Source organism: Schistocerca americana, chromosome 2, assembly GCF_021461395.2.
Source record: "Schistocerca americana isolate TAMUIC-IGC-003095 chromosome 2, iqSchAmer2.1, whole genome shotgun sequence".
NCBI lineage: Eukaryota > Metazoa > Arthropoda > Insecta > Orthoptera > Acrididae > Schistocerca > Schistocerca americana.
This window is the reverse complement of record NC_060120.1, coordinates 750,622,106-750,694,194: the sequence shown is the minus strand read 5'-3', so window position 1 is coordinate 750,694,194 and position 72,089 is coordinate 750,622,106. Positions and strand designations below refer to the sequence as shown.

Genomic DNA, 72,089 nt, shown 5'->3' with positions numbered 1-72,089 from the left:
GTCTCAGTGAGGGCAGTGGAAGCAGCACACAGTCTTGGAATACGTGGACTCATATGCCTCCTGATACCATTGTCTCCACTGTTGCTGCTCATGTAATACCACAATGCCATGCAAGGTAGTTGACAGCAGGCACAGCTCATACAGTGGTGTCAACCATTTGATTGTGCACTGCTTGTTACTAAGGCACACTCGTGGACATCAAAGGGGTATGCCCAAGTAAACTCCAGGAGATCTGCAGGCGATGCAGATGGTAGTGCAGAGTTATTGCATGTATCTCCACTAAAGGTATGTCATGGATTCCAGTGTCTGCACACAGATTTAATTCAGGGGCAGCAGCCTTTAGTGCACTTCCTGAATACAGTGAAAGGTTGACAGTGAAGTGAACACCATCAGTTTGGCTTTCAGTAATCTGTAGGTAGGAGTCCTCAAGAATGCATGTACGTGGATGAGATGTTGGCAGCTCACAGTGACCAGGTTTGGCAGATCAGGGGGGCAGCAACCTTGAAGGTAGAAGATATCCAGCAGATGGCAGGCAGCACATCACAGGGTTGGCATCATAGCTGCTTCACTGTAACTGACCGGGATATGGGCTTGGAGGACTGAATATTTACTTCTGATTATCTGAAGCAATGATGTTACTGAGGATGACCCTGTGTGTCCTTGTTTTCTGGGCTGATCAGCATTCTTTGTTGCACCTTGGTGTCACAGCAGTGGCTTTCAAGGATTTCGCTTGTTGCTTTTCCACTATATCAGCAGGCTGACAAATGTTCATATGGAACATCTACTTGTTTTCGATGTTCTCACTGTGCCCTCTTATAATATTTTGTGTTTCCTGGCTGGATGAGAAGAGAGTGGCTGGTTTCCTCTTACTACAACATGAAATGCACAAGTGGTTAAAATAAACATTATTACAGGAACCAACTGAGTACTTAACTTCACTTAACTTCAACAATCTGAAGTTTGGTGGTTAAGAGCAATAAAATTAGTTATACTAATTCTTGAATTTTATCTGTATCCATATCACAACTATATACAATGACTAAGGTTCCCTCACAGCTAGGTAAAGTGTGAGATGATGACTATAACTGTTGAAGACTGGAGCACAGTGCGACATGTTGAGGTGCAATGAGAACAGAGTCTCGATGCGACGTACTGAGGTACTGAGACCCGTGTGCTAACTGGTGTGCTGGTGAAGGCATACGCCAATGCATTCCTCCACCCTGAAATGCCACAATGTTGTCATGTACTGGAGATGCGTATGACAGTGGGAGGCAGGCAGGAAGCTGGATACAGAGATGAGCTGGGAGTCATATCTGTGGAAGACGACGTACTTCCAGCTGTATCCCGCCATCTGGCTTATGCCAGCAGAGGAATGTCCTGCCAAAAACACTGCTCAGGATACATGTCCAGTCCTGAGATGAAGAGAGCAATAGCAATGGTGATGGTGGGTCCAGGTCCATTGGGTCAGAGAGCAGCAACAGCGGAGGCAAGGGTGCGACATCCATTGGCTCATCCTGGGGTGCCATGGTGACACCAGCGGGTGGTTGTGAAGGCTGCATGGTCCCGTGAGGCCGTGAATCTGGGGGAAGAAAAGCCGGGGCAAATGACAAATGTGAATTTGATTCTGGTGATGGCACTGCAAATAATCGGGACCTGCAATTACAAACATATTTGTGCCAATACGTTTCTGGATCTCGCATTGCTCCCAGTGCTGGCGTTACCCAAAACCTTGTAAAGAACAAGATCATGTGGCACAAAATGATGCTTTTGGACCATCGGTGGTGCCAGATGTTGTGGAGGGTGGAGCAAGTGAAGCAGCATTCGATGGTGGTGCCCATGCAGAATTTCCACCGGTGATGGTATGTCGCGTGGGTGGGAGTGACAGGGAACGAGAAAGAGTTGCAATACCTGTTCCAGTGTGTGGGAGGTGCGAAGCTTGGCCATCTGTTGTTTGGAGGTGTGAACAAAGCAAAGCGTTCTGCTTCTCCATTGGACTGCAGGTGAAACAAAGCACTTATTAGATGACAAATGCCATTTTGTTCACAAAATTGTTCAAAGTCATGTGACATGAACTGAGGTCCATTGGCCGTAACAATGTCTTTAAGCAATCCTTCAATGCAAAAAATTGAGGAAAACTTTTGAACAGTGCTATGTGACGTGGTAGAGTTCACAGGCACCACAAATGGGAACTTGCTAAAAGAGTCTACCACTACGAGCCAAAGAGTGTTCCAAAATGGTCCTGCAAAGTCTATGTCCACTTGTTGCCATGGGGATTGAATCTAGGTCAAGCTCAGAATGTCTGTGGTGGAGCTGATTAGTTGTTAATGCACAACACCATGATGCCATCTGTTCAATGTGGGCATCCATGCCCTGCCGAGTACAATGCCAGCACGCTAACAGTTTAGTGTGAACAATTCCTCAATGTCCTTGATGAAGCAGCTGTATCACATCCTTCTGCAACACTGTGGGAGTAAGCACATGTGATTGTCCATTGTCAGAAGGTACTAACATCACACCTTGTTGTACTAAAGCACTACTGAGTTCTGAATACTGTTCAATGAGCGAGGTCAAGACGTACAAATTTAATGCAACAAAATCTACAGTTCAGAGTCCACTTCTGTGGCCTGTGCAATTTTTCTGTAATTCAGTGGGAAAGATTGCAGCAATTCTCAGAGTCCTGCACATCAATCTGACAATAAGCTACATTGGAGGAATCAAAAGCAGAGTCGGGGCCAATCGAAAATGGTGTCAGCATTGCCATGCTTTGCCGTAGGTCTGTACACAATTTTGTACTGATACTGGGATAGAAGCTAAGGCCAATGTTGCAATTTTTGAGCAGTATGTGTAGGAACTGGCTTTGGTGGATGAAACAAGGACTGCAAGGGCTTGTGATCTGTCACTAAATAGAACTTGTGACCAAACAGATAGTGATGTTTTGTCACACCGTACACAATAGCAAAAGCTTCTTTTTCAGTTTTTGAGTAATTGCACTAAGTTTGAGTTAACAAATTTGAGGCAAAAGCAATAGTCTTGTGCATAAGTTCTGTGTGAAGGCACAACTTCAATTCCATAAGAGAAAGTGTCTACTTGCAAATCACTGGTTTGGCAGGATCAAAATGGACTAAACATCTGTCACTAAGCAAGGCATTTTTGAGTTTCTGAAATGCATCTGACACTATTTGGTCCACACAAAAGGCACATTTTTCCAAATGCAAGTAATGCAATGGAGCCACAATCTGTGAAGCGTTTGGAATGAACTGAACATAGTATGTCAACTTGCATAGCACTGACTGCAGTTCAAAGACATTGCTAGGAACAAGCAGATCACAGATTGCAAGCAAATGAAATTTGAGGGGGTGCACATCCTGACTGTTTATCGCATGACCTAAGTACTGTACTTCTGCCTGAAAAAAGTCGCATTTTTTGAGATGACACTTGAGTCCTGCATCTGACACACTCAAAAAATAGTACGCAAATTCACAATATGTTCCTCTAGCATATGACCTAAGACAATAACAGCGTCAAGATAGTTCAAACAGAACAGTACTTGAGCAGTCAGCTATTCCAAGTAACGCTGAAAAATGGTGGATGCAGAGGCACTGCTGAAGGGCAAACACAAATACCTGAACAGGCCTAAGTGTGTATTAACAACAAACACTTTCCGTGATTCTTCATCTAGTGATATTTGCAAATAAACATCACACAAATTTATCTTAAGAAAGTAATGGCCTGTCCCAATCCTGTCCATAAGTTCCTAAGGGTGAGGCAACAGATAAGTGCCAATTATTGTCTGTGGATTGACTGTAGTTTTGAAGTCAACACAAATGTAAATGTGGCCAGAAGGCTTGGGCATCAAAACCAATGGACTTCCACACTGAATAGCTTGTATTGGACCAATCGCACCATTGTCTTGCAATTCTTTTAATTCACTGGCTACTTTGTCTTGTAAAGCAATGTGAATGGGTCGAGACTGAGAAAACTTTGGTTGTGTGTTGTCTTTTAGGGTAACATGCACTGCAAAATTATTAACTTTTCCAATTTCATCAGAAAGGAGATCAGGAAATTCTGTAAGCAAACAAGCTAGTGTCTTTGGATTAAAAGCAGTCTCTGAAAGTACATTGTCTTGGATGCTAAAGCTAAACAAGTCAAATGAATCTAAATCAAAAGTATTTTCACTGTCTTTTGATTGCAACACAGTAAATTTCACTGTCCTAGTGTGTGAGATTTGTAAGTGGTAGGCAAACGACACTGTTCAAGTATTGGGATCCTGTCCATTGTATATAGTGAGGTGCATGCTAGATTTTGACAGGCATGGTGAGCCTATCTGTTCACACATGGCAAATTAAGCAAAGTTACAGAAGCACCTGTATCCAATTGAAAGTCAGCTTGATGGTCAACAATGTGAAGTGTTACAAATAGTTTGTTGGAATGGCATCACACTGCACTGGGGCAAGATGAAGGCCACAACCTTACTTGAATTACTGCTAAAACTTGTAGTTGGTTTTGAAAACACTGCGTTCACAGAATGTTCATGAGACCTGTTGTTGCAAAATCAGGCAGAATTGGTGTTCTTTTGCCATTGCAAGCAAACTGCCTGGACATAGCCTTTCTTTCCACGTGAGTAAAATGTCGCATTGCACGATTGGCAATCTTGCTGCTTATAGTGAGCAAAACAGCAAAGGCAAGACTTCACTAGATTTACAGGCCAGGTTACTTGTTTACTAGGATGTCTGTGTGCAGACTAATTGTGGTGGCTGAGTGGGGCAGTCATGGACAAGAGGCGACTCTACCTGACAAATCGAGACCTGATCAAATTTATCAGTGGCTATGGCGCCAAAATTTAATTGTTCTAATATTTGCAACACTTGATGGAGCAAAGGATCTGGATTCTTGAGAATCTTTTCTCTAATTCTGCTGCTATCAGGGACACTGTATGTGACTGCATCATGGATCATCATGTCACTATAAAAGTTGCCACAACTATACTTGAATTTATACTTCCTAGTGAGACCCTAAAGTCAGTAGACCACTGATGGTATGTCTGTTCCAGCTGCCACAACCTGATTCTGCTGTTCGTAATACTGACTTAAAGTACCTACTACTTCATCACAGGTGAGTGTGTAAGAAGACGACATAGGGAAGAGTTTTTCAAGTAAGTGAAGCACAGGGTTTCCCATGATGGACAGGAAATAATGAGATTTCACAATACCTTGAATTTGATGGACTTGACAGTGAGCCTGGAACTGGGTGAGATATTCGAACCATTCCTCTTCTTACGGTGGAATGTTGTTTGGTGGCACTTGTTGGATCAGTTTGTTGGTCGGTTGGGCAGTTGATGCATCTTGTATGGAAGCAATTGATGTACAGTAGACAGCAATGTGGCGATTTGCTAGTTCTGAAACTGAAAAATCTGATTTAGTTCCAGAGCATGAGCAGTCCGCAGTTAACATGCGTGGGCAGGGGGTGGAGTGGGCGGGTAGCCATTCCAACACTAGCAAATTACAGCAAAATATGAAAAGACAAATAGAAAAGCAATGTGCAAAACCTCTGAAAAGAGAAATACATTAGTTCTGCAGTTCCCTTTACAGTAATACATGCAACAACAAGAACAAATGAGCAAGTAGAATCACTGCACTGACAGCTCCCCTGCAGCAACCTAGAACATGTGAAAAGTAAACAAAACTTGTTGATCAGACTCATAGCCATTTGTTGTGTCTGCGACCCTCCTCCCCCCCCCCCCCCCCCCCCCGCCCAACCCCCATAATGTTTTGTGGTTCCTGGCTGGATGAGGAGAGGGTAGTATGATAGGTGGGTTGCAAGTTTCCTCTCACTGCAACACAAAGTGCGCATGTGTTTAAAATACACTTTATTACAGGAACCAGTTAAGTACTTAACTTCAATGAGGTCCAATCAGAAGTTCGGTAGTTAACAGCATTAAAATTACATGTCATAATCCTTGAATCACACCCATGTCCATATCACAGCTATATACAATGACTAACATTCCCTCACAGCTGGCTAAGGTGCAAAGCGATGACTATCACTGTGGAAGACTAGAGCACAGTGCGATGTATTGAGATGCAATGCGAACAGAGTCCCTATGCAATGTACTGAGGTACTGAGACAGATTGAGTAAGTGAGACAGCTTGGTCAGCAGTGGCAGCCTATGTGCCTGCTGCCCAGGGGATGTCATTGACGCGTAGCCTGCGGCCATGTCTTGGTCTTCTCTTGTCATAGGTGAGGTTAGTTCAGCACCTGCTATACAATGTTTCCTAGTGCCGACTGATGTGCTGGCAAAGGTGTATGCCAGCACACTTGAGGCATCATGCTGTGCTGTCAGAATGACGTTACAATCCGTCTTCAGGGAGATCATATTTCTGAAGAGACACTACAGAGCATTTGATTTATGTCTCTCACAGCCTCCAGGAGCATGTGATGAATGATGATATGTCATTGTTCCGATTATTGTGCTTATCAAACCCAAATGAATCTCCAACACGCAAATTTTTATTGTGGAAGAGGGCTAGTTAAATATCAGTCTCTTGCAGAACAACCGACTGGATGAGGAAATAGTGTGAGCCTGGTATCAGGTCTTGCAATGTAAAGGTCACTACAATAGCATCTTGCAATGGTGCACACACACAGCTAAGCCTAAAATAAAAAAAAATATATAGTCATACACTTCACATAACAAAAAGCATTCTGGCAGAAGCAAAAAACCTAGCTTTATTCTCAATACTTGCGGCACTTGTACTCATGCAGTACGATCCTGAATGATTTTATTGCTAGGGTCACCGAAAAGTACAGAGACAAAATAACAGCTCTTCAGTGGCGAGAAATGAAGGCCACTTTAGTGAGATCTCTGCCAAAGATGTTGGCGATATGCCACAATGAGATTTTTTGGGATGATGTCACTGGCAAAACAGGAAATAAACTACTGAACCAACATGAAATCATGACCCACCTGCAAGAAGTCTATAGCAAATGAGTTTAATGAATATCTTTGTGACAGTATGATTGAAAAGATTGTTGACTGAATGACACAGTGTAAAGAAGCAAACCTTGAGGCACCCTTCATGAAAAATGACAACAACATATCTGTTAACAAGCCAGAAAAGGAAATTCACCAGGACCAGATGGGCTCCAACAGGATTTTACAAACATTACTGCGACTTTTTGGCACCCAAATTGTGGGAAATGGCAAACAAGTTACGGGATTCTGAAAATATACCTCTTGCTGTCAAAGATAGCATCATAATTCTACTACCTTAAGAAGGGCAACAGCAAGATTATTAATAAAATGAGCCTATTACTCACTCAAATGCAGACACAAGATCTTGCTAGGGCAGTTAAACTGCAAATGCAACCTATTTTAATGAACGACTTAGGTGCATGTCAATAAACTGTCATATCCAGATGAAGTGTTCAATATCTGTCACCTACAACCTCCACAACAAAATCAGTGCCTTTGCACAGAGGAAGAACTGCACTGTCCTTTTATTTTTGGACTTTGAAAAGGCATGCATCCTCATCACTTAAGAATATCTACATAACACCACACAGAAAAATGAGTTGTAGTGCACATTTATGATACTTCATCACTGGTTCCGACCAATGGATACTTGAACTGGCCTCTAAAAATTCAGCACTTGATCTGCAAGGATGCCCACTCTCAGCAGTTTTGTACACTATCACTGCAAAGCTCCTCGTAACAAACATCATGGTTGGAACATTGGGTGTGATCATTGGGAACTTTGTGCAACATATGCCAATAATTTATTTATTACTGTATCATTGTCGAAAGATCTTGTTTTGGTTGGGCATATCATCAGCGATTTTAGTGTGGCAATGTGTACTTACCTAATTAAGAGGGAAACCTACCTATATCATCAGCGATTTTAGTGTGGCAATGTGTACTTACCTAATTAAGAGGTAAACCTACCTACTGCAAATCAACAGCAGCATTGGTAGTAAGGGACATTATAGCTGGTATCAACAAAGTAGCTGTCACAAAACTGTTGGTATGCACTTAGAAGCAATACCTAGCATAGGCCTGGAACCAATTATCAACAAAATTGGGCAGACATGCTAAACAAAATTAGAGTCAACATAAAACTGTACTGTGACAGGCAACTGAACTTGTTACAAAAGGGCAAACAGTAAAAATCTCAGTGCTAAGTAAACTGAGTTACTTGGCATGGATACTTCCAGTGCCTATTGCCACAGCAGACAACATACAATGAGCTCTATGCTGGTTTGTCAAATGGGAAATATTTTTAATGTGCATTGAGATACCTTGACACTGCCAACCATGAATAATGGTCTAAATATCATGGAAGTAAAGCAAAAATGCAAATTCCTCATGATCAACCACAAGCACAACAGCACTGGAATCATAGTATTATAAAGCCCATAGGCAATGGATGGGAGCCAGTAGGCACAGTGCTGCCAGTCGACATAACAAGAATACCAAGGACATTAACAGTTACTAAACCATATTTTTTCAAGTTCAGATAAAATTACATATACAAGAACCACAATCCACAGCATATTTTAACAAACAACAGACCTATGACTTTTTAACAAATAAAAGCAAGAAAAATCATCTAGAGGAAATCTGTCCTCAGATACATTGGAATATTATCAGGAGGAATTTGCACAGCAAGTTCTATTATCCACTGTTAAAGCAATGTGGTATTTGATCATCAATGAAAAAATAGCAACAAACAAAAAATTATTCACCTCAACACAACTTCCATATGTGAAACATGTCGTCTTGTTGATTTGTTAATTCACATGTTTACCTGTGGAACTGCAAATGAGATCTAGTCTTATATCTGAAGGATACTTGCAGTCACATATCACACAACTCCAAATTGTACAATCATAATGAAAATAATAAGGACACAATAACTATGATACCCATGACCCACAAACAATGTAACAATTTGTATGAGGAAACTCATGGCTACTTACATAATTCACAATTTGTCAGCTGTTTTCAGTGATTATTATTCATACATACAATTGGAACATCAACAACAAGATTACACAAGCACTATGCAGAATTATTTGGCAATTGGCTGAACACAATGATCAGATCTTCATAACTAAGAAGAAGAGGACAAAGGAGGAAAAAACAAAGAAGGAGAATAAAAAAAGGAGTCTGCAACAGTTGTCATTTAAGGCTGAAATGTTCCAATGTGTCAAGTTTTCAGTCATGTGATGGAAGGAACCCCAGGCACACCATAGGGAAAATGCTGTATTGTACTTTTAAATGTTTTCTGTTGAAATACCACTAAGCACAACAATTGTAAAGTTACTAATAAATCTCATTTGAAAATAAAAAATAGACTGCAATACTGACATATACTAGTATTATAACTACTATCATTACTTTTAATGTTTCTACATATTAAATATGTTAACTGAATCACAAACAAAATTTTTATGACTAGATCTTTGCATATGTTCTGAGAGTCTTATTGTCTTCTTACTGTTACTTGCCTGTGTCAGTGGGACAAATTCCTTAGCTCCACATGTCTTAATGTCATTGGGATAGTCATAGTGCTGCAGTAACAAATGTTTCCCCTGCTTGGAATTTGGCATCCTAAATAATACTGAATAAAATGAATCAAGAAAAATGTATGATTCACAGCAACAAAGAAATTAAACTACCAGATTTCCAGTTATCCACATGTCATAAAGTGACTGACAAAAATGACCTAAGTACTTGAAATCAACTCTTGAAAATAATGATAGTTCTGAACATGTTCTACATGGACAGGTAGATTAGCTACCTGATTACAAATGGTCTTTTGGGTCAGACTGTATGGTCACACAGGATATTCTTTTCCAGAATCTGAACATTTGCGGCCATTTTTCTAGGGCTAGCAGCTATATAGAAGCTTCTTCATTGCTTGTCTAGTGCTCAAGATCCAAAATAATGCACCCAACTGGACAATCACTATTAGTGTAGCATGATGATGGTGTTCGATGTGTGTGTGTTTGATGAGAAGTTGAGTGAAGTAATGTTGTCTGTCTAGAATAATGAGGCACATTTTTGGACAGAAGAGGATTTTACCATGTGATTAGAGAAGTTTTCCGCCAATTTTTCTCTCTTCTTCAGAGCAGTTAGCACAGCCATACATCTTGCTCTTTTTTTTTAAGATCTTCATAGTCCAATATGTGCATGCTGCATTTTATTCAAAAGATGGCAACATGTCTGTGTGTTTAATTTTGTTCTTTAAGGATTTGTTAAATTGGAAGACTATTACTGTGATATTTTGTGCTCTACAATGTTTTTATTAATACCTGTCCTGTTTTTAATTTCTGGCATTGCTTTCAGTGGGAATGTGATCTTCACTGGCCATGATTCCTTATCCTTTGTTAGACGGTATCGTCCATTCCACCAAAGACCAAAGATGGTGAGCTGATCCGCTCACAGTCCATGTGTGATGTAATGAGCAGGATTTTGATCCTGTGGAGTGTCTCCATTGGCTGTAGGTTGTATTTTTCCTGTCACTCAACTATTAAAAGAAAAAATTAAAAATAGGGTATTTTTTCAGAACTGAATGCAACAATATAACGGAAAATCAATTTTTTCATTTATTATATATGTCTTATATCTATTCAAGTGTAATAATGGTCAAGTCACTCCACTATGTAATGCTGTTGGCAAAAGTTAAAAACAAGATGCGAGTGTACTGACACTGTGACTTCAACTTGAGCAGTTCTAAAAGTATGGACTGTTATTGGTTATCAAATAACATAATTAAAAAGACAATACACTCAATCGCCAAACCATTAGCTTATATTTTTAATAAATGTGTAGAATTTGGAGTTTTTCCGGATGCACTCAAGGTATCAAAAGTTGTCCCAGTTTTTAAAAAAGGAGACAAACATCTCCCCCAAAGCTTCAGACCAGTCTCCATTGTTCCAATATTCTCAAAGGTATTTGAGGCGCTGTTACACACACAAATAAGCAACTTCTTTGAAAAACACAATATCCTATGTAACAATCAGTTTGGCTTTCGAAAGGGGAAGAACACAACAGGGGCCATCTTGGAAATCATTGACCAAACCTTAACAGCTTTTGAAAATAATAACATGGTATCACTGGTATTATGTGACCTAAGCAAAGCTTTCGATTGCATTCCTGTTGACATACTACTGGGGAAACTAGAGTTTTATGGGGTGAGAGGGAGCACTTTATCTGTGATAAATTCTAATTTAAGTAACCGAAAACAATTCGTTTCAGTCAGAAATTTAAATTCTTCCATCATGGAAATCAGCACAGGTGTACCACAAGGGTCTATCCTTGGACCCTTCTTCTTCATTGTCGCTATTAATGATTTACCTAAAAATATAGCTCATCCTGTTGTGTGTTATGCTGACGATACAACACTACTTACCACACATCAGAACATTTCAGATCTGAATAACCTAACAAAAGAAACACTAGATAAGGCCCTGGACTGGTTTGCAGCCAATAAGCTCCTATGCAACCCTGACAAAACACAACAACTTTTAATGGGAACATCAAATGAAGTAGGCAATAAGTCGGTAAAACTCTTAGGTATTCACATTGACTCAAAACTATATTGGGAGGAACATATCAATCATGTATGTGAAAAAATATCTCGGGTGCCATACCTTCTCTTGAAATTAAGGGAGGTAGTGAGCTTGGAGTACCTCAGGGTGACATACTTTGGGCTATTCCAGTCACATATTTCATATGGTCTTGTTATATGGGGGCACTCCCCTCACATCAAAAACGTATTGAAATTACAAAAAAAAGTCATACGTATAATATGTAAAAGAGGTCATAGGGAGCACTGTCGTCCTCTTTTCTCCAGACTTAGAATACTTACAATTATACATTTATACATCTATGTGTCTGTACACTATATTAAAAATAATATTTCAGAATTTATTGCCAGAAAGGAAATACACGAACACAACACCAGGGCGAACGGTAATTTAGGCATACCACGCCGCAGATTAGCGAGAACAGGAAATTCCCACAAAGTTAACCCATTCAAAATGTTCAATAAACTGCCAATTCATGTTCAGTCTATGGATACAAATTCTTTGAAAATTAAGTGGTACAGCTGGCTGTCAGATCATCCATTCTATGACATTAAACAATTCTTTGAGATGCCTGAGGAGAATATAAGCATTTAAAAGTTGTCTGTAGTTAAACATATTATTTTGTGCTGTGGTTAATCGTGTGTAATTACAAAGTTTATACTATAAACAATAAAATACCATATTATATTGGATTATAAGATAGCTTGTTGCGTTAGCTTTTAAAAGCTATCCTTTCTAATTTGGTACACTGCCATGCTTCAAATGTATTTATAATGTATTGACAGAAGTTTATTTTGTTATTCTGTATGTACTAGTACATCTTGTATGACGAAGCCAATATCATTGTAAAATGATCTATGGTGAATAAAATTCTTAAAATTCTTGAAATTCTTGAAAGTGTCACTTTCTTGATTACTACAGGCAGTGAACACCAAACATTAGGTGACAGTAGTAATGTTCAGATACAAGGTTGGTCCATATTGTCTTTGAAAGGCATATCAGAAAACCTACATTTCTGGGAATTTATTTTATCTGTATCAAGGACAAATGATAAAGTTTAGTAACCCAAGAATGCCATCTGTGAGTCAAGTCTGATGACAAAATTTCTTCCCATACTAAATCATGCAGTCAGTTGTCCTCAGAAGTCAATGTAACTATGATTCCAATATGTGTGGACAAACCTAACATGAAAATTTAGTTGTAGTCTACAATCTGCCCCTTCTTAATGATTTATTTGCCAATGATCCTCTCAAATGTCTTATTACATCAATGATGATCAAATCCTTTGTCATATTGCAATCTCCATCAATTGCTCACATCACAAATTTAGTTGCAGAACTTCTTGTGCGTGCCACTTTCCCTACTCGTCTATTAGCAAAATAAAAATTTTATTTGCTTGATGAATCTGATTACTTCAAATACAGATTACTAACTTTTCATCATCTGTTACACTATCACAAAAATCATCTATGAATATACTCTTATCTAAAAGTAATTATGCCTGAGTATATTTATTATAATACACTGTTGCAAACTCTCTTATGGAAGTTGATAAAAGGAGTGAAATTGATGCAAGCATTTAAAATGATATGCTGTGATATCACCAGAGGTAGAGCAGTTGTCTGTTGTACTGTGTTTACAACAATACCACAAAAATTTCGTAAGATCTTCGTGCTCGTTACTTAGTTTTAACTGTAAGAAGGTTTGGTCCACACCACAAATACCCTCTTCCCCAAATCTAAGAAAGCGCATCAAAGTGGCAAATAGGTCTGGTAGCAAATTAGAATCTACATTCGTGATATTTTTCAATGGAAAGGAATCGGGTCATGTAATTAAGTATCAAAATATACCTAGGCATATATGGGGGTTCTATCAACTTGCTTCTTACAGTATTTACTCTAATCTAAGCCGCACTCGAACCTAAGTCGCACCTGAAAAATGAGACTCGAAATCTAGGGAAAAAAAATTTCCCGAATCCAAGCCGCACCTGAAACATGAGACTCGAAATTCAAGGGGAGAGAAAAGTTTTAGCCCGCACCTCCAAATTGAAACAAAGTTGGTCCATTGTAACATAAGACACAATTTAGGTCGAATGGATCAAGGTAACAGCTACAGTAGTTTGGTTCGAGTCGTAACTTAGCAGTTAAGCTTTACCAGGTAGCCATTGCTATGCGTCAGGCGCTCCGTCCGTATTTATACGAGTACCCTTCCTTTTTCACGTGCTTCATCTGGTTTGAATCGATCGCTTATTTTGCTTTGATCTGATAAGTGCCGTTCTCTTTGTTATAGGTGTTTACGTCACTCTAAGCTGAAAATGCATTACTGTACTGTCATGCATTGTTTGTCGCATTCTGATAATGAGTGTTTACGACCTGTCGCCGCTCGCGGCATGGCTTGCTTTTGTGCGCGCTACCGCCACTTACAATTAAAAAAAATGAGAGCAATTGTCTGATTAGCAAAACAATGGCAAGAGACTGCTATTTGTTGTTACTTACACTGCTGCTTCCTTTGATAATAATTAACAAGAACCAAATAATAGACTGTGTATAATAGATATTCTGAGCGAGAGTTTAGCGAAAATTTTTCTCCGTTTGAAAATCTTTGCAGACGCCTTTTAAGTACATTACAATCTGCACAGAAATTAGAGTCGTCTTAGATTTAAAAATCTAGTCAGTTGCTGTGCTTCATTTAAGACGGTATCACTAATCAGCATAAGAATAATACGAATATAAACATGACATGATATGTATATTCTTCCGCGTTTGCTGTTGTCTCACTCTAATTTCGTAGTTTATTACGCAGACAGGATTTAAATGAGATAGCAACAAACACGAAAGAATCATGGCATAATGTTTACATTCGTATTATTCTTATGGTGAAGAGAATACTGCATGTGATTCACGATTCATAAAAGTTTCTACTAGCAACCGTCTCTTGCCACAGGCAGGAAAAAATTCAGAACGTAGAGTTGGCCATATTGACATACATCCCAAACAGTCTTGCCAGTCGGATTTCCGTAGTAGATTTTTAGTGATGACTTCAAATGCGGAGTGTGTTGTTGTTGTTGTCTTCAGTCCGTAGACTGCTTTGATGCAGCTCTCCACGCTTTTGTATATTGTGCAATGCAGAGTAGCAACACTTGTAAAATAAGAATGAAAATAACTTAGAAGTTAAACGCTGAAATTTAAAACAAAATTTTATTAGGTTTGTAATACATCTTACAAGTAATGTTTAAAATATCAGTCATGATTCTGAATCAGTATGACTCGATTCTTAGTTGCTCATTTCTTCATGCAGAGCATCGTCCTCCGTACCATCTAGTGCATTGGATATCGAGGCTTTTTTCAATGCTTGTTGCACAATCTGATTTGGAACACACTTCCATGCATCATAAATCCATTGGCACACTTGCGACAGACATGCGCGTTTTACACGTCCTGTTGGTGTCAGTTGTCTCGCTTTTCGAAAGCCAGTCTGTGTACATGCATTTAAGCTTGTTCTTAAATGGTTTATTCAAACAGATGTCAAGGGGTTGTAGAATTGACGTCATCCCACCTGGAATTACTGCCACGTCCGTTTTGCTTTCCTCTAATTCTCGTTTTACTGCAGGCGTTGTATGGCCTGTGTACGCATCTATTGCCAACAGACTGCGCAAACCAGAGATTACTTGCGTAAACCAAGCAGTGCGCCAGGACGACGATTACACACACGCCTAATCCATTCCAGCACCATGTCCACCCAAAACCACCCAGTTTCGTTTGCTCGTACAATTACAGTTTTTGGAAACACTTCCGATTTCGGTAAAGTCTTTCGCTTAAAAGCTGTGAATGGGGTAATTTATGTCCATCTGCTGTGCAAGCAAGCATGACGGACATCCGCTGTTTTTCACCCCCTCATGCAAGAGCACTTACGTCTTTCTTTCCTTTGGCGTCAACCGTATAATTTGACGGCATGTCAAAATATAAGGGAGTTTGGTCAGCATTTCCTATCTGACCATGAAGGTATTGCTTTTTCTGTGCGCCGCCTATTTATGAAATGCTGAAATTCCACAAGTTTTTCTTAATAATTTTTCGGCAGCTTCTGTGCACTGAAGTTCGCCTCCGAAGTGAAAAGCCCCAGGGCTTCATAAACAGATCAATCCAGCTGCGACTAGACTTAAGAATTTCGATTTTTTACTCTCTAGCAATTCCATGTGCCTTAAAAATTTCGGAGTTCACAGGCAGGAGTTTCGGACGCTGTTCCTTAACAAATTCATTTAAAATCACTTCTAGTGCATGATATCGGCCACACTTTGGCCCACTAAATGCTTTCCTGCTACTTGAACATTCAAATAATTTCTCTCTCTGCAGTCGCCCTCGCCTTATGTTGCTCTCATCACTACTGTACACAGACCTGCAGCACGAACTTTGTTTCACAAAAGGAATAACTCCCCTCTTGAATTTGGCACTATAATGAAAGCGCTTCATTATGGTTCACTAACACCAACAAGCACTTTACAAAATTCCACGAAGCAATAGGTGCCTGTCACCTGTGTCCTGAGGCGATTCTCAGTTCGTACAGGTGGCTGGCGGATTTGGTGAAGACCACTGGCCTCGCACGTGGGGTGCAAGCAGAGCTCTTTATTTGCAGCATCGTTCCCAGAGTGGATCGGGGTCCTTTGGTTTGGAGCCGAGTGGAGGGTATCAACCAGAGGCTTCGTTGACTCTGTGACGGTCTTGGCTGCAGATTTCTAGACTTGCGCTATTGGGTGGAGAGTTGTAGGACTCCCCTAGATAGGTCAGGCACGCACTACACAAAGGAAGCGGCTACTCGGGTGGCAGAGTATTTGTGACGTGCACATGGGGGTTTTTTAGGCTAGGCAGTAGTGTGAGGTGTCCTGATGAACACTCACCAGTCAACGTGCAGGCAGGGAAATCAGGGCACGCTCAGTGTAAAGACACTTCAGCTATCAAGATATAGCAGTAAATTTTCAGAGTGTTCGGAATAAAGTTCCTGAATTTACTGCCCTCCAGGAAGCATGTGGGCCGGCCGCTGTGGTCATGTGGTTCTAGGCGCTTCAGTCTGGAACTGTGACCGCTACGGTCTCAGGTTCGAATCCTGCCTCGGGCATGGATGTGTGTGATGTCCTTAGGTTAGTTAGGTTTAATTAGTTCTAAGTTCTAGGCGACTGATGACCTCAGAAGTTAAGTAGCATAGCGCTCAGAGCCACTTGAACCATTTGAAGCGTGTGGTGCGCAAATTATTCTTGGGACTGAGACCTGGCTGAACCCTGAGATAGGAATTTCTGACTTATTTAGTGAGGGTTGGAACGTGTATCGGAAAGACAGATTAGACACCATAGGAGGTGGTGTCTTCACTGCAGTTGACAAAAATATGGTGTCTACTGAGGTCGAAGTAGAGTGTGATTGTGAAGTTATCTGGACACGTTTAACAGGGCTAGGGGAAATAAAGTTAATTGTGGGGTGTTATTACCGGCCATCAGGCTCCACCATGACAGTTCTAGAATCATTCAAAGGGAGTCTACATTCTGTATTGCAGAAGTACCAGGATCATGCTATATTAGTCGGAGGCGACTTCAACCTACCTAGTATAGACTGGGATGTCTATGGATTCACTACAGGTGGTACAGACAAGCTGTCATGTGAATTATCTGAAAACTGTCTTGAGCAGCTAAATCGACAGCTGATGCGTAATGGAAATATTTTAGATCTGGTAGCCACGAACAGACCAGACCTCATCGACAGTGTCAGTGTTTAGATAGGGATTAGTGATCATGATGTTGTCATTACGACTATGGTTACAAAAGTTAAAAAGTCGGTCAAGAAAGCTAGGAGAGTATTCTTACTAGAAAGAGTAGATAAGCAGTTGTTAGCATCCCAGTTAGTAAATGAATAGACTTCATTTACTTCCGGTACGACGGACGTGGAAGAATTATGCGCAAATCTTAAACACATTGTAAATCACACATTGGACAAGTATGTGCCAAAAAAGTGGGTTACGGACGGAAAAGACCCACCGTGGTTTAACAGTGCAATTCGGAGAATGCTCAGGAAACAAAGGCAGTTGCACTCGCAGTGCAAGAAAGATCAGGAGAATGAGGACAGGCAAAAGTTAGTAGAGATTTGTGCTGCTGTAAAAAGAGTGATGCGCGAAGCATTCAACCACTACCACCATCATACCTTAGCAAAAGATCTTGCTGAAAACCCAAGGAAATTCTGGTCTTATGTAAAATCAGTAAGCGGGTCAAAGGCTTCCATCCAGTCACTCACTGATCAATCTGGCCTGGCAACGGAAGACAGCAAAATGAAAGCTGAAATTTTAAATTTAGCATTAGAGAAATCTTTCACGCAGGAGGATCGTACAAATATACTGCCGTTTGAGTCTCGTACAGATTCCCATAAGGAGGACATAGTAATAGACATCCCTGGCATTGTGAGGCAGCTGAATGGGTTGAAAATAAATAAATCACCAGGTCCTGATGGGATTCCAATTCGGTTTTACAGAGAGTACTCTACTGCATTGGCTCCTTACTTAGCTTGCATTTATCACTAATCTCTTGCCCAACGTAAAGTCCCGAGCGACTGGAAAAAAGTCCAGGTGGCACCTGTATATAAGAAGGGTAGAAGGACGGATCCTCAAAATTACAGACCAATATCCTCAACATCGGTTTGTTGCAGGAATATCGAACATATTCTCAGTTCGAATATAATGAATTTCCTTGAGACAGAGAAGTTGTTGTTCATGTATCAGCACGGCTTTAGAAAGCATTGCTCCTGCGAAATGCAACTCGCCCTTTTTTCACAAGATATCTTGTAAACCATGGATGAAGGGTATCAGACGGATTCCATATTCCTTGACTTCCGGAAAGCGTTTGACTTGGTGCCTCACTGCAGACTCCTAACTAAGGTACAAGCATATGGGATTGGTTCCCAAGTATGTGAGTGGCTCAAAGACTTCTTAAGTAATAGAATCGAGTAAGTTGTCCTCGATGGTGAGTGTTCATTGGAGGTGAGGGTATCATCTGGAGTGTCCCAGGGAAATGTGGTAGGTCCACTGGTGTTTTCTATCTACATAAATGATCTTTTGGATAGGGTGGATAGCAATGTGTAGCTGTTTACTGATGATGCTGTGGTGTACACAAAGGTGTCATCATTGAGTGGCTGTAGGAGGATACAAGATGACTTGGACAGGATTTGTGATTGGTGTAAAGAATGGCAGCTAACTCTAAATATAGATAAATGTAAATTAATGCAGATGAATAGGAAAAAGAATCCTGTAATGTTTGAATACTCCATTAGTAGTGTAGCACTTGACACAGGCATGTCGATTAAATATTTGGGCGTAACATTGTGGAGCGATATGAAGTGGGACAAGCATGTAATGGCAATTGTGGGGAAGGCGGATAGTCGTCTTCGGTTCATTGGTAGAATTTTGGGAAGATGTGGTTCATCTTTAAAGGAGACTTCTTATAAAACACTAATACGGCCTATTCTTGAGTACTGCTCGAGCGTTTGGGATCCCTATCAGGTCGTATTGAGGGAGGACATAGAAGCAATTTAGAGGTAGGCTGCTAGATTTGTTACTGGTAGGTTTGATCATCATGTGAGTGTTACGGAAATGCTTCAGGAACTCGGGTGGGAGTCTCTAGAGGAAAGGAGGCGTTCTTTTCGTGAATCGCTTCTGAGGAAATTTACAGAACCAGCATTTGAGGCTGACTGCAGTACAATTTTACTGCCGCCAACTTACATTTCGCGGAAAGACCACAAAGATAAGATAAGAGAGATTAGGGCTCGTACAGAGGCGTATAGGCAGTCATTTTTCCCTCGTTCTGTTTGGGAGTGGAACAGGGACAGAAGATACTAGTTGTAGTACGAGGTACCCTCTGCCACGCACCGTATGGTGGATTGCAGAGTATGTATGTAGATTAATGTGAAATCATAACGAGCCCCAGCGTATCAACTCGTGCAACAATCTTAAAGCCTTGTGCATTGTGATATTTTAGTGTAAAGAAATTTATTTTTGTTGCTACGAATATTTGAAAGGCTGCTACATTCGCGAAGAACAATACGAAATTTCTATTTACTTTGTTGGATAATGTGTGAAAATGTGGTGGTCGAAACTCGGGGCGGAGAAAAAAGCTCGTCTTCTACCTTTTTTTAAATTTATTTACTGACGCAGAGGTTTTGGCGCCAGTATTTATCTTTGTGCCTGCAAAGCATGCCTGTATAGCGCTACATATATTTGACGGCGGAAGTTAGTTGTGGCGGCACTTGCCAACATTTTTCTGAGCTTCCGCTTACTTTAAACTCGATTCTAAGCCACAGGCAGTTTTCTGGATTACAAAAACGGAAAAAAAGTGCGGCTTAGATTTGAGTAAATATGGTATATGATACACAGGCAGACAAAACTAGACTGGTTCTGAAAAGGAAAGGGAAGAGAATGAAGAAAACCTAAGTCCTAAGATATTAAAATGGGAATTGGAGAAACCAATTCAGGAGCTATAGGAAAAGAAAGCACTGGACTGTGACAGAATACCATCTGAAGCAATGAAATTCTTACGTCCAAATTCAATAGCCAGACTTATGAGGTAGCAAACAGAATTTATGACACAGGAAGTTGGCTCCCAAGATCTATTTAAGACCCTTCTAGTACAACTACTTAAAAACTGCAACACAAAAGAATGAAAAGTATATAGGACAACTAGTTTTAACAGTCATGTTACAAAGGCTGTAATGAGGGTCATACTAACGAGAAACGAAAGAAAATTGAGGAAAATACTGTGGACAACCAGTTCAGTTTCAGAATGGGTCAAAGAACATGAGATACTATGATATGTCTGAGGAACACTGGTGAAAGCATTATAAAAATGAACAATAAGATGTATAGTTGCTTTATTGAGTGGAAGAAATCATTTGATAGAGTCAACTGGAGTGCACTGTAGTGAATTTTAAAAGATGTTAGAGACTGGTTTGATGCAGAGCTCTCCATGCTACTCTATCCTGTGCAAGCTTCTTCATCTCCCAGTACCTACTGCAACCTACATCCTTCTAAATCTGTTTAGTGTATTCGTCTCTTGGTCTCACTCTACAATTTTCGACCTCCAATACTAAATTGGTGATCCCTTGATGCCTCAGAATATGCCCTACCAACCAGTCCCTTCTTCTAGTCAAGTTGTGCCACAAATTTCTCTTCTCTCCAATTCTATTCAATACCTCCTCATTAGTTATGTGATCTACCCATCTAATCTTCAGCATTCTTCTGTAGCACCACATTTCAAAAGCTTCTATTCTCTTCTTGTCTAAACTATTTATGTCCACGTTTCACATCGATACATGGCTACACTCCATACAAATACTTTCAGAAACAACTTCCTGACACTTAAATCTATACTCGATGTTAACAAATTTCTCTTCTTCAGAAATGCTTTCCTTGCCATTGCCAGTCTATACATTATATATCCTCTCTACTTTGACCATCATCAGTTATTTTGCTCCCCAAATAGCAAATCTCCTTTACTATTTTAAGCATCTCATTTCCTAATCTAATTCTGCAGCATCACCCGATTTAATTAGACTACATTCCATTATTCTCATTTTACTTTTGTTGATGTTCATATTATATCCTCCTTTCAAGGCCCTGTCCATTCCATTCAACTGCTCTTCCAAGCTCTTTGCTGTCTCTGAAAGAATTACAATGTCATCGGTGAACCTCAAAGTTTTTATTTCTTCTCCATGGATTTTAATTCCTACTCCGAATTTTTCTTTTGTTTCCTTTACTGCTTGCTCAACAGACAGATTAAATAACATCGGGGAGAGGCTACAACACTGTCTCACTCCCTTCCCAACCACTGCTTCTCTTTCATGCCCCTCGACACTTATAATTGCCATCTGGTTTCTGAACAAATTGTAAATAGCCTTTCACTCCCTGTATTTTACCCCTGCCTCCTTCAGAATTTGAAAGAAAGTATTCCAGTCAACATTGTCAAATGCTTTCTCTAAGTCTACAAATGCTAGAAACTTAGGTTTGCCTTTCCTTAATCTATTTTCTAAGACAAGTTGTAGGGTCAGTATTGCCTCACGTGTTCCAACATTTCTACGAATCCAAACTGATCTTCCCCGAGGTCGGCTTCGATCAGTTCTACTATTCATCTGTAAAGAATGCATGTTAGTATTTTGCAGCAGTGGCTTATTAAACTGATAGTTCGGTAAATTTCACATCAGTCAACACATGCTTTCTTTGGGATTGGAATTATTATATTCTTCTTGAAGTCTGAGGGTATTTCGCCTGTCTCATACATCTTACTCACCAGATGGTAGAGTTTTGTAAAGACTGGCTCTCCCAAGGCTGTCAGTAGTTCTAATGGAATGTTGTCTACTCCCGGGACCTTGTTTCAACTTCGGTCTTTCAGTGCTCTGTCAAACTCTTCACGCAGTATCATATCTCCTATTTCATCTTCATCTACATTCTCTTCCATTTCTATAATATTGTCCTCAATAACATCGCTCTTTTATAGACCCTCTATATACTCCTTCCACCTTTCTGCTTTCCCTTCTTTGCTTAGAACTGGGTTTCCATCTGAGCTCTTGGTATTCATGCAAGTGGTTCTCTTTTCTCCAAAGGTCTCTTTAATTTTCCTGTAGGCAGTATCTATCTTACCCCTAGTGATATGTGCCTCTACATCCTTACATTTGTCCTCCAGCCGTATCTGCTTAGCCATTTTGCACTTCCTGTTGATCTCATTTTTCAGACGTTTGTATTCCTTTTTGCCTGCTTCATTTACTGCATTTTTATATTCTCTCCTTTTATCAATTAAATTCAATATCTTTTCTGTTACCCAAAGATTTCTATTAACCCTCATCTTTTACCTACTTGATCCTCTGCTACCTTCACTATTTCACCCCTCAAAGCTACCCATTCTTCTTCTACTATATTTCTTTCCCCCATTCTGGTCAATCGTTCCCTAATACTCTCCCTGAAGCTCTCTACAATCTCTGGTTCTTTCAGTTTATCCAGGTCCCATCTCCTCAATTTCCCACTTTTTTGCGATTTCTTCAGTTTTAATCTACAGTTCATAACCAATACATTGTGGTCAGAGTCTTCATTTGCCCCTGGAAATGTCTTACAATTTAAAACCTGGTTCCTAAATCTCTGTCTTACCATTATACAATCTATCTGACACCTTCCAGTATCTCCAGGCTTCTTTCATGTATACAACCTTCTTTTATGATATAAATATAATAGAAGGAAACATTCCACGTGGGAAAAATATATCTAAAAACAAAGATGCTGTAACTTACCAAACGAAAGCGTTGGTATGTTGATAGAGACAATAACACACACACACACACACACACACACACACACACACACACACAAATTTCAAGCTTTTGTAACCCATGGTTGATTCATCAGGAAAGAGGGAAGGAGAGGGAAAGACGAAAGGATGTAGGTTTTAAGGGAGAGGGTAAGGAGTCATTCCAATCCCGGGAGCAGAAAGACTTACCTTAGGGGCAAAAAAAGGAACAGATAAACACTCGCACACACACACATATCCATCCGCACATATACAGAAACATTGTGGGTTTTAAGGGAGAGGGTAAGGAGCCATTCCAATCTCGGGAGCGGAAAGACTTACCTTAGGGGGAAAAAAGGAACAGGTATACATTCGCACGCACACATTGTGTCCGTATATGTGCGAATGGATATGTGTGTGTGTACGAGTGTATACCTGTTCCTTTTTCCCCCTAAGGTAAGTCTTTCCGCTCCCGGAATTGGAATGGCTCTTTACCCTCTCCCTTAAAACCCACATCCTTTCGTCTTTCCCTCTCCTTCCCTCTTTCCTGATGAAGCAACTGTGGGTTGCGAAAGCTTGAAATTTGTGAGTGTGTTTGTGTTTGTTATTGTCTCTATCAACATACCAACGCTTTCATTTGGTAAGTTACAGCATCTTTGTTTTTAGATATACAACCTTCTTTCATGATTCTTGAACCAAGTGTTAGCTATGATTAAGTTATGCTCTGTGCAAAATTCTACCAGGCAGCTTCCTCTTTCATTTCTTCCCCCCAATCCATATTCACCTACTACATTTCCTTCTCTCCCTTTTCCTACTATCAAATTCCAGTCACCCATGAGTATTAAATGCAAAGTAGAAAGTGGCAGTTAGGGAGGGAATGTGGAGATAGAAGAGATGGGCACTGGAAGGGCATAAGGCAGAGATGCCCACTGTCACTGACACTGAAACTGTTGAACATAAAACAGAGAACAACACACAAGTAAAGCCACAGAGTGCACAAGAAGCATTATAATTGGAGGAGAAAGGATCAGTACTATAATAAATAAAACCTGGAAAGTCTAACAACATGGAATGGAAACTGTACACAAGAAATAAGGAGGAGGGTATAAATGGGAAAGAGAGTATTTGAAAAGTTTAAACAGTTACTAATGGCTAGAAGAATGCCAATGGAGCTGAGGAAAGGATTTGCTAAATGTTATGTCTCGAGTGCAGTGTTACACTGCAGTGAATTGTGAACACTTAAGAGTTACATAGAATGTTTCAAAATGTAGCTAAGGGGAAGTCTTACAGACTTAAGAATGACTCAGTAATGGGGAAAAAAGGGGAAGAAAGTAATTTATTGGAAATGGTCTGAAAGAGGAAAACATTTTCACTGGAACCTGTACCATACAGTAAATACCTGCAGCAAAGAACTGAATAAGGAAAAGTGGAGGAATGAGAGGAAGAGGTAAAAAGAGAACTGGAATAGTGAACAACAAAAACCCACATTCTTTCGTCTTTCCCTCTCCTTCCCTCTTTCCTGACGAAGCAACCGCTGGTTGCGAAAGTTAGAATTTTGTGTGTATGTTTGTGTGTCTATCGACGTGCCAGCGCTTTCGTTTGGTAAGTCACATCATCTTTGTTTTTAGATATATTTTTCCCACGTGGAATGTTTCCCTCTATTATATTCATATCAATAAATGAAGTAAGACGCTCAGAACAGGACATGATGAAGAGCTTGCAGTTGAAACCTGATGTAAAATGGATACACTAATAAAGAAGAAATACTGAGACCAATTTATAGTGCATTATTTCTTGCCATATTGCTTTATGTACTTTCTTCCAGTGATTAGTCACTGCTATAGAATGGTTCAGAGAGGGGCCAACTCACTTGCAAACTCCACAAAGAATTCAATGGAATCCATTTGGCCACAGAACTTTGTTCAATCTTAGCAACTTTTCAGTGTCACTGGCAATAATATCTGACACTTATCTTTGCAGTTGTATGGGAATTAAACTGGGGCAGTTTTCTTGTATCATCCTTTGTAGAGGAACATCTGAAAAGCGAGTTCAGCAGTTCTTCTTCTTCTTCTTCACTACCCATAGTTTTAATTCCTGTGTCATCCTGAGCATCTGGACACTTACTTTGGTGCCACTGATAGTCTTTACAATGAACCAGAATTCCCTTTGGCTTCGTGAGAGATCCTTCAATAAGCCTCTGCTACAGTAGCCATTGAAATCTTCACACTCCTCCTCTTTAACAGCTAAATGCATATCTTTTACCATCTATCTGTTGTCCTATGCCTTGTTTCCCACCAATCATGCTGAATCTGCTGCTTCTTTTTAAGTTTCTTTACAGAGACTGTATATCATGGAAGATTCCTCCCATTGTGAATTTTTCTACTAAATACACTTGTACCCAATGCTTGGTCAACTGTGTTTGTAGATTTGAGCCAGTTTCTCACAGGCTCATGCCCAGTGATAAATGTTTCAAGTTCTTCGAAATATGACATTCCCTACTGTCTTTCCATCTACTTTACTGAACATGTCAATTTTTCCTACTTGTTTTACTTGCAACTATGTACTTCATTAAGTCTTGTCATAGCCCCCCCCCCACCCCAGTTACAAAACTGTAATTATCCCAATCAACTGTTGCATGATTAGTCTCCTTCAATGATGAGCGTACAATTGGGGAACATATACATATTAGCAGACTGAAGTTTCTACAAAGTTTTCAGTTATATTTGTGAGTGAGTCTGGATGACACTACATGAACCAGTTATAAGTTTAAGCCCACCCATGAAGCAGTGTCTTGTCCAAATGACTTTGCACGTAGGTTTAGTTTTTTTTTTATTAGATTTGAATTTCTTGTGTACTGAGATTATCACACTATTGTCAATTTCCCTTCAGCCTATCTTTTGATATACACTTTGATTTACCCCAAACACTTCACTGCTGTCACTTCTGGGTTTTAGCTACCTTTCTGTAATTAGTATTATGTGAGCACCATTGTTTTTTTAAGTGTGCTATAACCTCTCTGACAGTGTGACAAATGTTTTGACAGATGATCCTCTGTGTTGAGCATTTCTTGGGTGTTACACTATTACTTCATGGTCTCATACATCTATCATTCTCTGGACTGGATGGAGAGTCACTTTATTCAGAAACAACATTGTGTGCACCCAACACAGTCAGCTATTCAGGTAGCAGCCTCTAATGTATATTGCACATCATAACCATTTAGGTGGACCCTACAATTCTGAACTCTATGATACAAGTCAAGAAAGGTATAGCCCTGCTAGTCACAGTGCCTTCAAAGTCTCTAGTTTCAGCCCTCTGTTCAAAGTAATACCTCATACCTGTTATGAAAGGTATGAAAATTATGGAACAATCAGTTTAATAAGTCATGGCTGCAAAATACTAACACAAATTCTTTACACAAGAATCGAAAAACTGGTAGAAGCAGACCTTGGCAAAGATTAGTTTGGATTCCAGAGAAACAAAGGTACATGCGTGGCAATACTGACCATATGATTTATCTTAGAAGACAGATTAAGGAACGACAAACCTACATTTATAGCATTTGGGAATTTAGTGAAAGCTTTTGACAATGTTGACTGGAATACTCTCTCTGAAATTCTGAACGTACACGGGTAAAATACAGGGAACAAAACACTATTTACAATCTGTACGGAAACCAGACGGCAGCTATAAGAGTCAAGGGGAATGAAAGGGAAGTAGTGGTTGAGAATGGAGTGAGACAGTGTTGTTGCCTGTCCCCAATGTTATTCAATATGGGGGCTGAAGTGGAGAGGGTATAAAATGTAGATTGGCAATGGCAAGAAAAGCATTTCTGAAGAAGAGAAATTTGTTGTTGTTGTTGTTGTGGTCTTCAGTCCTGAGACTGGTTTGATGCAGCTCTCCATGCTAATCTATCCTGTGCAAGCTCCTTCATCTCCCAGTACCTACTGCAACCTACATCCTTCTGAATCTGCTTAGTGTATTCATCTCTTGGTCTCCCTCTGCGATTTTTACCCTCCACGCTGCCCTCCAATGCTAAATTTGTGATCCCTTGACGCCTCAGGACATGTCCTACCAACCGATTCCTTCTTCTAGTTAAGTTGTGCCACAAACTTCTCTTCTCCCCAATCCTATTCAATACCTCCTCAATAGTTACGTGATCTACCCACCTAATCTTCAACATTCTTCTGTAGCACCACATTTCGAAAGCTTCTATTCTCTTCTTGTCCAAACTATTTATTGTCCATGACTCACTCCCATACATGGCTACACTCCTTACAAATACTCTCAGAAACAACTTCCTGACATTTAAATCTATACTCGATGTTAACAAATTTCTCTTCCTCAGAAACACTTTCCTTGCCATTGCCAGTCTACATTTTATATCCTCTCTACTTCGACCATCATCAGTTATTTTGCTCCCCAAACAGCAAAATTCCTTTACTACTTTAAGTGTTTCATTTCCTAAACTAATTCCCTCAGCATCACCCGACTTAATTTGACTACATTCCATTATCCTTTTGTTAATTTGTTAACATCAAATACAGACATAAGTGTCAGGAAGTCCTTTCTGAAAGCATCTGCCTGGCTCGAAGCCATGTACGGAAGTGAAACATGGACGATAAATAGCTTAGAGAAAAAGAGAAAAGAAGCTTTCGAAATGTGATGCTACTGAAGAATGCTGAAGATTAGATGGGTCAATCATATAACTAACGAGGAGGTACTGAATAGAATTGGCAAGGCAAGGAATTTGTGGCACAGCTTTCCCAAAAGAAGGGATCGGTTGATAGTACACATTCTGAGACATCAAGGCATCACCAATTTAGTACTGGAGGGAAGTGTGGGTGGTAAAAATTGTAAAGGGAGACCAAGAGGTGAATACAGTACGCAGATTCAGAGAGACGTAGGTTGCATTACTTATTCGGAGATGAAGAGTCTCACATAAGGTAGAGAACTGCATCGAACCAGACTTTGGACTAAAGACGACGACGATGACGACAACGACCACCACCACCACCACAACAACAACAACAACAACAACCACCTGTTATGATGGGGAATGAGTATAATACTTTGACTTCTACCTGGTCTGTGCCTCCCATGTACAGGACCTCTAAACCTTCTACTGACTTGCCACTTGCAGTCTAGTTGTCAAGCAGTTGTAGGTCCCATACATCCTGAAGGAGAGACAGGATCCATATCAGAGGACTGTACTTGAGGTACCTCTGGTACATGACTTGGTAGTTCATCCAACACACCCTTTCCCATTGCTTCCAATTGCTTAACAGCACTCTGGGCAATTTCCAGTAGGTTATGAACAGCAGCTAATTCATTCAGTGTTCAAGAACAGCATTCACTGCTGTAGAACTGCAAGCTGACTGGTGCATTGTATTTCTGAGCGGTAAACGAATAACATTAGGACCTAACTTGAACAAAAACTTAATTGATTCTCTTTTAATTTCAGTATCTGTTGCTATAAGGATTATCAGCTCTTATAACAATAGCAAAACTTGTGATAAAATTTATTGTATCCCTCAAACTATTTGAAACTTAGTGTCTGCACTAACTCAGGTAACAAAATTATAAACAGCAGACATTACTGACAAATACAGACAGTATATGGTGGTGTTAAAATTAACTTTAACACAAGATGACAGTTATAACATGCACAGCCAGTATTATACCACAGCAGTTGACTTCATATGCGTTATGTTTATATTACAATTGCGAACCATCAAATACTTTCTTAGAACACACAGATCAATACTAGCATATGACAGAAATATTGCAATAATCAGGTAAAACAATTTTCTGAACGAGATATTCCTGCCAAAGTTTACAGAATACACAACTGCAATTTATAGCTATCGACTTACTACAAAATATGTTATGCACTACAGGAACACCCTTGATTAGTGCTTCCTTTTAGCATAAAACAGTCAAAACTACTGTGAGGGGAATGCAATGTATGACTAGAAAATAACTTTGACATTATTTATGAGCACTTATTGGCTTTGTGTCATACTATTAATGTACTGACGATGTAGGGTATCAATCTCCCACATGACCAGTGCCTTTGAGAACAGCCACATTCTTTGCTCAGCCATGCAGTACTGTACAGATATGAAATATACCACAAAGTAGGAAATGGGAAAGACAAGTATCTACATGGCCTGTGCGATGATGTCTGGAGCACTATGGACTGTCTGCACAACGATCATTGTCATTCTTCCCTTGACGCAACAGCTGAGAGGTATGCCGACAATGGTGTGACCAACAGCAGCACTACAGACAGGAGTGGCTTCACACTGTCTATCCAGATGAGTCTTGGTTCTCTGTACAGCATCACAATGGACATAACCACATTTGGGGGCCTGAAGGAGAATGAATGTTGCCATACTGCATTTGTCATCATCATAAAAGCCCTAAACAGTACTAGGTGCCACTAAGCACAAAATATGATCACCTCTGGTTTGCATGGCCTGTAGCTTGGACAGCAGCTGTTGTGTGTTAAGACTGGTGGCTGTGCTCTATCTTTGAGATCTCCATAACATTATCTTTCAACAAGATCATGCATGACCACACTGCCTGTTGTCTGGACTTATTGCGATAAAGAGGTTGTTCGACTGCTGCCCTGGTCAATAAACTCTCCAGATTTTTCGCTTAATGGAAACATCTGGTCATGGGTTACCAACAGGATAGCAAGCTGCCACTTGCCAGCGACGACTGATTATCTCTAGCACATAGCTGAAGCAACATGGAATGACAAACCCACATCTGTCATCCAAGCTCAGTTCAACACGATGCCCATTTGGCTTCTAGCTGCTGTTGCTGCCAAAGGTGGCAGCTCTATGTACGAAATTTAACACCCTGTACATCCTCAGGCCACCTACAAATCTCATCACATATTCTTCCTACTGTATTGAATACACACAATAAGAAAAATTCCATTATTCACTATCCTTTCTGGTGTTGCAGTTTTAATGTGTATCTGCCTCTGCTGATGACAAAAGCAGTGGAATATTTGTTACCATGTTTCTTATGGTAACATACTGGGAAATACACATTGAATGCATGCCCTATTTTCTTGCTTTCCCTTGGAGTGACTCTTTCGGTCAAGTCCAGCCTTTCAAGAGCATTCTAGAAGCTGACATGTCATTGTTCTATGTCACCCCAAACCACATTGCTTTGTGCTATGAATGTTGTGTCACCTTTCTTCAGTACCGATATTAAACTAGCTATGAAATCAAACAATATAATGACACACCATCTTGTGGCATAACAACTAAATTTTAAGTAGTTAAATTTATGAATAATGTAAGAAGATTCTGACTTGCTTAACATTCACTGGCTGTCATTCAGAATCGCATAAAAACATAGTGGGATTGTTAATGACAGTTCACAGCTTATGGAGAAAAGCATTGGGAATGTTGGTGTTGCTCCTACACAGTCATGTTACACTTCCCTCTCTCCTTTCCCATCTATTTGAAACTTAATAGAGTAATGACAACATTTTACAAGGTGATAAACATTTTAAACATGACTCTCAGAATTTTAAATATTATGATACCAAATATTAATACCTACTATTTTAATAGCGTGCTTTTGGGTGTTTGCCAAGCACTTGAAGAAGACAGCTTGGCTGATCATCAGAATATTGTGCATAAATGGAAACAACAAATCGGGGGAACACCGGATGTACGCTACTGATTAATCATGCCAAGAAAAGCTGAGAGATCAACACTTTTTTGTTTCTTGCCCTATACTAAATAAATGATAGTTATATTAGTTTCAGTCCCATCATACAACAAAGAAAACTTGGTAACTCTTTTGAAATGTGTATACAATGAAAATATCATCACAACACTGTTAAAATCTTCAGGATTGGGCACAAACATCAGTAACTCCCCAATGACAGCGAAAGGAGTTTCGACACCATGTGATCTGCAGGGGGATCTGAGGTGATCTTTTGCTGGCAGAATGCAGAGGCAAGGGGTGGGATGGGTCCCTGGCAGTATAGATTCTCTGACAAGTGTATGCAGATAGGCGTATATGCTTCTCACTGCTAGCATCATGTTTCCTCCAGAAGCTGCTGGCAGGAAATACAGGTAACAGAAGCACAACTTTCTCCTCTTATTTTACTTCACAAGAGCTTATTTCTGTATGAATTTTTTGGATTGACATTTTTCCTTAATAGTTCTAATTTTAACACGAACTTCTACAGTCAAAAGTAGCCAGTAAGTGTCTGAAGATGGCTTCATAAGTCGAAAACCATGTAACACAATAAAAGAAATACTGCAGAAAAAAAGCAAACTAGTGCTTTTTTATTTATTAATTCGCAAAAACTTTGGAGACTTTATAAGCTATCATGTAAAAATAGGTGACTAGTTTTCTTAAGGTGCAAACCTTCTAGAAAATATTTTACTTTTTGTTTGTTTGTGGTTTAGTTGCACTTAACATAAATCAACATAACCTTAATGGTTTAACAAATTTTTCTGACATTCACGTATACTGAAATGTAACCACTTTCGACAATTTATAATGCATGCGATTCAAAGCAGTAGTGTGTAATGTGATAGATGCGTATCTCTCAATCTAACTTGTCTTTCCTGGTTACTAATTTGAGGGTCTTGTTTTATTCTGTTATTAAATAAGGTAACTGGTGAAACTAAATATGTCAAAAATAAACAAAAGGTGAGTACATCATTGTACTGCAAAACTATAAAAATAATGCTAATGATAAAAAACCATACTCATATATTCAGTGAATATGTGTGGACATTTGACAACTCACAACATAAGAATTTTGTTAAAGAAATATAGTATGTATCTCATAGGAAGACAATCGTGTATTGTATCGGAAAGGTCAGATCTGTAAAGGACTGCAATGTTAATAATTTTGAGCGCAAATGTGAACTAATTTAGTGCAATAAGTCTCTTGTAAAATTATATGCATATGATACTATTAATTGTAATAGCATTTTCAATAAAGTAAGAAATGTATCTACAGTTAAAATGTAATGTGATCAGGGCTATGACAGCATTGCTCAGTAGTGTTACACTCTTTGGCTTAGTATCTGTTTAATGGTTGGCTGGAATTATGAAATAAACCACAAATGTGAAGAAAAGTGGCTGATTTGATACAGTAAAAATCTGAAGAGCATTCAAAATTATTTTACGAAAGATAAGTACTAATACTAAATTTACAACATTGTATGTAATAATGAGATGTTCACTCCCAACTATGGGTATGTTGCAACTAACTGCCCCCAACTGCAGCAATATAAGATGGAAAATGTTTTTGTTTGCATACCACATTATTTAATATTGGTAGGTAATATGTAGGAGCTTTTCAATACCTCATACTCAACCTACATATGCTTTAAATTTTCCTACCATATTATTTAAGATTATATTGTATTTAATTAATATGATCTTCTGAGACTTGCATTACAAAAGAAATCGCTTACATTATTCTTGTGCCTAAACAATCAATGACTGATCAATCTAGGCTGAATGATTTTATCACAAGCTATGACAGATGATTTGTATGACTGTCCAATGAAAATAACTGCTAGGTAGTCTTCAAGCCTGGGACACTGTCTTATGCACAACAAAACTATCAACTAATGGCTCTTTCCACATTAATGTCAAACAATTAATTATTATGACATATTTACAATTTTTATGAGTTGCAGAGCACAAAATGTACAAGACATTCTTAATAGAGATGTATTTTTTATTTATTAAACTGAGCTGTAGAGAAAAGTGGTGTATGGTATAAGCTGATTCAAAGTAGGCATTTTTTCACAAGGAGTAATTAATTCAGTAATGGAGGAATGTACGGGGGAGAGTTAGAAATTGTAGAGAGGTCAAGAGAGCGAATACAATAAGCAGATTCAAGTGCATGAATGTTGCAGTAGATATGAAGTCTAGCAAAGGACAGCTTAGCACGGAGTGCTACCTTAAACACTGTCTTGGACTGAAGACAACACTAATAACACAGTTAAATTGTAAATTTACACCTGATAATGAAACAATTGCCACTACTAACAAAATTAAATGTTAATTTGGTATGTTTTCAGATGCACTGCTTAAAGTTTGCAGATACTGGCCAGTGGTGTTCACAAATCCAAGAAGTGGCATACAGTGTTGACAAGATGACACCTCAAATTGCAGAAGAAACTGACTGCAAGCCAATTCTCACACTGGAACACTTACATACAAAGATATGAGGTGTGTGAGAAAAGTAATGAGACTGATTTTTTATCTACCAAAGATCTCATTTTTTTCTTTCAAACAACAATATTATCCCCTTCAAAATAGTTCCCTTCAGCAACTATAAACTGGTTGAGTTGTCATTCACAATCTTGTTAGCAGTGCTGAGAGGCTTCAACTGATCGGGTCTTTAACATGCCAGTCACATTCTTTTGAATGTTCTCCAGAGTCTCAAAATGATGTCCTTTTAAGAAATTTTTCAATTTCAGGAAAAGAAAAATGCTTCAAGGACTCAGATCACATAAATATGGAGGCTGTGGAACAACAGGAACACCTTTTTGGGTCAAAAATTCCGTGAAGGAAGCAACCGCATGACATGGAACATTGTCACGATACAGTATCCAATTGTCTGCAATGTCCAGTCTCACTCGATCCATTCTTTTCCTGAGCCTTTCAGGTACGTCTGTAAAAAACTTGGTCAACAGTTTATTCTGGAGGTAAAATCTCACAAGAGCACACACACGTTCAATGTTTTAGTCAGTTTTTGAAGTTGAAGGTCTCCCTGAGAGAGGTTAATTTTCAATGTGTTCTGTGCCTTTCAAAACCGATTTGTGCCGGTGTAAAATTTGTACTCTTGATAGGAATGTTCTTCACAGGCCTGTTTCAACTTTTCAAAGGTCACCCTTGCGGAGTCCCCAAGTTTAACACAAAACTTGATGTTATAATGTTGCTCTAAATTCTGCTGTCCCATTTTGTAACACACAACAAAAACATAACTTCAATGCTAGGTCTCTCAAAAATCATGCAATGGCTGTACAGAGCTGAAACGCAAATTTAGCATCTGGAAGGGACGAACACACCGGTCTAACTAGGAACAACACAGCACTGCCAGATCGTTCACAGTGTTGTCAGTCTCATTACTTTTATCACACACTTCATTCATTGTAATTTATCATCAAAGGGTCAAAAATTCAGCTATTAAGATTTCTTTTATATGAAGAATGCAGTTGATCATTCCACATACAGCACACAATACAGGACAACTGCTCCAAAACACTTCGGAGTATTGAATCTTCCTGGCAGATTAACACTGTGTGCGAGACCGAGACTCGAACTCGGGACCTTTGCCTTTCACGGGCAAGTGCTCTACCATCAGAGTTACCCGAGCACGACTCATGACCCATCATCACAGCTTTACTTCCGCCAGTACCTCGTCTCCTACCTTCCAAACTTCACAGAAGCTCTCCTGCAAAACTTGCAGAACTATCACTCCTGGAAGAAAGGATATTGTGGAGATGTGGCTTAGCCACAGCCTGGGGGATGTTTCCAGAATGAAATCTGCCAAGAAGTTTCACATGAGTGCACACTTCAGTGCAGAGTGAAAATTTCATTCTGGAAACATCCCCCAGGCTGTGGCTAAGCCACATCTCCACAATATCCTTTCTTCCAGGAGTGATAGTTCTGCAAGTTTCGCAGGAGAGTTTCTGTGAAATTTGGAAGGTAGGAGACGAGGTACTGGCAGAAGTAAAGCTGTGATGATGGGTCATGAGTCATGCTTGGGTAACTCTGATGGTAGAGCACTTGCCGATGAAAGGCAAAGGTCCCATGTTCGAGTCTCGGTCTGGCACACAGTTTTAATCTGCCAGGAAGTTTCATATCAGCATACACTCCGCTGCAGAGTGAAAATTTCGTATTTGGTGTATTATTTGCATGAATGATTTGGCTAATTAACATAAGGTGTTATGACCGCAGCCAACAATCACACAGTGGCTACGTAAATTCTTTCAATCATCATTTTTGCTACCAGTGCTCACCATGTTACTGCAAAGAACTTTGCATTTTGTTCAGAGGTTCAGTTTAATCAACAGTATAAGGAAGGAGTCGATCTGAATATTTTGACACAACATTTTAATGAAAGTAACATTCAAGTAAGACTGACATATTATCACTGCTGATGAGTAATTAAACAGTGACTGTAGTATACAGAAAAATACTCTGGACATTGTTGGCAGCCAAAGACTTTTATCATACCTCTAAATGTCAATGGCCAAGAATTATATCTGTTTCAGCTAATCAATAATGCAGCAAGGCAAACATGGTCCTACCCATGAACTTCATAAAAAGGCAAACCTATGTAACAATAACAGCAAAGTAAATGTAGTATGTGTATGAGAATAATTCAGCAACTAACAGCAGCTGGTTTCAGTGATAAATGTCTAAGAAAATAGACAGTACTGGCAACAATTACTACATACTTGGGGGGGAGGGGCAGAAAAGGAGAGAAGTAAAAAGACTGTGGCTGCATGGGTATAATAGGCGTAGTGCTGGTGTGGGAGCAGGAGAAGGCTGTGTAGTGCTGCGCTGGGAGCAGGGAAGAGGATAGGTGAGAGAAGTAGAGTGACTAACAAAGGTTGAAACCAGGGGGGTCAGTATGTCAGGTCTAGAATTTTTCATCTTGTCACTGACTTCACACAGAAACTTCATCGACGTTATCCTCTATTACCATGGAAGCAAGAATTTACCATCTGTTTTATAGTCACAAATTGCACACTCCTACATCATCAGCAATAACTCAAGCAAATGCAAAATCTATGAGTCTCAAAAAAAGTTTAATTGTGGCAGCAACTTTTCATAAATTTGAGTGGTTTTTCTGCATCCATAAAAAATTACTTAGAACTATTAACAGTCTGGTATGTACAACAGAGACCTCACAACTGAACAGGAAATGCAGTAGTTTAGTTCACCCGATCACTGGGTAGCCCAATTGAGAGAACAGTCAAAGTAGTGGAGTGTCTGGACTCTCATCTATGAGAACTGTGTTCAAACCCCATCTGGTCAATTCAGATTTAACAGGGTGTATATGCAGACAAGGAAAAAAAACTCCCGGATTTCTCTGTCAAAAATACACTTTCTCCTGGGTGAAAATACTCTTTCTCCGTGTTAAGTGACAGTATAGTTTTCCTCGGAACTGTAAAACTTATCAATCCTTTGAATGGTTATGGTTTCATACACCGACAGAGAATTTACCAGCCCTTTAGATAACGAAACTCAGTAAAAAAACACATTTTGGAAAAATCTTTGATGTGTAGCAACAGGTACGCTGCATATTTTCGTATTACGAAGGTATAATTCGAATTCCACGAAACGCTGCATGTTAGTTTCTGAAGCATTGAAATTGAGACTGTGATGCATTTTTGTGAGCCAGTCATAGCTCATGTCACATGATATCACCAGCGGATGACAGCTGATATACAGACCATAGGATGCGTGATGTAGTCAGCTAGTTGCAATATCACTGTTAAGTAGATAATATTGGTCTCTAAGATTGATAAGCTGCAAGAGAAGCTAAGATTTCACATATAAAGTTGATTATATGCGGACCAACATCGAAACCCGCTGGCTATCCAATCTGTCTGCGGACGCCGCTGCCTTCAGATTGCAGCGTTCCTGTCATATTTTGTCAATTGTGGGATTCCACACTGCACTGAGCTGAAAATTCTATGAACAAACAGATGGTGTTGCCATGGGTTCCCCCCTAGCCCCAGGTATAGCCAACTTGTACGTGGAGCACTTTGAAGATGTGGCACTGAACACCGCCTGCCATAAACCAAAGGTTTTCAACAGATACATAGACAACACTTTTGTAGTGTGGCCCCATGGCAAGGAAAAACAATAGGAGTTCCTACTCTGTCTCAATTGCATACATGACAGCATCAAATTCACCATGGAGGTAGAAGAGAATGGCTGCCTTCCCTTCTTGGATATTTTGATCAAGAAAAATCTGGACGGTATGTTGGGACACTCGGTATACAGGAAGAAGATGCACACAGACTTATATCTCAATGCTCGGAGCTGCCACCATCCAGTACAACATAACTCAGTACTGAACACCTTAGTACAAAGAGCCAGGTCGATCTGTGACAGCGAGAGTTTACGGCATGAGTTAGCACATCTGCGGGAAACCTTGGTACGAATGGCTACACTGAGACACAAATAAGACACACCTTGCATGCAAACCAGAGGCGGGATGAGAAACCAGAAGAAGATGAAGCAAAACGTGTGGCGTTTCTGCAGTTTACTGGACTGCCAACAGCCAAGATCGCAAGAATATTAAAGCAGCATGAAATAACGACCATCTTTCGCACATTGAAAAAAGTCAAAGATATACTTGGTTCAACCAAAGACCAACTGGGGCTGCAGACACCGGGCATTTACAGTATTGAGTGTGAATGTGGGATGGAATATATCGGGCAGACACAACGATGTATCTCCCAGCGCTGTACTGAACACGAGGAATGTACAACTAGGACAGACAAATAAGTCCGCGGTAGCAGAACATAGCATTATCGAAGGACATACCTTCAAATTTGAAAAAACGAAAAAGCTGTGCAGCGCCAACGGTTTCTGGGACTCGATCTTCAAAGAGGCTGTGGAGATACGTCTGCACAACAATTTAGTAAACAGGGATAGCGGTTTTCAGCTCAGTGCATCGTGGAATCCCACAATTGACAAAATACCTCAGGAATGCTCCGATCTGAAGGCAGCGGCGTCCGCAGACAGATTGAAAAGCCGCCAGGTCTCGAAGCCAGTCCACGCTCCCCCCCTCCCCACACACACACACTACCAATGCGATACCCCTCCCAGTATGTGATTGGCCAGCCTACAGTAGCGGATGATGGCCAAGCAGTTTTATAGATAGGCAGAACACAGCATCTCAACACTTCACCAGAAGTTGATGGGTACGAAACTCATTGAAACATTGCAACAAGACGACAACACCACTCGGCTGATAACCCAAGAAGAATGCTGCAGTATTATTCTGCCGTAGTGGGATACTGTAATATCCTTTGTTAGAAAATTATTTCTTACCAGTCAAAATTACAAAAATTCAACTGAAAACTAAAACACAAAAAAATTCCCTGAATTCTAAAAAATCCTGCGTTTTTCCTGGTTTCCTTCCAGATGAAAAAATTCCTGGGTTCTTCCCAGATCTCCCGCTTGTCCCATGTTGCATACACTCTGTTTAATCTTTCATTTCTTTCTCTCTCTCTCTCTCTCTCTCTCTCTCTGACACACACACACACACACACACACACACACACACACGTGGTGGGCAAAATAAAACCACCTCAGAAAATATTTACAAGACCAAAACATAGTTGACACTCGTTAATGAACAGGAGAAATTCCCATTACACAAAATGCTGGAGACCCCGATTTCAATGTACCAATCAACTAGTCACACATCTGCAGTGCACATGTGCTTCTCCCACTTGCTTGCTCCTTAGTATTTCACTGTTGTGTCTGAGTGAGTGAGAGGAGCAGATGTATTTAGTGGCCAACTGAATGCAACAAAAAATTGGTGCTCACGATAAAACAGCATGAGTTCATTGCCAATTGTTATGCAAAGCACAATTCATGGAAAATGCATGCAGAACTGTTAGCACTGAAATTTAAGATGGGAGTGTTTTGGCAAAACCTCCCAAAAAGTTTGCAACACAAAGCTTAGTGGCACAAAACAGGCCCCATCGAGAATAAAAACTGAAATTATCTGAAAAAGTGTTTGAACACCAGAAAACACTGCACGGGTGGAAGAAAGTCCGACAAAATGTCAATGCCATTTATCTGTGCAAGTGGGAGTTAAGATGATCATCATCGCAAAAATGACCTGCTTCTGTATCCTTACAATTTATTGTTGTGCATTAGTCAAAGCACCCACATGAACTTTTGCAAGTTAAGTTCTGTTGGTGGTTCCTGAGTGAAGTGGAATCCGGACTTTTGGGACCTGTTTTATAATTCTCCAAATGAGGCTTGGTTCATCATCAAGTTATGTGAACTCCCACAAAACACATCATTATGCATCAGAAAATCCCTTCAGTACTTCGAAGACCAACTGCCTAGTATCAAGATTTCTGCCTGGTGTGCAACAACTGGTGTCTGCATTATGATACGATTCTTTCACCACACTGTTGTTAATGCTGATCAGTATCTACATCTACATCTACATTGATACTCTGCAAGCCACCCAACGGTGTGTCGCGGAGGGCACTTTACGTGCCACTGTCATTACCTCCCTTTCCTGTTCCAGTCGCGTATGGTTCGCGGGAAGAACGACTGTCTGAAAGCCTCCGTGCGCGCTCTAATCTCTCTAATTTTACATTCGTGATCTCCTCGGGAGGTATAAGTAGGGGGAAGCAATATATTCGATACCTCATCCAGAAACGCACCCTCTCGAAACCTGGCGAGCAAGCTACACCGCGATGCAGAGCGCCTCTCTTGCAGAGTCTGCCACTTGAGTTTATTAAACATCTCCATAACGCTATCACGGTTACCAAATAACCCTGTGACGAAACGCGCCGCTCTTCTTTGGATCTTCTCTATCTCCTCCGTCAGACCGATCTGGTACGGATCCCACACTGATGAGCAATACTCAAGTATAGGTCGAACGAGTGTTTTGTAAGCCACCTCCTTTGTTGATGGACTACATTTTCTAAGCACTCTCCCAATGAATCTCAACCTGGTACCCGCCTTACCAACAATTAATTTTATATTATCATTCCACTTCAAATCGTTCCGTACGCATACTCCCAGATATTTTACAGAAGTAACTGCTACCAGTGTTTGTTCCGCTATCATATAATCATACAATAAAGGATCCTTCTTTCTATGTATTCGCAATACATTACATTTGTCTATGTTAAGGGTCAGTTGCCACTCCCTGCACCAAGTGCCTATCCGCTGCAGATCTTCCTGCATTTCGCTACAATTTTCTAATGCTGCAACTTCTCTGTATACTACAGCATCATCCGCGAAAAGCCGCATGGAACTTCCGACACTATCTACTAAATCATTTATATATATTGTGAAAAGCAATGGTCCCATAACACTCCCCTGTGGCACGCCAGAGGTTACTTTAACGTCTGTAGACGTCTCTCCATTGATAACAACATGCTGTGTTCTGTTTGCTAAAAACTCTTCAATCCAGCCACACAGCTGGTCTGATATTCCGTAGGCTCTTACTTTGTTTATCAGGCGACAGTGCGGAACTGTATCGAACACCTTCCAGAAAGTGTTTAATCCACATTTGAATCAACTCACAGACGTCTATAAAGACTGTATGGGTATTTTCAGCAAGATGGAGCAACAGTATACACTGTCTTGACAACCTTGTCACGAGTGCATGAGGTGTCCAGTGAGGAAAGGACAATCAGCGGAGACAGTGCAATCTTCTGGTCATCTCAATCGCTTGACATCTGTTCCTGCAATTTTTACCTGTGGGGCTAATTTAATGGTCAACAGTACTCAGATAATCCACGCACACTCAAAGAGCTACAGCAGAACACTGAAATGCTATCCTGCTATCACTCAAGCAGAGCTGTTATGCCTGTCTCTCACGTGGGAAATCAAGCACTGCTGTCAATGGTGGCGATTTCCAGCATCTTCTAGACATTCATTAACACAGATCAGTCTCACATCAGTCTTACTTAAAATATTTCCCAGACCAGATTTTGCTTAGTGCAGTGTCTTGCAATTACAGCTGATGTAATACACTGAAATTACAGTTTGACATTTTATACTTATAATTAAGATAGTATTTCTTGGAGCAAGCAAAAAGGCAGCAAAACATTGTCTTTTCTTATTAGGTCAAAGCAAAATACAAAGTAAAGAATTTATTTTATGTTACAGTTCTACTGAGTTACTGTACAAAAACAAATTCAAATAAGTATTTGAAGCACAGACCTTGAAGTTTATATTTAACTAACACATTAGCACTGATGTCACAGAACTTGGCATTAAATTGTATAGAAATTGATACTGTGATACGGAGTTCAATGAGCTGATAGCAAACAAAAGTGCACAAGGTACTGAAAACTCAGTTAACCCACTCCATGTAATATTATTTGTAATAGCTAACACAACTACATGTCATTCTCAATATTATACAGTGTGTCTGATACATTGCTCACAAGTTCATCTTGGGATTAAAACAATGTATGTAAAAATTTTTATTAAAACATAATTGTCATCAATGAGTACACAAAAAAGCAACATTTGTATTTACATCAAAACCATGATTTCTGATCAAAATGTATCCAAGACCACAAACTGGTGCACGCCTACTGTAGCACCAAGACCTCCAAGGATCTCAAATTTCAACAGATTTATCTTAATTTATTGTTACTACAATAAATGTAATGACTTTATAACATTAATATTCACTCAAAACACACACAAAAGATTATAGACAAAGCTCTACCTGGTATAGAAATACCAGCTACAGAAATGAGAACAACTGTTTGAAAGGAAAAGTAGAAGCATAAATTCCCAGAATTTTACTTTTACTTTTCAAGAAGAATAATGCTGAATGGGGAGGGAGGGAGGGAGGGAGCGAGCGAGTGAGGAAGGGTGGGAGAGAGGGAGGAGGGTGGAGGAATGAAATGGAAGATTATTAAGTTGCCACCAAACGTCAAAAACAAAACAAAAAATCGGAAAAGCAAATAATAAATGTGAAAGTGTACAGTAAACCTGTCTTACTGCATGTCATCAGTATTCATTAACCCTACAGTGTCTTGGTCTACAAGAATCACATTCTTCATTACATTTAAACGAGTGCAGAATTGTTTATGAAGCTACCCAATCTCATCACTGCATTACTTATACGGCGACTTATGAAAACAAAAAGCAACCTGATGCTGCAAACATGTATCATATTTGGAATTCTTTTTTATACAATTACAAGTTTATAGAATTCTTCCGATAGCTTACACACCACTGTGAAACATTTATGCAACTGATGTACGACCTGATGACAAGTGAATATCAATCACTGGTGGAATATTTGTTTATAATTTATATTGATTCTGGACAGTTTTGATCAGTATCATGAATGTGTCATGTGAATCTAGCACCACACAACCCCAAATGAAGTTAAATTTGTACAATCATCTTACACTGTTTAAGTCTTATCATGTAAGCAATAAAATGGAGACATTAACATACTGAAGGATAATGAACACACATTTTAGCTTCAAGTTATAGGTCTCTAACATTCGTGGGCAATTAACATGCGAACATTTCAAGTAGTTTTACTGTGAGAGATCTTTTAACAAAATTTCCACCTGTTTCCACATTCATTACACATCACAAATGTTGTCATAGGTTCATCAGCACTCCTTGTCTGAACCTGAAAAATACAGAATAAGAAACCTGTTAGATCTATGTATTATATGGTCTAAACAATTTTATCTTTATTAAGCTGGCAACTGGGCAACACACGTCTGCAAACATCCACAAACCAGTGCCTAAAAAAAAAAAATCTCAGCTGCTGTAACCTTATACAGTGAGTGCGCATAATTAAACAGTGCACACCTCCATGGGTGGCCTACAGAGGCTGCCTCACATTGGCACAGATGGCGCAGGCAGCACTACGCTGGGCTGTGTGCGAAACAACCATATATAAGCTAGTGCAGTGGGTCCTGATAAGCAAAAGTTTAGCTTTTCCACCACATTTCTATATCATATGGACTGCTAAGATTACAATTGTAATATGGTTATGTATTATCATCAACCTGATATACACTATGTGACCAAAGGTATCCGGACACCCCAAAAACATTTGTTTTTCATATTAGGTGCATTGCCCTGCCACCTACTGCCAGATAATCCATATCAGCAACCTCAATAATCATTTGACATCATGAAAGAGCAGAATGGGATGCTCCGCGGAACTCACAGACTTCGAACTTGGTTAGGTGATTGGGTGCCACTTGTGTCATACGTTTGTATGCGAGATTTCCACACTCCTAAACAACCCTAGGTCCACTGTTTCCGATGCAATAGTGAAGTGAATGCCCAGTGAACATCATCTGCCAATGTGTGTAGTGCCAACAGTAAAATTCGGAGGCGGTGGTGTTATGGTGTGGTCGTGTTTTTCATGGAGGGGGTTTGCATCCCTTGTCGTTTTGCATGGCACTATCACAGCACAAGCCCACACCGATGTTTTAAGTACCTTCTTGCTTCCTGCTGTTGAAGAGCAATTAGGGGATGGCGATTGCATCTTTGAACACGATCGAGCGCTTGTTCATAATGCACGGCCTGTGGCAGAGTGGTTACACGACAATAACACCCCTGTAATGGACTGGCCTGCACAGAGTCCTGACCTGAATCCTATAGAACACATACGGGATGATTTGGAACGCTGACTTCATGGCAGGTCTCACTAACCGACATCGATACCTCTCCTCAGTGCAGCACTCCGTGTAGAATGGGCAGCCATTCCCCAAGAAATCTTCCAGCACATGACTGTATGTATGCCTGCGAGAGAGGAAGCTGTCATCAAGGTTAAAGGTGGGCCAACATCATATTGAATTCCAACATTACCAATGGAGGGTGCCACGAACTTTTAACTCATTTTCAGCCAGGTGTCCAGATACTTTTGATTACATAGTGTAGGTGCAGCTTAGCAAAGGAGAAAAATGGTTCAGATTCAAATTCTTACTACTTGTTCACTCTTATTAAACGTAAATTTTTAATAAAATAAATTGCACTAGAGTTGATTACCTGGTTATATGTACAATTCCTCTTCTTGCACTTGCCACATTTCAACAAGTCTGTCTTTGTTCCCTGGACAGTAGCCAGCTGGGCATCATTGATAGACTCCTTCAAGAACTTGTTCCTTAAGCTCTTCATCTCATCACTTGCCATTTCCTTCAAAAATTTAAGAACAGCTGTGCTTGAGGTGCACTAATTGGTTCAAGTTTTAAAGCTGGTACAAATGACTTTTGAAGTTGAAGCTGTAATTAACAGTTGCACCTCTGGTCCTGTTTTCATTAATACGATAGGCATTGTGCGTAACTACAAAAGGCAGTTGCCCGCAATGTGTTTCAAATTTAATTAGTTTCTCTCTCAAATGAATACAAATATAATTCACAATCTCATGTTAAAAAAAAAAAAAAAATAAATAAATAAAAAAAAAATTTGAGAGATCACACACATAAGTGCTTATTTAAATACAAATGGTTGGTATGTCAAACTTCTAGTGCCCATCACAAAAATATAACAATTTGGTCACTTACATGAAAATTCAGTGTCTCACAAAACACAAAAGAATACTAGAGGAAAATCATCATCATTCATTGTTACATAAAGGCCTCCTCTATACTTACCTAATTCATTACAATCTTCAGCTATATGCATTACTGTTGCCTCTGCATATTTTCTGATGTTATCTATTTCCCTACCATTACATATGTACCATTACTTGCGCTAAGTTATTTGATTCATTATATAAGTTTATCTAGAGGCAAGGAGTACAGTGCCATCTGCAAAATGTAGCTGCTTCATTCCCCTCATTACAGGTTCCGTTCAAGTTTGTTCCCTGATCCATTTGTTTACTTTGCTATCTCTCCTGGTAAATCTCAGTATTTATCTCTCCATTGCTTGCTGAACAACACCCAGTTTTTGAATGGTTTTCATATTAAAAGTCTTTGTTCAGTGGCATAACTGAAAACTGGTAAGATAAATTAACTGCCAACTTTCTATTCCAGATGGCTCAGAATCTTCATTGTAAAGAACCTGTTTAGTTTATTAAAAGCACTCCAGATTATTTTTACACATGTGTTCATTTCTTTTTACATTTGTCTAGTCACTATTGTCCACTGCCCTTAATACAAAACATCTTTAACAGTCTCTAAAGCTTTTATTTGTACAATGCCCTTCTCAATGTATTGGTTTTCAGGACACTCACTCACACTTGCGCTAAGTTATTAGATTCATTATATAAGTTTATCTAGAGGCAAGGAGTACAGTGCCATCTGCAAAATGTAGCTGCTTCAAATACATTCCCTGAACACATATTCCATCTTCTTCTTCCTAATTTATGGAACTGAAAATTTCTTCCAGGGATGCTGAGAGCTGTTTCGGTGATGCATAATTTCCTTGTGTGACTCCTCTTTTAACTCTTTAATTACTCACTATTCTGATGAGAGTCTTATGGAAGGTGTCTCATTGTTGTATACATTGTGTAATATACAGTTACTAACAAATACTGAATCAGGGTCTTGTTTCTTGAGGAATGTTAGTGTAGATTTACTTGAAACAGAGGCAAAAACGTTTCAAACTCTATGAATACGAGGCAAGTGATAATTCGTACTCACTGTTGTCTCTGTAATTTCATTCATGATATGCAAATGGCAGCTGTGCTATACCCACTTCTTCGGTCTGCTTTTTCCATAACCTGATTAAAGTTTTTTCTGTATGCTTGATGATAATTTTATCGAATATCTTTGATATTACAGAAAAGAGATTAATAAATGTATCTTTTATGCCTTTCCTGTCTACTTTTTTGTGAAGCAGAACAATGACATCAGTGTTAAATTGTGGGCAACTGTCTTGTTTTACAGTCGTTTTATAAATAATTTGGCAAGATTTTTTTCTCTTGTGTTACTTCTATTCTTAATAATTACTACTAAATACCAAAATCTTCAGGTTTCTTTTCTTTCTTCATACCCACTAATGGCTTTATATAGTTCATCTAAGATTACTTCTGGGGTGTAATTATTTACTTCAAGCTGTTTCAAATCTGCCCCATGGGGCAAGGGCACATGCAGCTCTTTCAAGAAGCAGGCGCAAGTGGTAGGCTGCTCAATTTCACGGTATTTGTGTCTTGTTTTGTTGCACACAGACATCTCAAATTGTTCAGCACATTTGACAGATGACAACACTTAATTCCAAAATACTCCTTGGTCATTCCAGCACATACCGTTACTTTGAGTGATCAGTTTATAAACAACTATACTTTGTAGAAAAGATAGCAGTAATGACAATCTCCAGAAGCAGCACTTTGCCATTCTCACTTTCCTGGGAAGGAAAATTCTTTTTTTGTTAAAAACTTGATTGTCTCAGTGCCTTGTGTGCCACAAAATATTTAAAACAAAAAAGAATTACAATATTGAGCATTGCTATGTCCTTTGCATGACACAGCATGATGAGCATCACTACATGTCTCTTTGCATGACACAGCGTGATAAGCTGGACAGCAATGTAAGCCAGCAACTCATTGCTGCACTGGAGGGCAAAGTACAGCAACAGAGAATACTGGGGTAGAGAAAATTTACACACAAAATTTCTGCATATTCTTCAAAAGCATACACTTGGATTATCAGATGAGTTCCATAAATTAATTTTAGATCACCAAAATGGAGGAACATTCAATTGGGATACCTATGTGTACATTACACGTGGTAAAAATTAACATTCTTGGCAAATAATTTTTTACATGTTCGAACGTTATGGGTTATGTCAAAGAAAACAATTTATTGAGAAACAGCCAACACAAATGCAAAAAAAATATTGTTCTTCTGAAACACAACTAGATCTTTATTCTCACAAAGTAACGAGTGCTATTGACGGCGGATGTTAAATTAATTCCAAACTTTTAGATTTACAGAAGACTTTAAACACTGTTCATCACAAGTGACTTCTAATCAAATTGCGTGCCTATGGAGCATCGTCTCAGTTGTGTGACTGGACTTGTGATTTCCTTTCAGAAGGTAACAGTTCATAGAAATCAATGGAAAGTCATCGAATAAAACAGAAGTAATATCTGGTATTCCCCAAGGAAGTGTTATAGGCCCTCTGCTGATCCTGATAAATTTAGGAGACAATCTGAGCAGCAGATTAGAGATGTTGCTGTCTTTTACCATGTTACCACAATCAAAACATATGGCAAAACAATTTAGACAACATATCTGTATTGTGCAAAAAGCAGCAATTGACTCCAGATAATGAAAAGTGTGAAGTCACCCACATGAATACTAAAAGGAATCCACAACATTTCAGTTGCAGGATAAAACACACTAATTAAAGGCTGTAAATTGGACTAAATACTTAGGGATTACAATTACAAATAACTTAAATTGGAACGATCACATAGATAATGTTGTGGGGAAGATACACCAAAGATTGCGATTAACTGACAGAAAATTTAGAAAATGCAAAAGGTCTACTAAAAAGACTGCTTACACTACATTTGTCCACATGACTGACATCAAAAAAGTTCAAAGAACGGCAGCTTTCTTTTTTTGTATTATCGTCAAACAGGCAGGAGTGTGTCATGAATATGGTATGCAAATTAGGGTGGCAATCATTAAAACAAAAGCATTTTTCATTGCACCATGACCTTCTCATGGATTTTCAATCAGCAACTTTGTCCTCAGTGTGTGAAAATATTTTGTTGGCATCTATTTACATAGGAAGGTATGATCATCATAATAAAACAAGAGAAATCAGAGCTCGCATGGAAAGATTTAGGATTTCACTTTCCCATGCATTGTTCGAGAGTGGAATGGTAGAGAAATAGGTTGACGGTGGTTCAATGAACCCTCTGCCCGGCACTCAATTGTGAATTGTACAATAGTCATGTAGATGTCAATGTACACGTATATCAATGAACTGTCTTTAATGAGTAGTCTGCAACTCCAAAAATAACAAATATTTTAGACATCCTTTCTACAAATAGGCCTTGTCTCAAGGCTGTATCTTCAGAGACAGAAATTAAAAATATAGTGACAAGTCGCCAGAGACAAAAAGTTTATCAAAATGCTACAAGAGCATTTATTTTTGGTACAAGACTGAACCCAACCGGTGACCCTGCCAGACGGTAGCGGTATGTGTTTGTCTCCACCCATTTATGCAAATGAAACTCTGCACTATCATATACTGTCTAAGAATATTTGTACCCTACAAGTAGTGATCTCAACGTGAGAATGTTAGCTTCGCTTGCACACAGCATGAGTACAGAAAAACCATGAGACACAAATGGTAGCAATCCACAAAGCATGAACGTCAACTGCCCGCCACCATCCCACCATCAAATGAAAATTTGGAGCAGTTGAGAGCACAGCTACTACAGTTACATCAGTTCCAACTATACAATCCATCATCAGCTATGAGCAAGTAACAATAATGTACCAGTAGTAAGAATTCCTCTGGGATTTAGAGCAAATGACTAGGAGGCGGTCATCGCCATATGCAAGAAGAATCACAGAGAGGCAGCACAGTGCCTGCAATGATCAAAGACCAAATCTTCACCACATACACTGATGACTGATGTTCACATTTTCACAACTCTGAAACAACTGTTATCTTGTTTAACTGAATCATCTAAATTTCATTGTTCAGTTCATGACCAACATTTGGAACACAACATGTCATTCTTAACGGTTCAAAATCTGCAGATGTAAAGGTAATTTCGGGAGTACCGCAGGGAAGCGTGATAGGACCTTTATTGTTTACAATATACATAAATGACTTAGTTGACAACATCGGTAGCTCCGTGAGGCTATTTGCAGATGACACGGTTGTCTACAAGAAAGTAGCAACATCAGAAGACTCGTACGTACTCCAGGAGGACCTGCAGAGGATTAATGCATGGTGCGACAGCTGGCAGCTTTCCCTAAACGTAGATAAATGTAATATAATGCGCATACATAGGGGCAGAAATCCATTCCAGTACGATTATGCCATAGGTGGTAAATCATTGGAAGCGGTAACGACCGTAAAATACTTAGGAGTTACTATCCGGAGCGATCTGAAGTGGAATGATCACATAAAACAAATAGTGGGAAAAGCAGGCGCCAGGTTGAGATTCATAGGAAGAATTCTAAGAAAATGTGACTCATCGACGAAAGAAGTAGCTTACAAAACGCTTGTTCGTCCGATTCTTGAGTATTGCTCATCAGTATGGGACCCTTACCAGGTTGGATTAATAGAAGAGATAGACATGATCCAGCGAAAAGCAGCGCGATTCGTCGTGGGGACATTTAGTCAGCGCGAGAGCGTTACGGAGATGCTGAACAAGCTCCAGTGGCGGACACTTCAAGAAAGGCGTTACGCAATACGGAGAGGTTTATTATCGCAATTACGAGAGAGCACATTCCGGGAAGAGATGGGCAACATATTACTACCGCCCACATATATCTCGCGTAATGATCACAACGAAAAGATCCGAGAAATTAGAGCAAATACGGAGACTTACAAGCAGTCGTTCTTCCCACGCACAATTCGTGAATGGAACAGGGAAGGGGGGATCAGATAGTGGTACAATAAGTACCCTCCGCCACACACCGTAAGGTGGCTCGCGGAGTATAGATGTAGATGTAGAGACAAAAATATGGCCGCTTATACACTGTCCAGAGTAGGTGCCTATTTCACCCACAGGTTTCAATGAAATGGGAACTGCACATGATAACATTGCAGAACTGAAGGATATGTTGCAAAAAATACTGGCCTTCCAGTTGTGGCATGTGCCACTGCTAGGTGATGGCATAGCAATTTACTGTGATGAATCCCCAGGCCAGCCATTACTGTATGTAACAGCATCATCACAGCATATTCGAGTCTCTGCATGGAGTACATCATCCTAACATTTGCGCTTCAAAGACACTAGTAACACAACACTTTATATGGCCTCGTGTGCAGAAAGGTTCCCACTCATGGACCCATAAATATGCCCAGGGCCACAAATGCATAGTGATAAACTATGTACAGGCACAGATCACAAACTTTGCGATCAATGCAACTTTGGCACTGATGGCTGCAGATCTCATCATCCACCTAACAGTTTCATCAGGTAGCCCTAAGTTTTACTACTGCAAGCACAGACTGCAGAGAACGTGTCACATGATTTTACAGCATTTCGGCTGTCTGGAAGAGGTGACATCTGATCACGGTCGCCAATGGGAGACAGGTGTGTTCCATACAATGGCACGGATGTGTTGCAGTAACCTAGAAAGAATGACACAATATCACACAGTTTTTAGTAGCATGGTAGAATGATTCATCATTTGCTTAAGGCTGCCATCACATGTTACACCACAGGGCCTTGGGTGAACATATTCCTGCTAGTACTGCTCCAACTGCACAGTGTGCTGCAGGACTACCAGCCATCTGTGGCAGAGCTTGTGTATGATGAGCCTCTGCAGTTGAAAGGTGATTCCTCGTGATGATGATGATGATTGGCTTGTGGGGTGGTCAACTTCGCAGTTATCAGCTCCCAACCTTTGCTCAGTAGAATTTCACCACTTTCAGGAATGATGATGAAATGATGAAGACAACTCAAACACCCAGTCATATCGAGGCACGTGAAAAGCCCTGACCCTGCTGGGAATTGAATCCAGGACCCTATGCTTGGGAAGCGATTTCTCGCTCGCCTGCAACACCTGTCCATTAAACATCAGGACTCGTGTCAAACTCCCGGAAGAGATGGAACAGTTGTGATCAACACGTCCCTCATGCATTAACAGACAGACACTTCTCTTTAGGCTCATAATGTAATACTTTGGAGCCAAATCACCAATGACCCTACCTAATTATGGAACAGGTCAATACAACAGACTCTCCAGCTAAAAAAGGAAAGGAAGTCATGTCCATCGAGCAATGTAAGCCAGCGTACTCGAGTGCCGAAGACGTCACTGAACTGTCAGCCACTACTGCACAGACTTGCACCCAACCATTAAACTCTGTCAACTCAGATGGCGGCCGCCATACACCCAGACACAAGTGCTACAGCGTTCCAGATGTCACGAGAAATAGTCACAACTGTGATGTTGTCATAAGGATGATGAGAGGGTTCTGCCTGGACCCACAGACATTTCAAAAACTGGCAACTGTCGTTTACTTCTCCCAACAGGGGCAGGGGTGTGGCTGTCTAAGTGCCACAGACTTCATGCTGGCTAAACAGCAGCTTTGGGACAAAGTACTGTGGCAGACTAACTGGGGTAACACGGCCAGTGTAAACCTCGTGACCATACCAGGTGGCATCTGCACACACTACTCTGTATCCAGTTATGCAAATAACTGCCTATGCTACTGCATATCGTTCAAGTGTATTTGTACCCCCACAAAAATAACGATACTACCATGTGCTGTGCATCATCCACACTGGTGGTTACAACTGCTGGCTGCCAACAACTGTTGGCAGATTTCCATACAGTTTTTCATTGTGGAAACTATTAAAAGCTTCTTGCATTGAAGGTAATGATAACTTTGAGCTTCTGCAAAACTTCACCTACCTTGGGGATTTGCATTCTTTTAAATTTGGCATTTTTTTTCATTGTTTTTGCAATAGTGCTATGACCTTTATTGTGTTCCACACATCTCTTAATTGTCATCAATACTATTTCTTTTAATTCGAACCACACTTGATCTATCCTTACATAGTCAGGCTGGAAGAAGTGGTGACTGTCTTGTACGACGGCATCAACCTAATTTTTATTTGCATTTTTTTTTTTTTTAAAAAGGTGTATTTTGTTTTTATTTTTGGTAGGTTTGGATGTTACAGTATTGATTCTCACTATAACAACTCTACAGTTACCATCCCTGTATTTGTCACGATAGTCTCTATTTGCTCTGGACTATTTGTTGCTAAGAAGTCCAATCCATAGGAGGAGTATCACAACACAGATGTCCCATTAATTGCTGGACTAATGAATATTGCAGGTGAACAAAGGGAAGATCCAACATTGCTGGAGACCACAGAGGCATTAGAGGTGTCAAAGAAGAATTCATATTAACAGTCAGCATTGACCGACTCCACAGTTGAATGGTTAGCGATGCTGCCTTTGGTGTGGAAGGTCATAGGTTCGGACTTTTGTGAGGCAGCAGGTCATGTACGAGGCCCACTCACAACTAATCAAATGAGGACCTGCTTGAATAAAGAAACAGCAGAACCAACAGGATACATCACCTGGCAATAGCGGCTACAGGGACTGGTGACATGGTAATCACATGTCTCAAAATCACAGATCACTTCTCTTACTGCCTTGTAGGTAGCGGTTGCCCAGTCGAAATAGGCCCAAGGTCTAACCCATGAGTGGTGTTCATGTAAGGATGGAATATTCTACAAATGGAATTATGACCCAATAGGATGGAAATGATAGCTCTTCATCACAGCTCATTTATGTCCAGTCATACTGAAGTCGTTCCATGACACTCCAACAACGGGTCATTGAGATTTGCAAAGACCATTGATAGAATCAGAAACTGGTACCAGTAGCCAGGTCTCTGCCAATCTGTCAGATAGTATGTACACCATCATCAGGGATTCTAAAAATGGGAACATACACCTCAATTTCTACCAAGAAACCCGATAATGTCTCCTGCAATTGTTAGATTTCACCAAACTGAAACCGACCTTTTGGTGTGATTTCTCAAGATGAGAAATGGAAATTCGCCAATAATATTGAACACAGACTACCTCACTCAATGCAATGTCATCAAATCTGTACTAAATGTCATAGTTCCATAAATCATCAGATTACTAAAGGAAGAAGTAATGTACCCACAACTGTGTGCAAGGTAATACCTGCATGAAAAATTTTTATGGGTACTTATAATTGCCATTCGCCTTCCAAAATATTAGAGATACACCATACCCCCAGGTCTAGCTCCCCCCCCCCCTCCCCCCCCGAAACTGTTGTATGGACCCCCTTGCCACACACTCCCAGTTTCACATAGTGGTACTCCACTCTGAAATTGTTGGTTGCTGTTTTGTAGTGATCAGGGAGCCACACAGTGTGTGGACTGTTTTTGTGTAGAGGTTATATAGTTGAATTCCTGTGGACAAGCAGGATACTGGTTTGAATTCTTAAGCCTGCACTTATTTAAGATTTGTGATATCTGGAATGTTCTCAGACTAACTTATTTACAGAATACTGTAATTTGCAACAACATTCTATGTGATAAATAGGGGCTCTGTCTGCTGATGTAGGCAGCTTAGCTCTGTGTGTACTTCAGTGTGTGTACAATAAACATGCTTTCAATGTGAAATGTTATTAGCTGCTGATGAACCTGTTCTCATAGGTAATAATTGATCCCCTAACTAAGGAAGCAAAGTTTTTCAAAGACTCAACTCAAGTCCTGGAAACTACGTTCAACTGAAACACAGCTCACCTTTTTCACACACTATACATAAGTGAAGATGTAGTTTCTGTTTCCCTAGATAATGGAAAGGGCATTGACACTGAACCATGATGACAAGTGATAACCAAGACATGGGCATATGGTATATCTTCTCACATATGTGCATTGTTTTAAGAATTTTTGATTAATACAACCCAGAATGAATCATATCGTCTCAACCAAAGGTAAAGCAGACTGTAAACTTCGGTTTACTGGTAGAATAGTGGGACGTACAATCATCTACAAAGGAGACTGCTTAAAAATCATTCGAGTGACTGGTTCTAGAATATGGCCCAAGTGTATGGGACTCATATAAAATAGGACTAAGACAGGATATTGAACGTATACAAAGAAGTGTAACACGAATGGTCACAGGTTTGTTTGATCTGTGGGAGAGTGTCAGAGATGCAGAACTGCAAAACTCTTGAAGAGCGGCATAAAGTATCCCGAGAAAGTCTGTAATACAGTATCAAGAACCTGCTATAAATGGTGATGCTAGGAATATACTACACCCCTACACAACACTCACATGCATTTCGTGAGAATAAGATTAGAATAATTACTGCACACATAGAGGCATTTCAAACAATCATTCTTCCCGTGCTACATACATGAATGGAAAGGAAAGAAACCCTCATAATTGTTACATTGAGACGTACCCTCTGCCATGCACCTCATGGTGGTTTGCAGAGTATAGATGTAGATATAGCATTTTACACTGAATGGTAAATACGTATTACAAAGAAAAGGTAACAACGAGATGTAAGGGCAGCTCTGAAGTTGTCACTATACATAAATGTACACAAAAAGTGTCAGAAGCATGCTCACAACACAAATTTCCCTTTACAAAAGTGTAGCACTTCAATGACCGTAAGGAAATGAAGAACAACTTGGGCAGTATTTCTACTGTGTAATAAGTACCAGTTCTACTCTAGTAATACACCTACCAGAAATGTGTCCTGTATACCTAATGGAATCATGTTGTCCATAGTTAAAATATATAGCACATTTAACAGTCATGTGCCCTACATATCAACAGACAATCAGTTTTCCACACAGCAAACCAGAAATATTCATGAAAAATAAGTTTGTTCATTCATATGCTATTAGAAAGAGAGATAATTTTGTCCTTCCTGTTCACTGATGAAAATTGTATGCTGATTCCCAATTTTTGGGCATGAAAAACTTCAACATACTAAAAGACATGTAGATTTTGAACAAAAACATGTCTACCAAAACAAAGCTACATGATAATTCTGACAGAGAAACATTACTACTTGGTGAAAGAACTCCAGAAGGATAAACTGACAATTTAAGTAGAATGTCTTCGATCATCAGCCATTATGTAATTTTTTGGCAAAAAGTGATTGACAACCACAAAAAATGTACATTTCACAAAGCTCTGCCTCAACGTAAAAACTTGTTTTTACAATGAAAGCTGTCTTTTACAAATAACACAGTCTCCAATTTCTTACCTCTGCTGTCATTACAGCTAATTTATTGGCAGATATGACCCCCACAAGGAAATTCATCCTGAGGCCAGGATTTTTTACATCTTTTAGATTTGCAACTCTGCTACGTATCCTGTTTTTATATCGCATATCAGTGTTGCGAAACTCGTGAAAGACTGCTTCTTCTAGTTCCTCGGCCAGTTCTTCTGGAGTTGCACATCCCTCAGGTATTTCTGGAATTATTTTGGAAGTCAAATCATAAATTTTATGCGAAAACAAATAAATCCAGTAAATCAATAAGTACTTACCACCATCCCCTCTAATTGCCACAGCGAGCAATTCCCGACACTTTAGACGAACTGCATCAGTTGTATTTGAAGACACAGGAGGGAATGTCGTTGGAACAGGCTTCTTCTCCTTTTCTTTTTCCTTGTTTTCAGTCTCCTTAGGTTTCTCATCTTTCTCTTTTGTTTTTTTGGAACTGTTTCCCGAATCTTTACTGTTTGGTGTACTGGATCCTGGAAACCAACAGATGCTGTACTGAACAAACCCCAAAACTTTCATAATTCAGGAGCACATATATTATTTCCATACCTGATAGAAACTTCTTCCAGTTTTTTATCAAAGTCTTTGAAAGACTTATCACTTCCTCATCTGTACTAGACTTTCGGAGGGCATTAACAGTCATACCAATCCTTGTCTTTGTCAAAACCTCCAAGTTCACTGGCAATTTCTGTAAGACTTTTAGTAAGTCTAAAGCTTGCTCCTGGCCCTGGAATTAAATTACACACTTGCAACTTGTTGCACTTTAGAAAATAAAATGTGTTGGTAGCATCTCACATTTCCCAAATGAATTCATTTTAAGACATGAGGAATATTATGCAGAAGTTAAAAAAAAAAAAAAAAAAGTGAGAAATGGGGAGGGGAGAGGAGGGGGGAGGAAGAGAGAGAACCACAGCAGTTTCCCATTACCTCATACAAGTTCTTCTCACTGCAGTAACACAACAGCTCAATCAACAAAATTATTTATACAATTTGCGACCATACAATATGTGTAAAATACACTCACTCTAATGTCATTTCTTGAGACAGCCAACAAATTTCCTTGTATCTATGTAATACCTACAGATTATGAAACCAACAGATTTCATTAACGAAATATTGGCATGAAGCTTGGAAACACAAAATAAAAATTTATCACAATTTCAAATTCATCATTTCTAAATCCCAGTACCCTGCACAATTCATGCTACGAAGCACATAAATTATGTTGTTTTGATGATATGATACTATTTCCCAAACTTACTTTTACTAAGAATATGTTGTAGACAGAACAACAGTTTTCTCTTACAATCTAATGGCACACATCAATTGCTGGTGCTTTTTATGCAATCATTTATTGATATCAATATGATTTACATTGTTTCACACTTAATAGTAGATACTACCGCACCTTGCATGGAGGACTTCATAATGGAAGAGCAGCTGTCGATGTTTCTATGTCTTTAACTGAGAATGAACAAAAACACAAATGGAAAACAACACACAAGGGGAAGAAGCATGCTCAATCAAGTGTACAGGCAGAATTAAAGGAAAATAACAAAATGAACACATTGCATCATAAGAAGGAAGGGATGAGGCTGATGAGACTAACAGCAATACTTAGTTTTATTTATTTATTGTGTAGGCCCCATCCTACAAACAGGCAGGTTCTTCAACACGAACTATCAAACGGTACAGTCCTTCATACAAATATGTACAATTGAGCCACGAATGGTGACTTGAGATCGTATATTAAGCTTATGCATTTATTAAGATTTGGATCAAATTTTAGTATCTTGAGTATTATTAATGACTGGGGTGGGCTATATACTTCTACACCAACTTTGTATTTTCGGTGACACATAAAACGCATAAACTCTTCTGGCAAAGGAATTCCTTTGGGAAAACTGCTATTGTTTGAACTTTATGTTTACATAACACATTTAATTCCAAATAAACTAAAAATCAAAATGTCTTGTTGGTCGACAACTTACTATTACGGCGCGGAACTGTTCGGTTTATTGAATGCAATGCAATTAAAAACGTATTTTTCTGAAATAAGATTGTCTACAACCTAATTCTTTTCTGCTATTTTCAAAACAATGAGCATCTTTAAAAAAATAAAGTAACACTGTTATGGAAAACCCCCCAATGTTATCAAACACAGAATTCGCGCCAAACAACTATACATATCATACAAGAAATCTATAAGGTCTTTAGATGTCACGATAATATCGAAAATTTTTTTCATATGGAGGGGATTAGAGCACTAATCCGAGTGAGGGAGGTTCGTAACAAAAACAGTGGCCCAACGCAAAATTGTGCGTGTGTATACATTAGCTATTTACGTTATTAATTACTGATAGGAATTTAACAGAAAAAGCAGGAACCCACAGTGCCATCTCCAGAAGTCATTTTATTAAGTGTCTTTTGAATTCTCAAAACTTCTTCTTCAACACTCATTTTTAGTCTTTATGCCTCCGCAAAACTGCTTCGCCAATACTTATATATTGCCACCCACACACATTCAGCTTCTTCCCCACTAACTGTCTCTCTGTAACCGCTTCAGTTCAGAGACATTACAAATCGGTAGGCAAGCAACGAAAGATATTTATACAATCCTTTGTTTTCGACATATTTCCATGCATATTTCAGCGATAACAACCTACATCCTGGGGACGATATGTATGTAAAATCCTACACTGAAGCCAAACTGAGGAACTACTACTTTATTGATTTTTAGTTAACTAGATATGGGTATGTATAACTTGAACAATTACTGCTGCGGTGATTTATTAACTTGAGAGATTAAAGTCAGTTATTTCACCGTTGCTCATATGGTACCTTGTATAAGCTATGTTCAATAACAAATACATCGTCACAGTTTCGGAAAATGCTCTATGTGTAATTCTTTTTGAACAGATACGATACAGTATTATAAATATTCTGCATAAGATTTCAAAATCATCGCAGAAAACCCCATTGTCCTCGTAAATGTAAGGCTTGAACGATCAGCATGTCAATTAGAAAATAAAAACTAATGAAGTACAATTCACACTTGACGCCACGTCACGTTAAAACACTGCACAATGCGTTTCAAATGGTGGCATTTTTCCTCTTTTCTTCTGTCCACATTGCGCTAGTTTTTTTTTTCTTTCATTACTCCTCGAGGCCCATAAACTTTTTACTTTCGCTCTGCACTTTTCCCATTTTCCTATTCCTCCCGGTGTTATTTCCATTTCCCTTAGATCAGCTTTAACACCTGTGATACAGGACTAATGTTTCTGTTAAAAAAGTAAAAAATTGTTTTTGTTATCAGTTTTCATCTAGCCTTGTTAGGTGTCATTAGAATACACGATACTCCTTCTCACTGTTTCTAAAATTCGTTCTATTTTTTTTATAAACCTGTTTAATACTTTTTGTATCACCTTGCCATATTTTGGTTCCAAGATTTTCCTGATTATTTTCCTTTCCTTTTTCTGCTTCACTTAATTGTTTGGCTGTATTTAACGAAAGATATTCTGAAGCATAACGGCATTCTCGTCTGATGACAGTGCTGTAGTGCCGGAGTTTCACATTTTTTCTTCTTGTCACACAGGTTTTTAGTTAACTGAAGAGCCACTTCCATTTCCCTTGCTCTTGCAAAGTTCATTCTATGTCCAAACCATTTGGTTATATTATATTATTATTTACCCTTTCTTATCCTTTTGTGATGTTAGTGGCTCGCAGTCTTGTGATAGCGTTGCAGACTTTCGATATTGGGATCCTGGCTTAGATTCCCCGCTAGGTCGGGTATATGTGTTGTCCTTATTATCATCGCAAGTTGCCGAAGTGACATCAACTGAAAGGACTTGCTCCAGGCGACTGAATTCTGCAGAAGGGGGTTTGAGCCACAAATGCGATATACACATTTCAGTTTTCATTCTTCTGTAACCAGTTTCCATATATTTCAGGGCTTCCTTCATATCTGTCATGTATTTTGTTTTTGAGAAGATATACATAGGTCTGCTTTTATAGCTGTCTTTTGCAGGAGATTTATCTGCATTGTTGCATTTCTATACATTCAGCTAAGATGGCAAGCTTTCTGCAAACGCCAATGAAGCGGTACTCAGATTACCTCCTTTTCTCCAAATTGTGATTATTTATAAATTCCTTCTTTTTCTTCACCCTCTGGTTACTTTTCCATTACAAAACTGAACAACAGTAGTGACAACCCATCTACTAGTTTTACACCTCTTTTGATCTCAGAAACATCGGAGCTTTCACCAAAAAATTTAATTATGCCCCTTGTATTTGTTATTGTGTTTTTTATGATTACCACTGATTTACTGTCAGCTCCAAACACTTTTATGTTCTTCAATACTGTTTCCCTGTCAATCAAACCATATGCTTCTTTTTTTTATTCTTCAAATGTTATATAGCTGCTCTAGGATATCATTCATCTATATTTGACTATAAATTTCAGATTTAAAATTTGTTCCACACAGGACAGTCTTTTGCTAAACTCTACTTGATGTTCTCCTAATTTTTTTATCCGGTTGGCTTTCCAGCTTACTTTGTAAAATCTTTATTATACTATTTCACTTTCTTTCTGTGGCAAATTTAAAATGTTCCAGTACAACCTCCACTGAGTGTGCTTCCATAAGCGAGGCCTGATTTCTGAAAACGAAAAATAATAAACAAAAACAAAAATCACACCAAAATAAGAACATAAACACGCTATTAGGGAAACTTGAGGGAATGGAAAATGCATTGTCTTACACACCAGAGGAGGTAGTGGAAGAAATTGATGTTATAATATTCACAAAGATCTTCCTCACTGAATCTACAGATCTTCAAGGTTTCTACACTGTCTATGCACTAGCAAAGCCAGTGGAGGGAAGACCAGTAGGAGGAGTTGACACCTTACTAAAACGGAGAACAGAGAACAGCAAAGTAATTATCAAAGAGGAAAATGTGGTAGTAATCAAATTTACCACAATAGCAGTAATAAAGACGTATATACAGCCAGGTGTAACAGATGAAAGTATAATAGATGTGCTACCAAAAGTCACCAAACAAACAGGATATGACACATATATGCAGGCGATATTAACTGTTAACTGTTACCTTGATACGCAAGAAACCAAGGCCACATACTTCTAGGAACACTAGAAGAAGAAAGTTTCAGACCAGTAAATAAAAAGGAAATACCAACATACATAGTTCAATACTGAATCAGTGTGGTAGACTTAGTCTTTTATAAAGGAAGAAACTTAAAAAAATGGAAAAAACAAGAATTATGGTCCTCATCTGTAGTGTCCTTAAAGAAACATACCCCCATAACGATAAACTTTCACATCTACACACCACAACTGAGAAAAGAAGCAACTGGACCAAATATCTGTTCCAAAAAATACAACAAGAAATGATACAGCATGCAAAGGTAACATCAAAAGAACAACTACATTAATAATAGAGGAGAGCAACCTAGGAGAAGACCTGGAAAAAGCAACAAAGTTTGAAATGGAGTCATGAAAACCAAAAGAAAAAAAAGGCAAAAATTGTTCTTCTGGGATCTACAAGGAAAAGAAAGAAACCCAATAGGTACTATACACAACAAAAACATACAGACAACAGTCCGAATTAGCTATAATATAGAAAACGGGATGAAATACAAATATATAATTAAAAGGAAAAGAGCAGAATTCATCAAGGAGAAGGCAATAAAGTTAGCAATGTATGCAAAATCATAGCAATGAGGAAAAAAGTCTTATCCACAACAGTAGAAATCCACATGAAAAAATAGGAAACACATTTCTCAAACCAACCAAATAAAGAGAAAAAAGACAGGGCATACGACATGGAAGCAACGGAGACTGCATCCAAAATTGAATTAATAACGACTACAAAAGTCAGACAACGTACAAAAGAAGGAAGAAACAAGAAATCGGTGGGTTCAGGCAATATATATGTGGACCATTTTAAACACTTGATTGACAGCATGGAGCAACTATCGAAGATCCTGATGAACAAGTGCCCATAGGCAGCAGTAATTCCCAAAAGCCGGGAAACGATGACAATAAAGATCCTGTATGAAGGTCAGGGGGAGAGAGCTTCCCCAGATTTGTTTAGAGGAGTATATTCACGAAGATCCTGAACAAAAGACTACTCGGTGCAATCGAAAGAAACATCCTAGAATGCCAATTTGGCTTTATGAAGGGAAGAAGTAAGGCACAAGCAGTAAAATACTTAAGGGACCAGGTAGAAGACACACTGAGACATTAAAGAGGAAAGCATAATGCAGTCTTTATAGGTATCTAAAAAGATTGACCAGAGAGGGAGACTTGTCGATGAGAACAGTCGAGAAATCTGATCCAAATAAATAACAAGGTTGGAATCTAAACAGAACTCATAGAGACAAATGGAGTTCTCCAAGACCACCATATGAGTTAAACACTCTTCAACATATACAGGGTGTTACAAAAAGGTACGGCCAAACTTTCAGGAAACATTCCTCACACACAAATAAAGAATAGATGTTATGTGGACATGTGTCCGAAAATGCTTAATTTCCATGTTAGAGCTCATTTTAGTTTCGTCAGTATGTACTGTACTTACTCGATTCACCGCCAGTTGGTCCAATTGAAGGAAGGTAATGTTGACTTCGGTGCTTGTGTTGACATGTGACTCATTGCTCTACAGTACTAGCATCAAGCACATCAGTATGTAGCATCAACAGGTTAGTGTTCATCACGAACGTGGTTTTGCAGTCAATGCAATGTTTACAAATGCGGAGTTGGCAGATGCCCATTTGATGTATGGACTAGCACGGGGCAATAGCCGTGGCGCGGTACGTTTGTATCGAGACTGATTTCCAGAATGAAGGTGTCCCGACAGGAAGACGTTCGAAGCAATTGATCGGCCTCTTAGGGAGCACGGAACATTCTAGCCTATGACTCGCGACTGGGGAAGACCTAGAATGACGAGGACACCTGCAATGGACGAGGCAATTCTTCGTGCAGTTGACGATAACCCTAATGTCAGCGTCAGAGAAGTTGCTGCTGTACAATGTAACGTTGACCAGGTCACTGTATGGAGAACCAGTTGTTTCCGTACCATGTACAGCGTGTGCAGGCACTATCAGCAGCTGATTGGGCTCCACGGGTACACTTCTGCGAATGGTTCATCCAACAATGTGTCAATCCTCATTTCAGTGCAAATGTTCTCTTTATGGATGAGGCTTCATTCCAACGTAATCAAATTGTAAATTTTCACAATCAACATGTGTGGGCTGACGAGAATCCGCACGCAATTGTGCAATCACGTCATCAACACAGATTTTCTGTGAACGTTTGCGCAGGCATTGTTGGTGATGTCTTGATTGGGCTCCATGTTCTTCCACCTACGCTCAATGGAGCACGTTATCATGATGTCATAAGGCATACTCTACCTGTGCTGCTAGAACATGTGCCTTTACAAGTATGACACAACATGTGGTTCATGCACGATGGAGCTCCTGCACATTTCAGTCGAAGTGTTTGTACGCTTCTCAACAACAGATTCGTTGACCGATGAATTGGTAGAGGTGGACCAATTCCATGGCCTCCACGCTCTCCTGACCTCAACCCTCTTGACTTTCATTTATGGGGGCATTTGAAAGCTCTTGTCTACGCAACCCCGGTACCAAATGTAGAGACTCTTCGCGCTCGTATTGTGGACGGCTGTGATACAATACGCCATTCTCCAGGGCTGCATCAGCGCTTCAGAAGCAATAAAATGAGCTCTAACATGGAAAGTAAGCGTTTCCGGACACATGTCCACATAACATATTTTCTTTCTTTGTGTGTGAGGAATGTTTCCTGAAAGTTGGGCTGTACCTTTTTGTAACACCCTGTATACAACAGATGTGACAAACACAACTGAGGAAGCCTCAAAAGCAAAAATGATTCTGTATGCTGACAACATGGTAATAACATCAACAGTATGAGAGGATGTACCAAAGACTAGCAACTACAACAAGGAAAAAATTACGTAAAGGTAACCCAGGAGAAGACAGTTCAAATGACTTTCAGGAAGGGAGGAAGTAGTGGGGAAATTTAAGTATCCAGGAATTAATTACAGTTAGCACCAAAATATTTCGGTATATATAATACAGAAAGAGCAGCAACAGCCATCGAAGCCTTATATAATATCCCAAACAGAAGCAGTCCATCAACAAGCACAGTGATGTCACTACTCAAAGTGACTTATGGAAAATTGATTATACGGCAAAAATATAAGATTGGCGATATGAAAAGAATATAAAATGTCAACACTATGTTCAAGAAATATATCCTAGGACTGGGTAAAACAGTGACATCCAGACATGTGCACGAACTCAATAAAGGGACTTATTTCAGAGCAGACATTGTGACTACCTTATCTGGACCGTACCAGGAGCTAATGGACACTGGGGACTGGAAGAAGATGGAGACAGTCTGAAGCTCTTCAGTACATCAACTATGATGGAAGACAACTGGACCAGAGAATGTAGGAAACCCGAGGCATATAAAAAAGGACTTGGAATACATGGGTCTCATCGTAAAATACACTCTAAGACAAAACAAAGATGCATTATGAAGTTATCCAAATGGGACGAAAATCGGTAGATGTGATGTACGTTTACAGACTAATAAATGATTACAGTCTCAGGAAAATTGGATGGTTTACTCAAGAGAAAGAGCATCACAAACTGTGCAAGTCAACAATGTGTTAGTCCACCACAGTCACTTCTGCAAACATTCGTTTGACTCAGCATTAATTAACAGAGTTGTTGAATATCATCCTGAGGGACATCATGCCAGATTCTATCCAATGGGCATACTCGATAGTCAAAACCTGGAGCTGGTTAGAGGGCCCTGTCGATAAGGCAGCAAATGTTCTCAATTGCAGATAGATCTGGCGATCTTGCTGGCAAGTTGGTCCCGGCAAGCAAGAAGACAAACAGTAGAAACTCTCAACGTATGTGGGCAGGCAGAGCCTTACTGAAATGTAAGCTCAGGAAGGCTTGCCATGAAAGGTAACAACATGGGGCATAGACTATCGTCGACGTACTGCTGTGTTGTAAGAGTCCCATGGATGACAACTAAAGGGATCCTGCTATGAAATGAAGTAGCACCCAAGACCATAGCTGTCAGGGCACAGTCGGGCGACAGCTAGGTTGGTATCCCACCACTCTCCAGGACATCTCCAGACACATCTGCACTGGTCATCATGGCTCAGTTCGAAGCAGGATTCATAACTGAAGACAATTCTACTCCAGTCAATAAGATTCCAGGCTGAAGACGTGTTTGGAGACGACACAAACAGCGGTGGGATTCCAACCTGTCTATCGTCCGCCATGTGGCTCAACAACCAGCAGTGATGGTGTGGGGAGCCATTTGATTTCATAGCAAGACTCCTTTGGTTGTTATCTGAGGCACCCTTACAGCACAGCAGTACATCAACGATATTCTGTTCCCCACTTTGTTGCCCCTCCTGGCAAGCCACTCAGGACTGAAATTTCGGCAAGATACTGCCTGCTCGCATACAGCAAGAGTTTCTATTGCTTGCCTTCGTGCTTGTCAAAACCTACCTTGGCCAACAAGGTCACCAGGTCTCTCCCCAACTGAGAATGTTTGGAGCATCATGGGCTGGGGCCTCCAACCACCTTGGGATTTTGGCGATCTAACACGCCAATTTGGCACGATATCCGTCATGAGGACATCCATCAACTCTATAAATCAATGACAAGCCAAATAACTGCTTCCATAACGGCCAGAGGTGGACCAACACGCTATTCACTGGCTCAGTTTGTGAAGTTGTTTCTCTTGAATAAATGATCCAGTTTTCTGAATTTGTAATCATTTGTCTGTCTGTACATGTCCACTCTTTGACATGAAATCTGGCCAGCAACTGGTCGCTGCAGAGTCTAAGTCTGTCATAGCGACGTGGAAGAAATAAACTGGCCACGCTTATAATTCTCTATGTCCAGCTTTCTGCACGATATGGCAACACTGTAGACTGTGGCAATTCCTGGAGGAAGTCTTGTCTTCTGTTCGAGATGTTACGCTATGTCTGCACCAATAGCCCAATGGTCAGTCCAGCCTTAGGAACTGAATAGAGTGGACGTGCTATATGTTTCTACCTGCACTGCGGACATGCTAGCTTTGTGTACTTCCCTCCGATCAACACTGACGTGACACCATAGCGCGACACGATCATGGTGAATCAATACAGAAAATCAACACTGAAATTCGCTCTTTGAAACGACTTTAGCATAAGCCCTCGGTGTCGACCGTCTTTTAATGCAAGAGGTCAAGATTCCAACTGCTGACATTGTCAGCACCCACTTTTCGATCATAAGAAATACAGTCCATGCGAAACTTGTTACGACGCTATAATCGACAGGAGTTTTCCGGAGATTAAGCAAGGACTCAGCTTCTGCTATGCAGACAGAAATGTTGACAGTGTGGAGGCCAGACTGGGACTATAGACTATCTGCATATTCAAACTGCCCTTCAAACTCCCGCCAGAAGATGTCATGGCACTCCAGGCCTATGGCATGGTAAAACAACACAGAGCACAAAAATGGAACCAGTCTAAGACGTATCCAGTTCTCAACGGAGTACATCAGAAGCACATTGAATTCTGATGGCATGTACTATCATAAGATCATAAGATAAGATGCTGCAGGACCATAGTTGTTTATGACGACCAGTCTAAGTCATGTTCGGATGCAGCAAGGAAGGCATTTAGGTTCCAAGCACCTCCAGCATTGGATCACACAACATCCACACCAAGGTAAGGTTCCTCCACCGATGCCGACAGTCCTCCTGGTGACTTATGTGGTAGTGCTCGCCATGTCTCTTCCTGTCCAGAAACAACAGACCGACTTTGCTATACTGGAAAATCGCTCCATGGTCCAATGCCTGGCCAATCAGTCAGCCTTTCCAATGGCAGAACATCGTACAATGCCATCAGCACCACCAAACACTGCAGGCACCACCAACAGTAGAATGGCAGTCGATTCACTTGTTGTACCAATGAAGTCATCATCCCCACAAAGCGTGACTCAATGCGATCTTCTGACACAGAAGGCCATGCACAAAAACAACATTCACTGAAACGCTGAAAGTGATGCTGCAGGTCCATGTCTGAACATGGTAGTTCCCACTCGCCTGAAGAGGAAGAATTGATCCTGCACAATTCCGACCACGAGGCTGACAACGTTGCCACCAACTCCATCATTGTAGAAAGGACAATAGGGCTAGCAGCGTCCATCTGCCAGTCCTCTGTGGCTAACAGTAATCAGCAGGTAGGTCCAGTGCAGGCTGCAAAGCTGCTCGGTCCTCTCCTGTCAATCACCACGACCTTATAGAACATGAACGGACTTCCATACCCACATCATGGGCCAAGGACCTCGAGACTGGACAGTACCCCAGTCCAGGGCTCAATCAGGTACCACTGAACAACACCAGCAGGGCTGCATTTGGAGCAGTGTGACTTCATTTACAACATCGACTTCTCTCCACAATCACCACAAATAGCCCCGCTTAATCACCACACCACCAGACTTATTGTTTGATCATGATTAATTTCAACATGGTTAGGTACCTGCCAACATCCAATTCCTGAGAGAAACAATTTGACCATAGGCGTCGAATTCGCATTCCTGCAAGAAATGCGAACAAACGTAGTCCCAGACTTTTATGGTTACCCAACACACATTTTGCCTGGTGTCATGCTGACACCAGCATGGTAATTTTAGTGTGTGATGGTATCATAGTCACCAATATAACATATCTTCCATCAGCTTGAGGATTAGATATGCAATTCATTAACGTTTATCCATTGTCAGGCACTACTAAATGTTGTGTCTGGATCAGGTTCTACTCCAAGTACATCACCCCTCTTTTCCTTGGATGATATGAACACTGCAGCTTCGTCAGCGATTTTAATTGTGTATTCATCCCAAGGATCAAATGCTGCACTAAGCGCCTTGTGCGACACTGAGTATGGTGATTCACGATCTTCATTTCCATGACTCATGGGAAAAGGTATACATCTTACTGGATTACATATATGTTTCACAAGGTCTTACACAGGAAGTATTGGCCGCTGAACGATGGACTCTGGCCTTCTCAGATCACAGCACCTATACCTGCACAATGCATCTTCATCCCTAGTAAGTGTGGCACAGTAACTGGTTTTGGAAGATGAATGGAACTCATCTCCGAGACCTGGACTGCCGTCAGCAGGTCACTACAATGTGAGCTAACTGTGAACGATGTCACTCCTGATACCTCTCGACTTTGGCATTATAGCTCCTCTGCACCAAACCAGCAATCCACGAGTTATTTATTCAGTTTGGCAAGGATACAGATACATAGAACTGGCAGACCATGAACTTTTACTACACTGTGCTCAAGGACATCGCTGCTCTGCTCCCATCACTGCCGAGACAACAAGAACAACACCAAATCAAGGCAGACATACTATCGTTGACGAAGCGCTGATTAGAAGGCACCATAGTCCACTCATGATGAAATGACTGAACGGCTGCAGAGCTACCCACCATACACGACATTGTGGCAGTGAAAGGTCTCTGTTGGATTCATTTCATGTTAATTTCTTAAATCTGTTGTCATTTACGGCATAAATTCCTCTTCTAAATTTACTGTGGCGTTTCTGACTATCTGGGAGGAGACTGAGTAGTGGAACGTGTTACTTTTACACATAAACAAGAACGATCTGTCACACTACTACACTTTAAAACACAGTTTATATGTAATTCATGCCACACAGTCTCACACGGAACCGACATCCACTTTCTTTTATATACTGTATATGATAAGATACTGTCATCCCCCTTCCCTTCTGTGTGGGAGGATGAATGAGCAAATGTGTTTCTTGTTGTATGCTTGAGGGTAGCAGACAAGCCTGTCTGCTAGAGAACAGTAGGACCAACGTTGGAACAGGTAGCTACGCTTGCTAAAAGCAGAGAGGTTTCCATTCTTAGCATGGTCCTGGCCGTCCCTTGTCATGTTGGTATAGGAAGCTGCCCCTCTGGTCACTTCCGTTTGTATTTGTGAGCCACCATCAGGAAGGGACCAGGTCAGTCAGTCCGTGGCGAGCGTCTGAAGTGGTAAGATCTCCGGCTAAGCGCATGTCTGCTAAGTCCGTAGGACAATGGATTTCTTAAGTTCAGCCTAACTGAAAATTTAATCACCTTTATTTCAGGTTTAGTTCTAAAATATCTAATGTTATCTTAAATTGCAACGCAGTGTAATTCGAGTGTGAAGTTCAGAATATATTCCGGTAGTTGCTTTTTCACTACTTTGTGAGTAAAGTGGAACCATGTGTTGAACAGTAACTCTAACTAGCATCATCAATCTTCAATGCGAATGTGCGTGAGATTGTAATGTCTCGTCTTGACAATATTTTTCAATATAGCAACTTTTCTTTATGTTCAACCCACGTGGGGTATACTTTGTGAGACCAGTACCACGTGCTTATACAATTGTTTGACCCATCAGGTTAATAGTAAGACGATAGTAACCAGTTTGAAGTTTTTTATTTTGTAAATTGCTTTTCGATCTAATTTATTTTAATTATCAAAATTATTGTGGAGTTACACGCTTTGTGTAAACCAAGTTGACCACGTGAAGCATGTGGTGTAATCATCAAAGTAGCCCTCAGCTATTCTTTTCGGGAAGATTTCACAGAGAGTTAGTATGAATTTAGTATACCAGTGTGTGGTAATTACATGACAGACAGGATTGTGCTATGAACGTAACTTCTTTGGGTGAAAATTGAATCGGTTGGTTGTAGTTAATTTCCTCTTGCATATGTTTCAACGTTCTTCGTGTGTTATTTTATGAATGCAGTGTTGTATACAGTCTCGCAATCTTGGCTCCATATTTGATGTGTTCCGTAAGATTACGATCTCACATTTTCACAATCCTAAATAATATATATATATATATATATATATATATATATATATATATATATATATATATATATCACCGGTTGTCATATGACTATTAAAAGATTATAATTAATGTTAGTCTGGTTGGGACTTTGGTAAGCTAGACTGGATACCTGGTGAAACAGTTGCGCAGTAATGCAAGTTTAAGTTCCTCAGGTAGCTCACAGCTTTTAACCCACTTTTATTGTCTATCAGTACCGCTTTCATAGCAAATTAAAGCAACAACATTACAGCAGACATATGCCAACATCGCCAACTGTTAATCACATGCCTTAGGACATGTGACGGTTGCTCCTGTACAATCCAAGCAACCATATCGAAAGCCATGGAGTGTCATTTTTGTCATCTTTACTAGGAAAGGACCATACATGATACGCCAGCAGAAGCGTTGCAGCAGGTGACATACACTATCAATACAGCAACAGTGTTGGCATTAACAGAGGTCTTGCATAAACGCATGCAGGACGCATTGGACAAGGGTGATCTCAATACGTCTCCAGGGCTCAAAGGATTACCAGAAGAGTTTTACCAGATGTTGCATGACATCATTATGCCCTACCTGGTTCCAATGTACCGTGAAGTCATGTCCCCAGACTGCACTGTAGCACATACTTTAGTCGAAGAACTTCTTATACCAATACAAAAGTCTGCAGGAGGGTAATTGGTCAACGACTGTTGGCCTCTTATAATGTTGAAAGTCGACTACAAGATCCTCGCTGGGTTTTTTACAGACTACATTAAAACCACATTTCCAATGGTCCTCATCCCAAAAGAGATGTTGCAGAGGGAAGATGCCAACAAGCAAATGGCCATCAGCAGCTGTAGGGACTTAATAGCAATCGCCTCAGCTATACCATGTGAGAGTGTCGTCTCCATCCATTTTGGTTGGGCCTTCGACAGAAGGTTCCATAACTTCCTCCTAAAGGTGCTGGAGTGTGTGACATTTCCCTGAGCCTCACTGACATCTTGTGGCACCTTTTGGCAGCAGCCAGCTCCCAGGTCCAGATCAACAGACGTATGGTGGTCACAGTACCCATTAAGAGGTCTCTATGAAAAGGTTGAGCCCCTTTTTACATACCTTTATGCGATCACACTCGAGCCACTCCTCAGGGCTCTCAACACAGGCAGAACATCATCTTCTGCTATAGGGTATAGGCTGAGGAACTGCTACTGCTGGTTCATTCCGCTGATAAAGTCCACAGCGTACTAAAATGTATCAAATGATCTAGACAGTCCATGGGCAGTCTTCTGAACATCAACAAACCAGCGGCGTTGGACTTTGGGTGCGTCTCGGGCCGGGCGCTGTTGCCTCCCTTTCTCCAGCCACTGAACTATTTAAAGAGTCATGTTTACAAAGGATCTGCTTGAACAGCCACAGAAAACTATCGATGGTTACTACAGAACTTGCACTGGGACTTGAACCAACTGCAACATATGCAATACCTGGACCTCTACGTGATGTCGAAACTTAATCATGTGACGCAGATCCTCCATCTACCAGTAGTGGCAGGTTGTAAACATCAGGTGGCCTTTGGTTATTTTCTGTCCATAGGACACATATTTAAAAGTATGTAACAACACTCCCACCCTCTGACTGTAGTACAGATGCATGGGTTCAAAAATGCCTCTGAGCACTATGGGACTCAACTGCTGAGGTCATTAGTCCCCTAGAACTTAGAACTAGTTAAACCTAACTAACCTAAGGACATCACAAACATCCATGCCCGAGGCAGGATTCGAACCTGCGAAAGTAGCGGTCTTGCGGTTCCAGACTGCAGCGCCTTTAACCGCACGGCCACTGCGGCCGGCTGGATGGATGGGACTGGTTAATGTCTAGACATGGGCAGTATTCTTTATATGAGCAATATGTGGAAACAATGGACCAGTCAGCGTGCCTTCTTCGTGGGTCGCCTATTGTCGGTCCTGATGCTAGTCTGTCACATACTGCTGGTGTTGGTGACACACAACGTGACACAATTCTCCCATGTATTGACATTCATTCTCAAATAGAGCTATGTGATTTGGATCTCCCCATAACACGCCTGCTGAAGACAAAGGATTTTTGCATCACCTTCCTGCAGGCAGTTTTGTGCAAGTGGCAGAAACTAAGTACCCAACTGTCCATTGGCCACAAGTGAGGAAAACAATACACCACCACTATCTGCCCACCACAACGTGCTATCAAGTCACCGACAAAAAATATGTGGCTAGACACTGGCTACATGGCCCTGACTGTTGCTTTCTGGAACCAATGAACATCGCTTCACATGCATGTCATCACCTTGCATTTGACGAAGAAGTTCTTAGTTTGTTACCTCTGTGTCACACTTGATGCAACTGAAACTTGACTCTCCTGTGCCTGGAAAACTATTACTTTCTCCCCAAAAAATATCATGTGCTACCAAAGTTCAAAGGAATAACTATCGACTATGTCTTCAGTGAAGTGGTGAAAGTGGAGCTTGATTACTGATGGTTCTTGTACACCCTCCAAAACACACCGAGGGACTGTATGTCCTTCACAAATATTATTTATGCCACGTTTTTTTAACCCTTCTCCCCTTCCAGGCTCAGTATGACACTCCGCACAGCATCACATTCAGAACAGAATGTCCTGAATTGTGAGCAGTGAGGAGGGAAAGAGATGGTCTGATTCATGGAAAGCTGTATTCATCGAAACATTACCAAAGCAGAATGTGACTGTTGTTGATATTCCTACACAGCATTTTGGAGACGTAAAACCCCAACGGCAATGGACATGAAAAATCTGGTTATACCATTTCTTGAAGAAAGATTCTATTATCCGACATGCCACAAGAATAACACAAATATTATTTTTGCATGTCCTTTAATATTTTCTGTAACATTATGTTTTATAAAATTTTCATTTGCACACATTTACTAATTATAATCATGTAATTAAAAAATAAATAAAAAAGTGAAACATCAAAAATAATAAAAAAGCGATAAACAGGACATCGTCTGAATGCAAAGTCTAGAGTTTGAAACTGTTTATTGCTCAAATTTTTATAACACCTTTCGTCTGAATGCTTAAGTCTTTAGTGTAATGATAACAGAACTACAGTGCATGCATTTCACTTTCTGACCCGCTGACAATAACAGTTACCTGCAATAACATTTTTTTAAAAGATTTTTTGGCAGACTGCCTTTGAAAGCCGCATGTATCAGAGCTCTCTGTGGACTGCTTGCTGCCGCCCAGCAGCGGCAGCCGTGGCAGCACTCGACTCCTTCGCTTCTTATTAAGTTGTTCAATGTAACTGTTAATGCTTTATATCTCTCTTTTCGCTTGTTGAAGCAATTCTTCTTTTTTCTTCAGAAATTTGTGTGTTTCCGTAAAGCCTCAGTCAGTAACTGTAGGGTTATGAGTTTTACTGTCGTGGTTTGATTTCTTACAGGAAATGTATGCAATAAACTGTGTGAATATCTCTTTAGTGCTGCAAGGTACACTGCACATTTTGATGGCCATGTATGGAATCATGGAGAACTTAACACTGATCGAAAGTGCTATTTCAGGTATTCGGTT

The 72,089-nt window shown here is 40.0% G+C and overlaps 1 protein-coding gene across 1 annotated transcript; it reads right to left on the bottom strand.

The window, feature by feature from the left end:
• Positions 1 to 41,079: 41,079 nt before the first annotated feature.
• Positions 41,080 to 57,125, bottom strand: LOC124595911 (transcription elongation factor S-II). The gene is made up of 6 exons (XM_047134822.1): positions 56,950 to 57,125; positions 55,108 to 55,285; positions 54,822 to 55,031; positions 54,538 to 54,746; positions 43,664 to 43,810; positions 41,080 to 42,287 (listed from the first exon to the last, which is right to left on the bottom strand). The coding sequence occupies exons 1-6, from the start codon at positions 57,016 to 57,018 to the stop codon at positions 42,207 to 42,209; spliced, it is 894 nt and encodes a 297-aa protein (XP_046990778.1). The 5' UTR covers positions 57,019 to 57,125; the 3' UTR covers positions 41,080 to 42,206.
• Positions 57,126 to 72,089: the final 14,964 nt, after the last annotated feature.

Bases quoted from the DNA above. Each gene is read 5' to 3' on its own strand.
- LOC124595911 (XM_047134822.1), bottom strand. From the start codon at position 57,018: ATGAGTGTTGAAGAAGAAGTTTTGAGAATTCAAAAGACACTTAATAAA. The intron at 55,286-56,949 runs GTGGGTTCCTGC...ATTTAATTCCAG, and splicing joins TGACTTCTGGAGATGGCACT to GGCCAGGAGCAAGCTTTAGA. The intron at 54,747-54,821 runs GTAAGTACTTAT...AAATAATTCCAG, and splicing joins GGCAATTAGAGGGGATGGTG to AAATACCTGAGGGATGTGCA.